The sequence below is a fragment of the Prinia subflava genome, chromosome 3 (genome assembly GCF_021018805.1).
Source record: "Prinia subflava isolate CZ2003 ecotype Zambia chromosome 3, Cam_Psub_1.2, whole genome shotgun sequence".
Classification (NCBI taxonomy): Eukaryota; Metazoa; Chordata; class Aves; order Passeriformes; family Cisticolidae; genus Prinia; species Prinia subflava.
This window is the reverse complement of record NC_086249.1, coordinates 4,828,382-4,900,222: the sequence shown is the minus strand read 5'-3', so window position 1 is coordinate 4,900,222 and position 71,841 is coordinate 4,828,382. Positions and strand designations below refer to the sequence as shown.

Below are 71,841 nucleotides of genomic sequence, written 5' to 3'. Positions count from 1 at the left end.
TTCAGGTCTGACTGCAGAATTCACTATCCCATCACAAATCACAGTGATCCAATATTTGGGCTTTGAGCAGTCCCTGTCAGCTCCAGTTCTCTGAATAACAAGCAAGCCCTCACTTGGCCCACCTCCTTCCAGAGAAGGGCTGCCTGGGTAAGAGACTTTCCCCAAAGAAAATCTGATGGATTAAAAAACTCCAAGTGACGAACAGATAAAAAAGAAAGGTTATGCTGTTTCCTAAATGTCCCAGCAATTCAGGAAAATTAATGTTTCCCATATGTCCCAGGAAACAGGAATTAAGATTTGAGTTAAAATCCTCAAAATTTGAAGACTGAAGTATTCTCCAAATTGATCTCAAAAGAAACATTTAAACACTGTTGCAATTGATGTATTAAAGTAATAAAGTAAAACAAGGAGGCTGAGAAGAAAGCTTGTGCCAAGCCTTCACCTCTCAGGCCCAAAGGACAGTTTGGATATTTAACGCAGTGTTAACAGCTGCCCCCTGAACAACAGCAGTATTGTCCCTTCGAGTAAGTCAGAGGTAGTGTCTAAAACAGCACAACGAAGAGAGCAGCAGCCTCCAGCTGAGCCCAGCTATGCCAGAGGTGGCCTGGCCAGCCTGGTCACGCTGCCATGGGAGCAGCAGCAATCCCTGGATGAGCCCTGGCCATAGGAAGCAGGCAGGATGCACACGCAGGGCGCTGGGAGTGCAGAGATGTGCACCACTATGGGGTACATCTGCTCCAGAGGCCAGCCCCTGTTGGCAGCAGATGTGTGCACAGCTCAGCCAAACAGAGCACGCACAGACAGACAGACAGAGCAGCACTCACACAGCACTTGGCTCACTCAGGTCCACACAACTCCAGGAGAAGGGACCTGGCTGTATGTGATGTTTAACCACGTTTCCTCTAGGAAACTTTTTTCCATAAAGAGAGATTACAGTAGGTTTCACTTGCCAAGTAAAACATTTAGTATAGTTCAAAGATGTCCACTAAGGAGCACAAGTGGGACACAGCAATCAGGATTTAAGTTGCAGATTCATCCTCTTCCAAAAGGAGGTCATTCAGTGCAATAACTGAAGCAGCAAAGTCAACCAGCTCCACAAAGTCTGATGTAATTATGTTAACACCCATAACACCAGGCTTCTGTTCTTTCACCCAATTCAAAATCATGGGCAAATTCCTAAAGAAATTGAAATAAAGACAATTAAACACTTTAAAGAGGCACTTTTCTATACATACTCTACTCATTTCAAAGACAGCATGCTGTTTACAAAATATATTATCTCATACTTGTGATCAGGGCCTGTCACTCTAAATGCAACTTGCTGATGTGATGAATGCTTAACACAGCACTACAATTTTCTCCACCGTTGTTTTCACCCAAGCACACGTTAAGGCAAATGCTCAATTTCACAGCAGACCAGTGTAACACTGCAAGGCTATACCTGGCCCAAGATATTCCCATGCCCTTCTCTGCCTCAGGGTGGGCAGGAAAAAAGTTGTTGGAGGCAGGGCATTGCATTTCTCCCAAAGTCTCTCCAGCCTTCAGACCCACCCAGAGTAACAGGGTCAGGGAAACCAAACCCAGAATGAAGCTGCCAGCTCCACAGGGGTTGAACATCCATCACTATAACTGGATAAAGGAGAGGTGTGTCAGGAACTGAGTTAAATTGAGTTACAAATTCTACCATGGGGAGAAATTTCAAGTAATTCCTTGAACACAGTGCAAGTCAGAAGTCTGCACCATCTTTGTTGCACTCTAACATGAAACACCATTATTTTCAGCAGTTATACACAAATGGCTAAACATGTTAGCATTATTTAGATTAGTGCTGTAACATGTATACATTATTTGAGAAGATGGTAGGCTAGCAAATTAGCTAACAGGATGATGAAGAGAAAAATACAAACCCCCCAAAATTAATAACACTCCACTCCTACTGCATCAGGACAATAAAAAAACCCAAACTTATCAAGAACTATGAATGAAGGCATAATTACTGCTAGGGGACACACTAGACTCCAGCCAGCTAAGTGTGACTTGTTGCAAGTCTCGTTTAGCAAGAGCTTGAGAACACTTAAATATTCAAATTCAGGGCAAAATTTCCATACAAGAAGGCAGGCACCTACAGAAAACCGCAAAGACAGATTTGCATATCAGCTAGCTTGTGCAAACGCACACAAGTAATCACGCTTATGCAAACAGCAGCACCTATTTGCAACTTGCGGTTTAGCTGCAAACAAGGGGTAAGCATGAGGGAAAGGGATGCACTGAAGGCAGGCGTCCCACTAGCAGTGGTTTAGAGCACAGATCCGAGCCAGGAGACCCTCGAAACAGAGTTGCTCGCCCATTCCACGAAACGCAGCGATCCTTTGGCAGCCTTGTCCCAGGAATTCCGCCCGGCCTTGGCGCTGGCGGGCCCGCAGCGCCCCCTGGTGCCGAGCGCGGCCCCCACACCGAACCCCAACAGCGGCGGGGTCTAACCAGGACTGGTCAAATTAACGCCCCGAAACGGGAACGGGAAGGAAATCCCGAGATTTACACCTGACCTGCGGTCTTCTTATTCACTGAATCGCTGAATGGCCGGGGCTGGAAAGGACCTTAAACACCATCGCATTCCGACAGCCCTCGCCGTTTGCAGGGACACCCTGTGCTAGACCAGGTGGGTCAGAGCCCGACCCAACGCGGCCTCGAACACTTGCAGGGAATGGGGCGGCCACAAGTTCCCACCTCTCACAGTAAAGAATTTCTTCCTAATATCCGAGAGGACTTTTACAGTTCTGGTAATTTTTAGAAAATGGGCTACAAGATGATAATTCCATAAAATAAATCATACAGAACTACCCCGGGCATGCTGTTCATGCTATTAAAAATCACTGGCACTCTGTGCTAATCAAAGCAAAATCCTATTACAGTGACCTTACTCATAGGAAAATCAATTGCACAATGGTCAGTGGTATTAAAAAAAGTCAAATGGTGAATCTAAGTTTTGGAAAACCTCCCCCCCGCCCCCTAAAAGGTAAAATATTGCCCTAGGTCATACATCTCTGGCAATTAGTGCAATTACTGAGACACTTGTATGGACAAATACAAAACTAAGTCCAGAAATGAGCAACTTTCCTCTGTGGAACAAGCTTTTTTCACCCCCCTAAATTCAACTTCAGCCAGTTTGGAATGAATTATTGCTTTGAAGCCACACATTCGTCCTACATTTTACACAGTCATATCACATTCAGAAAAAGTTCCAATTACCAGGAAACACATATATACCCTGTTATCTATGATTTGCACTTTATTTTTAATGATTGCAAATACCTCTCATGAACAACAGCACTGAGCAAAACCGCATGCTTTCAGCAAGCCCAAGCAAACATTGCCTGGTCTCTTGCTTGCTCAGTGCCTCTTTCAACACCAGATGTGTTAAGTAAAGAACTGAGAAAGTCAAGACAAGTCCTTACCGATGAACAAGCGTGTTCTTCAGACCGCTAACGAGATGCCGCGCAATCGTTTTCACTCGCGGTGTGAGAATTGCCTGAGATACATGGAAAGTCCCGTAGCGACTTCGTTCCTCAAGTGTGGTCTCCAGGAACTGTAGCAGCTTGTGCACGTTAGTTGTATTAGCCCACGGCGCTGGCATTTTATTACCTGGCCACAGGAAGGGATATTCCTGATACAATGGGTGGTGGTAAAAGATGAGAACCTAACAGAACAAAAAAAGAAAACCATACCAAAATAATAATAAAAAACCCTCCAAAACAAACAAAAACCCCCCTAAAAATTCACAGTTACTATATTTTTACTTGAATATGCTGCTGGATTAGTTTATGGTCATACAGTAATGTTGCAACTAGCATAGTGGTGAAGATCCAAGCAAAAAGAAGTTGCTCTTGAGTCATGAGTGTCAGTATATCTGTTGCACTACTGCCAAAGGAGAGGGAGATAATTTTGTTCAGCTTTGAGAACAGGATTGCTTTAGGCTTTACAGGTCATCAGTTTAAAATGATAAAGTTGTTCTGCCATTTAAAGAGCTCAGCTTAAATACATTGCAACTTCTTACTGCCAGAAAATATTATATGTGAACTTGAAATTCAGGACTTTAGCAGTCTTGCCATCTTCTGAATACCTCCTGCTTAGAGGGTAAAGCGTGCTGGGCTGATTGGCACATGACTGGCATACTGGCATCATGCTCACACTTGCTGCATGAGAAACCAAAGCCAGTCCTGCTGTCAGCAAAACCCTCAAATCCAAAGTTAATATTTTATACCTTGTGAGGTGCTTCTCTGCAGCACAAAGAGGCAATGCTTTTTACTACCACCCACATTTACACGAGATCCATCTTGAACCCTGGCACTGACAGCACCGGTTCAGAACGCTTCCTCAAAGCTTCATTTCCAGTTTAACAATTACGAGCTGCCACTGAAACCCTTTTCTGTTGTGAGTTCTTTTGTACCCATGGGAGCAGTTACCACAGAGAAGAGGCACTGACCTCACCTCTGCAGATCTGGATGGCTGCAAAGGAAGTAAGAAATTCAGTTCCTACCTTAGTCATGCTAAAGTTTATATGCTTCCCTGGCAAGACAGACAACAGTGAATCAAATCCTCACCAACACAAGTCTGAACCACCTGCTCTTTTAGAAGAGAAAACCCTTTGTGAGGAGCACAAGGCTCCATGGACACTATAATTGAATTATTTAACAAATGTACTTGGGAGCAGGACAGACTGGCCACACCATGAGTGTGGGGATGCATAGCTGAATGAAAACTCAGGGAAACATGCACACTACATAGAGGAGGCCCAGTGGGCTTTAAGTTGACCATCAGCAGCATCCTTGGTCCAATACCTGTGAGTGGGAGCCACACCCAGCTTGTCTCTTTAAAATCTCAACATTTTGGATTTGAAAAACATTAAACGTCCTTTCCCTACCTGGTGTTTCTTCTCCCACATGTACAGTAATGTCACATATTCTACACATTCAACACAACAAAGTTTGGATTCAAATGCTGAGTGGATCCTGTTGATCAAGAAGTGGTGATGGCTGTCATCCATGGCATAGAAATGATTGAAATCCAAGAAGATTACTTCCTTGGGGTGCTGCTCAAGAAAACTATTCATCTCCTTTAGCCCATCCCATACTTTGATGCCAAACAAGCCATGTATGAAGTAAATCTCTTGTCCTATTTCCCCAGGTTTGGAAGATACACGAAGATCAAAGTAGCGGATGCCACCTTCCAACTGCTCTTTGAAAGTCAAATTTTGAGTCACTGACCATTTCTTTATGATCTTTCTAACCAAGGAAATTCTGGCTAAACGTTTGATGGCTCTTGCTTGGTCTGGTCCCACAGGAGATTTCTCATCAACCCAGTAGCTGAAAGAATCATGTGATCCTAGGAAAAAAAAAAAAACCAAGAAAAATTAATTTTAGAAAAAGTGATTCTCCCCAAACACATATCCCCAAGTGCCCTGAAAACTGTATGTATGGCAGGGGTGCAGAGGCATTATGCTCACGTGTGAGTCTTTCAGACTATCCTTTACACCTGACAGTACAACAACAGTTAAGCACAAGGTTCTCAGTTTGAACTGGTTTCTTGGACGAGCTCCCAATTTCAGTGCTCTCTGAACACCACAACACAAACATTTGTGGTAAAGGGAAACTTCCTTCTAACCTTCCTTCATTCCTTCCTTTACAAACTACAAATCAACCCCCACAGCTTTCCAGAGCCTGGTATACATGACTTACCTAGGATGAGACTTAGATTCATTTTAAGAATCTATGACTTTATTTCTGGTAAATCCAGCTGTAACCTTATACACCAAACATCTTGGAATAGGTATCTTCACTCAGGTAATGGACTGAGGCGTCTGCACTTGCCTGACCAGCACATCTCACCTTAGCCCCGAGATGGCAGATAAATGATCAGTAGTTTGGACAGTGGGCAATGCCTGGCTGGACTTAGAGGTGAACAGCTGAACACACCACCAGTTACAGTGTGGACAGATACCAAGCTAATGTTAAACAAGTTCATGAACATGTCTTTTACCTGGCATGCTTTTGAGTGACCAAAGGCATGGTGAACAGAAAATTCATCAAAAAAAATCAACTAACAATCAAAATCACCAGTCCCTACCAAAATAATGCACATCCAAAAAACCTCCTGTAACACAATCTATACCTCAGCAGACAAACTGCATCTCCAATATAAAATTTTTGCTTATTAGAAGAACCTCCAATTGAAAATTCAGTAGTAAAGAAAAAAATCTGAGCAGTAACATGTCGGAGTCTAGAACATCCCTCTGGCCACCCTGGAGGGTTTGGAGACTAGACAGGGGCGTCTGTGATCTGTACAAGGGGCTCAGCCAGCTTCACACAGAGCCCAGGAGGACACTGCCTCTGATCCCTGGCCATGGGAGTGGATGCCCACATTGTATGAAGAATCACAAGCTGAGAAAATTCAAAATAAGTAGTATTTAGTTTATCATAGAATGTAAATGTAGAATCTAGGATTCTCAGTATATGGGGTTGAAGAGGCAAGATGGAGGAATTGGGGAGTGGCCCCTGTGCTCCTTGTTCTTGCTCTCATCCCCCATTTTCTGCTGAGTTGTATTACAAGGACTGGTTTAGAGTAGAAATGACATGTTACCATAGGTAGTAGGCATTGGTAAAATTTTGTAAATAAAAAGTACGTTTTGGACAGTGGTTGGGTCAGGGGTACCGTACATAAGGTGTGGGGCTCTCTGATCCGCCCAGTCCGCCGCGTGTCCTGCTCTGCTGGAGATGCCTCACAGAGCTGAGAAAGAACTAAGATAAGGTACCCTGCCAGGGAGGCCTGGCAGAGCTGAAAAAGAACTGAGATAATGAAGAATAAACAACCTTGGAAATGTGCACTGGCAGACTCAGCTTGTCGTCTCTACCTCTGGTGTGAAACACTTAGGGCAAAGAGAAGACTAAAAACCTTATTACCTCTGGGAACAGCAACCCAGAGGAAACTCCCAGGGAACAGCAACCCTGGGGGAAAACCTTAGTACCTTGGGGAACAGCAACCCCAAGGAGAATCTCAGGGAAAATTAACCTTGAGAGTAACAGAATTCCAAAATAAAAATTTCAGAGTCAATGAACTATTCCTACCTTAGCCAGGTCAGTAACAGAATAAAGAGTGAAAAAGCAGTGTATCTTGGTCTGCACTGTACCAGAACAGCAAAAAGCAAAGACTGGCAGAAGCTAAGCCACAGCAGACTGGGGTTTACCAGGGATTTCTAATCATTTCCACCAGGCACGAGCACTCTAGCCAAGAAGCTGCAGCTGCTCCAGGCTCACCTTCCTTGTGAAGCTCCAGCCAGCAAAAACACTTTTAGAAGCTCTAACAGACCTTGCTACCCTTTGTCTTAAGGACAGAAGACAGTTTGCCCATTAAGCCAAATCCCACCAGCTACCCATTTGTTGAAATGCAGAGAAAGCATTTTCACCAAGCAGCTCATTTTCCAGCTGCCACCGGCTACAGTGACCAGGCACCATGCTGCTGGCACCTGTGTTTTACATTCCTGCATGCTTGTCCCTGCTTCTAGGACTACGCTTTTCCCGAATTTCCTCCTCTACCGCAGTCTGCAACTCTTTAAAATCCTTATTTGTCATAAGGTGACTCAAGGTAACTCAAACTCAAGGTAATAGTTGAAGCATTCACAGCCTCCTTTATCCAAACCTTTTATTTGTGTACCGGTGCTCACTTCAACACTGATGCATTTCCTGTGATGCAAGATCAGAGCTACAAACAAGATTATGATCTCAATTGGATTATCTTGTCGGCATTTTTAATCCAGAGAAAAGAACAGACTGTGCATAAACGAAACATCACTTCTCGATAACCTTAAATGCACTCTGTTTCCATGGATTTCAACTAGCTTACAACTAGGGAACAGGTGGTGTGAAGGTTAGTTTTCGAGTTTTACAAATGAACACTAAAACTAATCCTGCCCAACTCTCCAAGAATTCTTCACAGCATTTGTAAAAGTGGTTCTCTGTTATCGCTTTCCATTCAGTCTTCTAGACAGAAGTGAGAGGTCCCAAAGATGTCAGCTTAAGCAGCTTTTTAGTACCTGTCCCAGTAAACTACATCACAAAGCGGCTGTCAGTTGTGGAGCGACACCTAGATTATTTCCCCCATCTCCAAACATGCAAGCCCAAGCAAAATCCAGGAGCAAACATCTAGTGAAGACATTTCAGAAGCCATATGATGCTTCAAACTGTACTTTACAGATATTTGAGCTTTATCTACTCCCTGTACAGCAGAATGAGTCATTCCAGCTTTTACAATATTTGTTAAGTAGACTTTAATCACAAGGGGCTTGCCTTCTACCTTGGAATTAGTCACTCTGCACAAAGAAATCTTTCATTTGGCTGTGTTTTTTGTTCTTTTTTTCCTATTTCTTAATTCTATCAATTTTTATTTTTTCTTCTGTTTAGGTCACTGTAAAGACAGTTTAACATTGTATAATAATGACATAAGAAATATTTTCATTTTACCTAAGACAGTGCAGCATCCTTGAGACCTATAGGAGTCACTCACACCATTATGCTCCCTCAGACTGATAAATCTGACTTACGATGGAATGACAATTTTATCTGACCATTAATATATTGTTGTCACCTCAGAACTGCCTAAATAAATATGAACCAAAAAATCAACTCATTTTCCTAATTCTGATCATTCACTTTAGAGATACAAAAGTCTTTCCTTTGCAGTTTGTCACTTACAAGGTACTTTTAAGGATACAAAGAGCAAATTTTCTCCTGGCACTATCACAAACCAAATTCTATTTCTAGCCTAGCACTAGAAAGCAATATCAAAAATAACCAAACAAAAACAAGTCAGCACATTGCAACTTTTTCAACACATAGTTTAAAAACTGCACTCCTTAACAGCAAACTGAACTATGTGTGACATGCTTCTATAGTTAGAGAAGATCCTATTAACTCCTGCCCCATGGCTCCGCTAAAAGCTTAGGAAATGGAGCTTCCCTCCTACATCAAAGTCAACATGTATACCTAGATATAACCAAGCAGAACATGAGTTGGAGCATTTGCAAAACATATCCTCCTTTTCACTGCTGGTAGTACATCACCTTCTAAGGAGGGTTGGGAGAATCACCAGTTCTGCCAATCATTCTATGATCAATACTGAGGCTGGAAAGACAGCAGAAGTTCAATTGGGTCTTTAGTGATCATTTAAAATGGCCAGTTGCCAATATCTAGGCCAAACCTGCATCCACAATGTTTTGACTCTAGTAAGAGTAAAAAAACCCAAACTGAAACCCTGCAGCAACAGCACTGGATACGTGTGGGGCTGTGGGGCAACAGCAAGGTACAGACCCACATCATCCACCAGGTCCTTCTTTAATTTAAGAGCACTGTGATACACTACCAGCTCAGGCACTGCCTTTAATGTAGCTTAGCTGCAATGTTAAGTACATGCTAAGCCGATCGCATCGTGATGTCAAAATAATCCCTGCTCTCCTTCGCTCTATCCCCAAGATAAAAAGTCATGCCATTCCTTGCTATGGCAGGAGCCAAGCTGGTTGCTGATACATGTGATACAGCATGATTTCTTTTTGAAAAAGCATAACCTAAACCAACCCAAATCTGTAAAACATCAAAGGCAAAGGGCAGAGCCTACACCCCAAGAATGGAGGAGACCAGCCCCATTTTGTCAGGAGCTCAGTGCAGGAGCTGCTCAGCAGATTCTCAGTTCATGTCTAACACAGGGATGTGTGAAGGTACCTGGGCATTGCCCAGTGACAGCAGCAAGGCTGGCAGTTCCTGGACAGAACAAGAACCACAAAACTCTCATAGCAACATACACTGTAAAGTCTTTTCCATGTGCAAAAAATCCCTCACCATCTGTTATTCCTCACCACACAAGTAACGTGTATTGCCTCAAATTATGCTGAATACTTTTCTTGGGGAAAAAAAACAACCTCAAGAATTATTGAAGCAAGACATTTCACATGATAATTGTGGTAAACGCTAATCACTCGTTTTTTTAAATTTATGAATATTTAATAAAGAATAAAAATTGGTTACAAAAATATTAATACAATAATAAAAGTTTAAAAAAAGTTTTCAGAGACAGGACAAATAATGAGACAACAAGAGCAAAGAAGGTAGCCCGGGCTTTTGTCCCCCCTCCCTCCCAGACAAAGGCTAGGAAGGAGAAGGGCCACGAACAAAGAGAAGTCTTCTTTTTTAAGCCTTCAGTTTATGACTATTCATATCTTACGTAAAACGAGTAATTTTCAGCTGTTTCTTGTCACAAAAGTTTTCTGTTAATTAAAAGAACGCATGAGAGCATACGTCCTTGAGAAAGTTAGGTTCTGTGGATAAGAGGCCATAAATTCTTCTTCACTAGAAGGTTTAGGGGCCTCTGTAAGGTTTAGGGGCCTCTGTGAATGTTATCTCTGTGCTGAGGAATTTTTCTTCTTGAGCAAAAAAATATAACACACATACACAGCTTCTATTGTACTATAACTTATTGTTAATTACAAAACTACATTCACTACATTATTCTAATGTTAATATAGTATAACTTTTCTATCTATCAGATTACATATAGTAAATATCTGCGTAGAGCCACATATACAATATGCCTTTTTCACAATAATTAACAACTTAAATACAAATAACACCCTATTCAGTAAAGCTATTCCTTAAATCTGTTGATTGTGGACAAAGCAACTAACAAAACTAGGTATTTATAACCTTCATCTCAGCCACTGAGAAGTCAAAAGGCAGAGAAAAGCCAAGACACTTTGTCTTCATTGTCCTTTAGGTAAGGAGAGGTCAGAATCTCAGCCTGAACCACCTCAAAAGCATGTTCCTGCACATGCAGGACACGGACTTGCTGCAGACTAGACCGGATTAGCATTCAGACTGCAAACCTTACTGAGCTGCTCTAGTGTCACGGCATCAGTCTGGTGCTCAGCCCTTCCCAAAACCAAGGCAGGCACAGGAAATACAACAAAGAGGTGATGATTTGCCAATTGCTTCCAACTAGGTGAAGATGTGCAGCATGAAGTAGCAAGCATGAAATTTAACCATGAAAGAGACTGCACATTCAAAGACAAAAATTAGGCGACTGCTAATCAGCTGGCAGCTTTAATTCAGTTTCACTTCTTTCATCTGACAAAGACTGGCAGCTTCAAGGAAAGAAGTCACATGCCATCAAATGCCCAGATATTTAACTATTACAGGCTGTGTTATAGTTGGAATAATATTATATAGGTATCCTCCAGTATCCTCCAGATGCCAGACTTAAAATGATGTATAGACCTCTTAATTTTATCTCAGTAATTGCAACTGTGGATTAAATTTCATTTGTATTATTAAACATATTTTTTTTCTGCTTATACTAATTCCTCAAGTTAACTGTATGTTAAACAGCTCACTCTTCAATTCCATTTATATGTTAAATAGATTGTATTTCACTGTTCAGGATGACTTTTTGTTGAATCCTTTGTGCTAACTGTTAGAAAGCAGCCTTTTACCATCACATCTGCAGTAAAATCTAACTTCCCAGTGTGTTGATTTGTCATGCTACTTACTCATAATAGTCAAAGTAACCTGTGGAGCTGAAACAAATGAACAAACTCATCAACAGAATGTTATCAAGCCTCCAATGTCAACAAATACCAGCTATAGCTCTTCACTCTCATGACCAGTGACAGGACTCGAGAAAACAGCACAAAGCTGAGTCGGGAGGCTTACACTGGATCCTGGGAAAACGTTCTCACCCATATGGTGGCTGAACACTGGAATAGGGAAGTGGTCACAATACCAAGGCTGTCCAAGGAGTGTTTGGACAACGCTCTCAGGCACAGGGTGTGACTCTTGGGGGTGTCCTGTGCAGGGCCAGCAGTTGGACTTGATCCTGTGGGTCCCTTTCAACTCAGCATGTTCTCTGATTCTCTGTAATTTGGTACTATCTTTTGTTTTCACATAATACTTCCTGCAAACACAGTTGCAGCAGAGGGACAGGGATTAGCATCATGGCACCAACTCCTTGTAAATTTACCTTCATGGAACATTAAACATATGACCATACAGCATTGCAAAACAGAGATCTTCCAACATAGAACATTACTTATGCACTGCCAATCGCTCAAAAACACGACAAAAATGAACGGGTTTTTGGATACAAGCACATCTCCTAGCATATTGCAAACCTCCCTAGTTTCAAGGCTGTGGCCCAGTCAGAAGCAGCAGCTCAAGACATTTTCTGCAAACATCTGGCCAACCAAGAAGCCATACATGAAAGCACAAGGGCAGATGAGTGTGCTGTCAGTAAGCTTAAATAGATCTGAATAAGTTGGACTGATCTTCGCATGAATAGAATACTAACAGGACAAAAATTGCAAGAAACAAACGTTTAACATAACATGAATCTAAGAAGCAAGGTCAAAAAAACATACCTGTCCCTTAAAAGCCTTACACGGTCACTTGTGACCAAAGAGTCACCCCAGCTGTAGGGACACTAAACTTCTTAGCACAAGCTTTGCTCACTAGACAAAGCACATTCCCCACACATTACAAACCACTGCTCATGACAGCACAGCAGGCACTACAGAGCCAAGGTGGGCAGAAGAACAGTAATCAAGTTCCAAAAACATGGGATGTAAGTGCTAGAGAGTCAAGGCTATCCAACTAATGTTCTTTTAAACCAGATGTCCTGTGTGTGTGCCAAAACTGAAGGAAAAAACCAGGATAAACAAAAGTGGCTCTCGAAGTCTAGAAGACCTCAGGATTCAGGTCATAATCCAGATTTTCTTATCAGAAGATTAACATCTTAAAAGTTCATCACTAATGAACAGCAAATCAAACAGTTCATACTAATTTGTCCAGCAAAAGGAGACAAGGCAGAAATAAGAAACATCATCAATAATTACCAATTATCTAAAACTATAGAGATGAGTATATTTTAAGAAACCTACAAGAATCCTTTAGATATTCTTAATGTAGTCCCCATTAAGAAAAGACAAATCCTAGTACAGACCAAATCCTCTTAGGAAAACTCCCTCTCTTATCCAAGAACTACCCTGATTTCCCCCACTGCCCCTTTCAGGCAGTGCAATGGGATGCAAGAGCTTAAGGACAACCTAAAACTGTCAGACACAATATCACAGAGTAGTTTGCTTTTCTTTCCAGCCAGGAGAAATCCTTTTGGCACTGGTTGGAGTTATTGTCATTGAAGTTTAAGGTCATTTAGCAATGATTTCCCATTTATCAACAATCTCAGCTGTCTGCAATACGAATGCAAGAAAGACATAGCACATCTTTACCGTTTCAAAGCCTGACTGGATCCACATACTCAAAAAGGAAAAAAACCCCTTGAGCTTAGAGTCCTAAACTCCTCTTTTGTGACCACTCATAACTGAGAGGACCAAGGGTTCATTCTCTTCTGAAAAGGCTCCAGAAAAATTTTGATTACATGGTACATTTCCCTCTTTTAGCATCTCTGCTGGAAAAGCAGGCAAACTTTCACAACATGAAAGGAGAGCAACAACCATTTATATCAACATTATGACTAGATTTCTTCATTTGAGGTAAAACTTTGGCCTGTTGTGAACTCATTTACCATTTACATCTCTCCTCAGAGATCAGTGAACAGTCAAGTTGAAGACACTCTACCAGATTCATTTACCAGACACACTTAAGTCCCTCTCTAGGTTACAGATTTTAAGAAGTAACAGGAAGAAAATTTTTCCAGATTAAAAAAACAAAAAACCAAAAACCAAAACCCAAAACCCCAAAAACAAACAAACCCAAAAACAAAAAAAAAAACCCAAAAAAACCCACCAAAAAACCAAAAAAACAAAACAAAAAACCCCAAAAACAAAAAAACCCAAAAACCAGACAAAAAACCAAAAACAAACAAAACCAACCAACCAACAACAAAAAAACCCAAAAAACCCAAAAACAAAACAAAAAAACAAAAAACCACCTTTGTATATAGTCTGAAGAAAAATTTTGTGGCATTTCAAGAGTATTTTGGTTTCAGCTAAACAGATGACAGAAGTTTTTTAAAAAGAGAAGCCCTAAGACTGGCTTTTCAGGGGAACTCCTGCACAGAACCTGTGTCTGCCAGACCAGGTCCTCACCGAGGAACATACAGAAGGAATACTTGGCTACCTAGGAATAGTGAAACAACTTCCATCAAATGTTCTTATCGGTGTAACAGTCCAGATAATTTAACAGACTCTCTAAAAATATTTGAGAGTTGCTGTTAAAATCAAATAGCCTACCGATGTAATTAAATAATTTTAATAATTTAATGTCTTTTCAGAAAATTCTGCATTTACAAATCATACACAACATCACTATACTTATGCAGATACTTTCTTCTAGTGGTTACCACCTGATTCATTGGTAGATGCGAACTAAATTGAGAAGGAAAATAAAGCTTGGTCTATCAGAACATAAGCCTTGTATTTCTTCTGTTTGAGCTCCAGCCCAACAGACCGCCAGTTCAGCTGATTCAATGAGCCTTTTAATTAGAACTCCAAAGGAATACTGTTTGGGAGGAGGCTGCATCCTCAAGGTCACCACCATTCCTCTCAGCACTCACGTCCACAGCCCACACCAGCCCATGAACAAACAAGAAAACCACAGCATTAGGAAGTTCAGCAGCTCACGTCAGGGTCATGCAAAGAGAAAACCCACCCAATCCAGTCACAGCCTAGTGGCCAGCTCTCAACTGGACAGCGCTGCTGCTGCTGCTTTTCAGAACCATTTTGGTTCTGCCTGCCCAGCTCCAAGTCAAGCAGCTCATGGGAATTTTGGGGAACAGCTGCACTGCCAGAACAGCAGAGTTGTCCAGTGGGTGGGAAGATGGCATCCTGTACAGAAAATGCTCAGGGCCTCACTACCTCCAGGTGTTCCTCATGAACCTGGCACATTAGGACAGTCACAGTACCCCACCAACTCAGTCACAGCAGGTTATCAACACACACAACACCCCTCCATGCCTTCTGTGCCCCCATTAAGCTGAACCATGGGTTTGGCCAGCAGGGCTGCTCCTTATTAAGAATGCCTAAAAGCTGTATTTGTAAAGGTTTGTTTTCCAGGGATGATGACTTCACACTACTTTGATCATTGAAATCACATCAGGAGGCTCCTTACTGAGGCTTACTTGTCAGAGAAGGGCAGAAACAGTGGCACACTGTACTGTGGCAAGTTTTGGTCTGGTCATACTGACACTACCATGAACAAACAATGGGAAATTATTATACTAAAAGTTGGCTAGAAAGTCAAGAGTGTATGTGTCATAGGGGGGAATTAGGCAGCTTGACTATGCTATAGTTTAGAGCAGCACAGATTTACTATTCTGGAAGAGCAAGGGCACATCTCTCCTTGGGGATCAGTGAACAGTCAGGTTGAAGTCACTTTCCCAACTGTTTTCAGTCTCCAATATGGTCATGTTCTGGCCATATTCGGGTCAATATGATTTTTTCTGTTAAAAAAAAAGTGTTTCTGGAACTGTAAATCCCATTTTTTTTCTGTCAGCTCTGGCTATTTACAACCCGGCATCCTACAGGAAACTCCTCAGCAGTTGTCCGATGCTGGCAATAATGGCTCCACATTCCAAACGCTCTGCATGACTTAGGAATGAGATTCTGGCCAGCCTTCCACATGCCTTCTGAGGAAGCAAGAACACACCACCTGGGATCACTGGAAGAGGACAGAGCAGGCCCTGTACACCACCAGAAGCCACAGCTGGAAAGCTGTGCCACCTCTCCCTGGAAAGGCAGCCTGCCCAGCCTGCCTGTTCCACGGCAGCAGAGCACTCTGCTGAATGTGACACTTGGCTCTAAGTGTACCAGTGGCTGAAAAACTGACTTCTGGTGGCAAAAGCTTCCTGTTTCAAATCAGCCTTAGATAGACCAAGTTTTATCTACAACATAAGCATCTTTACTTCAAAATTTAAAAAAAGAAATCTTACACTCTAGGAGAAAACAATTGGTGAAAGTTTTTTTTTTAGTAATACATTTCAAAGTGCTCAAGTAAAACATTTTACTTTTCCCCAATTTTCCATCTTTTAGTTCTCTTCTTTAGTGACTCTATCAATCAACTTATCTCAGACTCTAATTAATTGTTCCCCAACTAAGCTTAGTTTTTACTAATGGCCTTTGTTTCAGCCAAACTATGTGAAAGAAAACAATCACCCATTTATTCTACACACAGCCATTCCACCTGTTGTTCTTTCCTGTCCACATCTGCAGCACCATGACACATCAGGTTAACCTTTGTGTTCTCTCAGGACACCCACACAGTCCAGCACCCACCCTGGGGCTTGCCCAACTCCGTGAGCTGCTGTTGCAAGCAGCTTTGCTGACAAGAACCACTTCTCAAAATAAAAAAAATCCCTCTAAATCATCATTGCTATAAAAGCCTTCCCACCAGGTGGCCTGGGGAACACACTCATTTGTATTTGGAAGGGGAGAGAAGGAAAGGCAGGGGACAGAAGAGGCTTTTGATTGCCTTACTTTATTTACAAAAGGGCACCCATAACTCTTCTGGGTGCTCCTGCAAGCAGCAGTGGATCCCTAGCTAAGCCATTAGATGTTTTCTCTGGAAGACAAAGAAAGAAAACAGCATGGAAAAACTCACAGCTAGCTCTCCTGGGCAGAACTGGGAACCAGTCAAGGGATACAGATTGATTCAGAACTCCAAGTATACCTGTTACATCATGGCTCTTACATATTTAAAGCTGTAATAGTCCAGACAGGATTAAGTAAATGCATTATTACCAAGACCCAAAGGAAAACACAACTGCCTGCTCTTCTCCTTATGACATTCCTCCAGCACCTTGGAGGCTGGACTACCGAAACATTCAATAAACAAACACTGATAGCTGGCAGTGAACATTTGCTAGACTGCCTTGCTGTCTCCAGCCAAAAGCCATGAGCTTATCATGACCTAACACAGAGATTAAGACAGAAAGTGTTTCACCTGTTCTAATACAACTATTCATGTAAAAGTTTGATGAAACAGGAAAATGGTGCCATCCCTTCAGATACAGAGACTTCAGACTCTAGCACCAAGGTAATTAAGATACTCGCCTTTCTAAAAATTTCTGCAGCAGTTCAAATGAAATGCTACAAACTGGACGTACCATGGTGCTATCAACTATCAGGATGCAAGTACAAGCAAGGAACAGCTAGGGTCTCCAGCTAATTCTTTAAATAGCTGATTTATTTTAAAAGCTGATCAGTGATAGCATTCCAGATTTTTGTGTTCCATTTCTACATGGAGAAATAAGAAAAGTAGAAGATGCAGATGAAAAGATGACCAAGGAAAGTAGTAAGTATCACAGTTGTGATTTCATAAAATTCTTTATTGTAAACCAACTTGAGATTAAACATGCACTATGTAATACCCTGCCAAGGGTCACATCCGCAATCAAAATGTTTAAGGGTTCATTTTTAAATCCACATCCAAAGAGGATTACTGGAATATAATTAGGAGAAAACCCTCTAGACTTCACACAAGGTCACCACTTGTTGAGGGTGGTTATTTTTGTTGACTATACTGCATATTTGTATAGTTGATGACATTTATTTGATATTTTTCATTGTAAAAGATCCCTCCTCTAATGACATTGCACATGAAACCTCATCTCTTTTCTTTGCATACGACTATATTGGTTTAGCATTCTGGCCAGAGTTTTCCCCAACAGAAGTAACAGAAAAACCCAAATGTGGGAACTGATCACACACAAGATTTGGAGAAGGACATAAACTTTTTCAAAGCCACTCTTCATTTTGAGCAGAGTTAAATAATCTTGTAAACACCCCATAAACCTCATGAACACCTATCTTCAACATTATTTACTTGCTATCAGTTTATTTGCTGTCTAATTAATGCCTGAGGAAAGAATGACCTTCTCTACCATCAGGTAAGGTGTTTCACACCATTATTTAATAGCTCATGGAATCATAGAATAATGTAGCTTTAAAAGGACCCCAGAAGTCACAGCTATCTTTTCTAAAGCCAGTGAAAGCAAGCAGCTTCAAAAGCAAAAGGTTTGCAACAAATGAAGCAGCAGAACCCTGTGAAGACATCTTGGGCAATATACGAGGGAGTTTCCCATTCACAGTAGTACATAATAAATTAAATCTAAGAAGTTTCTTTCGTGTATAGAGTCTCAATTCTTTCAATTTAAAGAGCTCCACGAGACCATCATTTTGGTATTTTCTTAAAAAAAAGGTAAAATTTTATTCTTTAAATGCAAATTTTCAAAGTGCTGGAAGTATAAAACAACAACAGTTTCATGATTTTGAGTGTTGATTTATTTCAAGTTAAAAGAAGTTTTAAGGTTTTTTCCACTCCTGAAGCCCTATCTCTGTTCCTATGTACAGAGGACTGTGGGGAGGAAACAAACAAACTCCCCAAATCAAAACCAATTGAGTCCATCATTCCAGAGGAGAAAACAAATGTATCTCAAGATGGAAAAAGCAGGCCACTCCTGTCATAAGCACACACAGGGATTATACACGGCAAAAACCACTTCTCATTCAACCTTTCACCTCTCTTTTGAAGGTAACACTGGTCTCCATTGCTGTTCAGCAATCTGCAAACACTCCTCAACTGCAACCTGTATTGCACACTGCTAGGAACATCCCCCTGGCTCTCAAAAAGGTTGCTCTGTCAAGAACAATACCAAAACCCCACTTCAGCAAAATAATCCTTGGACTAAAGTAATAGTAATACAAAATGACAAAAATCTACTCAAAACATCTTCTGCCTGTTTGCAGGTTGCATGAGGTATATACGGGAAAGTGGTGGGGAGATACATCAGCCTTGATCACAAATAAACACGTACTGCAAGCATTTTAAAAAAAAAATGCCCATTTTAAAAGCACCAAGGCATTACTGAAACAACCACTCATTTACTTGGTTTCTCTGCTGCAATACTAGTTGCATGACGTTTGTAAGTGACAACAGCATTGCACCTAACACAATCTAAATCACAACATTTTGCATGGTTTCACAGTCTTTAAGTGGCTACAATAACAATAAGTTGATGTAGTAGTTCACTAAAACAGAGAAGCCTTTTTTGCCAGAAGTTTCAAAGTCTCCTGGCATTTGAATTTTATATGAATACTGAATTTCCTTTCTGTCTTGCTTCCCTGTCCAATAGAACAAGGTCACATAAAATGTTTTTCTACTGTTAGGATAGGAAAGGGAACCATTTTTGACTGAAACCTGGCATTTCAACTCTTCTGATTCAGGTAACACAGCAGTCAGTGCACAGGAGGTGCACAGCCCTTTCTCTATATGCTTCACACGCATTTGGTCACGTAAAGAAGCAGCTGTTCTCTTTGACACAAAAAGTTACTCTGTTTCTAGGAAAGTATCCCTGAATGTCTGCTATATAGAATCAGAATCAATTAGATTGGAAAACACCGCTGAGATCAGAGTCCAACCTCAGCCCTAACACCACCTTGCCAGCTGGACCGTGGCACTGAGTGCTACATCCAGGTTCTCCCTAAAGACCTCCAGGGACAGTGACTCCACCACCTCCCTGGGCAGGCCCATCCAATGTCCTATCACCCTTTCTGTGAAGAAACTCCTCCTAATGCCCGTCCTGAACCTCCCCAGACACAGTTTGAGACTGTATGTATGCTACAAACCATATCCAAAGTGCTGGTGACAAGCTAAAGCACTCAAATGAAAGCCAAGCCTGTCGCAGAGTGCAACATCCAGCATCAGAAGGAGCCACAGTAACCACCCCTAAAATCTTCCCTATTGACATTTGCAAGGAAGAGCATCTTTTGCCCTCTGCAGATGGAAAATCAGCCTAAGTAAATCTCAGGTTTGTTGTTGTTGTCATCATTGATGTTGTTGTTGTCATCATTTATAAGTTTATCTGTCTGTCTGTAAACAAGGCTATAAAAGACATATCATATAATGGGTCTGGGTTGAGAGGTATCCTGAAGATCACACAGTTCCAGGCCCTCCGACGCGGGCAGGAACACTTTTCAGCAGAGCAGGTTGCTCTGAGCCGCGTCTCGGCAGACTTTCCATTTAACAAACCTAGGTGAACGCAACCGAGCCTCTTCCCTGCCCGGCTTCAGCCTTACTGAAAGTACTGCAAGGGAGGGCCGCCAGCGGTCACAGCTACATTTTCTACGGGCAGCGAAAGCAGCAGGTCAGTGGTTAGCATCTCACAGCGGTATTTAGGGATTAAGCCCTCCATTCTGTGCTGCGCTGGACAGGGCTCCTCTCAGCCCCAGCACCTGCCCCAGACACTTTATTACGGGGAACGCGACGCCGCGGCCCTGGCGACTCCCCCACCACCGCCGCCCGGGCAGCCCGGGCCCCGCGCACCCCGTCCCGCCGCCCTACCCGGGATGGCGAGGTTGGAGAGCGGCAGGGAGCGCAGCGCAGGCGGCAGGGAGCCCATCCAGTCGGCGTTGCTGTCGGCCATGGCCCCCACGGCGCGGCCCCGCCGGCGCTCCCGCATGGAGGGCGGGCGGCTCGGCCGGGCCGGCACGGCCGGGGCAGCGCCGGCACCCGCCGCCCTTATGTAACCGGCGTGACATCACGGGGCACGGAGGCTCGCCATTGGCCGGCTCCCCGCGCCCCGCCCCCGCCCCGCGCCCCGGCGCGGTCGGTGGGCTGGGACTGCGGCATCCACGGGATCCCAGCAGCCCTGGGATCCCAGCACCCCCGGAATGGCAGCAGCCCCGGGATCCCAGCACCCCCGGAATGCCAGCAGCCCTGGGATCCCAGCACCCCCGGAATGCCAGCAGCCCTGGGATCCCAGCACCCCTGGGATCCCAGCACCCCCGGAATGCCAGCAGCCCTGGGATCCCAGCACCCCTGGGATCCCAGCACCCCCGGAATGCCAGCAGCCCTGGGATCCCAGCACCCATGGAATGCCAGCACCCCCGGAATGCCAGCACCCCTGGGATCCCAGCACCCCCGGAATGCCAGCAGCCCTGGGATCCCAGCACCCCCGGAATGCCAGCAGCCCTGGGATCCCAGCACTCCTGGAATGCCAGCAGCCCTGGGATCCCAGCACTCCTGGAATGCCAGCAGCCCTGGGATCCCAGCACTCCTGGAATGCCAGCAGCCCTGGGATCCCAGCACCCCTGGGATCCCAGCACCCCCGGAATGCCAGCAGCCCTGGGATCCCAGCACTCCTGGAATGCCAGCACCCCGGGAATGCCAGCACCCCTGGGATCCCAGCAGCCCTGGGATCCCAGCAGCCCCGGAATGGCAGCGGGATGGGGCGGCCGCGGCGGCCCCGCCCTGCTCTAGCCGCTCGGGGCACATGGCACACAGCTGCGTCCAGGGGGGAGACTCCACACCCTGTGTGCACAGTCTGTTCTAGTGCCCGGTCACTGCACGGGAAAGAAGTTCTTGCTCATGTTCCGGTGACATTCCTGGGAGTCAGGTTGTGCCCGTGGCCTCTTGTCCCGTTGCTGGGCGCCACCGAGCAGAGCCTGGCTCCGTCCTGTCGCCACCTCCCTTCAGACACCGATGGACACTGACGGGGCCCCTCTCGGGCTTCTCCAGACCGAGCAGGCCCGGCCCCCTCGGCCGTTCCACACCACAGACACCAGTGCCCTGGAATTTACCCATTCCCTTTACCACAGCCTTACCAGAGAAGCCACCCCCGACACAGAGTGCCAGCACCTCGGCTTTATGATGCTGCCTGGTGAGTTCAGTGTATTATCTGGAGAGATTTACGCACTGTGCCTGGCAAGAGCCAGCCGCAGAAGGCTTAAGGAGCAAGATAGCACAGGCTCAATCCCCCAGCACCTGCTCTTCCACAGTTCCCTTTCCCGACAGTCTCACACATGACCTTCCACTGCATTTGGTTGGTGGGGAAAGAATTTTCTCCAAAATAATTTCTGGATTTGCCGTGACACACAAAATTGATCCTCTAAGATACATATTTCCTCCCTTGCGCTATTATGTGTCCTTGAAGGATAATGCTTTGCATTAACTGCTCCTTACAAATATATACAAACATACTATTTCCAAACTCTTCCCATAGGATATAGAGATGACCAAGTATATAACACTGAAACCTACTCCATCATATGTTAGAGAAAAAAAAAAAACCAACCTCACAAAGATAATTCTGAAAGATAATTTTTCCCTGTCAAATTACTAAAGGCTGAATACAAAATACCAAAGATATGTATTTTGGAAGTCCTCTGTTTTGTCTGTAGGGAAGTATTTTTTAATTAAGCAGGTATTTTTCATTTGGTATATTAGAGTTTGCACATTATTCACAGAATGCTTTAACTGATATACAGTGAAACTGCTGGTTGAACTGTATATTTAAAGTATATCTGAACTTAATATATTTGTAAATACACATTAACTATATATTTTCATAGAATACAACCACAATCTATCTCCTTCCATAAGTCAGCACTTTCCTTCTCAAGGAAGCCAACAAAGACATTTTGCTTTTAGATCTTTGATACTGAAGAATCTCAAACCTAGTGTAATTTGCATTATAAATTTTCACAAGGCACTCCTGACCCTCACACTTGAGGAAGAACATTGAGGGTAGGTTTGGCATGCATTCCATTGTCCTGCAGCCCTGCTCTCCCTTCCCATTAAGACCCACACTTGCCCTGATGTAGGAGACAGCAGGGTATGCTCTTCAAAGCCATATGTATGAGATCATGAACATTTTCTCTTCTAAATAAATTTTTATCTTCAGCTAAGAGACATGTTATGTTATGTTGTGTTGTGTTATGTTATGTTATAGCTCCAAACAGTCCCTACCCCTGCAAGTTTATCTCCTTTAAATATCTGTTCTACTGTACATTATTCACTCTCTCATGCTCCCTTTGCAGCTTGTGGCTGTCCAGGAAAAGAGCACTTGTGAACACCTTGAATGCAGCTGGCAGCCACGGCTGTGCCAAGTGTAGCTTTCCAGGACGAGAAAGCTTTGCAGTCCAGGGGTGGCCACCTCACAGAGGTTGGTATGATCCTAGGGTCCTCTTTGTGCCTTTGGGCAGGGAAACTAAACACTGAACCAAAACTGTTAAAGCTGACTGCTGGCACAGCACTGCTGGGTGTCCTTGCCAGGTACCGTCCTGCATTTCCTATCTGTCAAAGGACATAAAGCTGGGGTGTGTATGACAGGCAACAGAGTCTGAAGAGCAACAATAGGGTGTGCGCTGATATGGGAGAAGGAAAATAATCACATCTACCATGAGAGCAGGTCCTCTGCCATCAGATCAGCTAGAAAAGAGGAGGCTACAGCTGAAGCAGGAAGAAACTCAAACCTTCTCCCTTCACAGCCTCCCCCAAACCTGTGAGCATTTGCCATCACTCTTTCATGGTACTGGAGACTGTGACAGCATTGGGGCACTTCCGTGCCACCACAGCACAGGGGCTTTCTCTCCTGTGCACAGGTGGTTTCAGCACCCCTGGGCTATGCTGTGCAGGATGAGCACACCCTGGCTCTTGTGGTTAAGATGGTGAATAGATCTCCAGCCTGCAAAGGATATTTAGACTGTGTGGGACACCACCAGCTTGCAACCAGAATGGTAAGAGAAGTAGGACATGTATCCATTCAGCATTGTGAGGTGAGACTTCAGCTGTGAGCATCAGATGTGATGCACAGACACTTGCCAGTGGTAACCACAGCAAAACTTTCTTGTGGTCAAAAAAATCCTTCCTTTTCTAAGAAAGAAGACTATTAAATTACCTGCTGCCTCCACAAAAACTCAACCTCTTTCCATCTATACAAAACTTTGTAATTTTCTTCTGTAATCAGTACCAAACCTTGCAATCACGATCATTAATTGAGATGGCCAGAGGGAACAAATGGCATTAATAATACAATTTTATTTTCCACAGACTAAACCTACAAATTATGTAGGGTCTTGTAGGAACCCTAAAAATCCCCTCAGGGAAACTTCTAGGCTTTGCCCTGGAAAGATTTACCATAGTGTTTTCTCTGCCTAGGCTGAAAGAGCAGACTTCCTTCATGGTGCCTTGTAGAACTGCTGCCAATCCACCTTGGATTGCTCCCCCATTGGCTGGTTGACCCTGTCCTCCCCAGCTGTTTATCCCTCATACCCCTCTGCAGGCTGCTTGCCCTTTGTACCACCCCCGTGCCATCCTGTCATTGACCACTGACCCTGTACCTTAAGCCGGTGCAGACCACAGAGCTCTGTCTTCTGTCCCTGATCCCTTTGGCATGCCGAAATAAACCCTGCTGGAACACATCGTCCAGGAGGCCCTTCCTGTCCGTCCTCTGCTGAGGCCTGTGTGTGTGCACGGACTGAAATGGCTGCTCCTGTGGCCTGCTCTGTGCGGCTTCTGACGGAGATGTTTCAAGAAGGGAGCAGCATTTCTCCATCCTGCCACGATGCTACAGGGTCTTGTCACTTGAGACCATTCAAATGCTCCACTTCAAGCAAGTGTTTAAGTGGCTGCAAAAATGAATGCCTAAGCAGACTGGGAAAACATCACATTATTGACATTTTTAAAATTCTGTATCAAGGTTGGTAGGCTGTTGTATTTTTCCATGTTGCTGGAACATTCCCATATGAATCACATTCAGCAATGAGGATAGCCTGACTACAACTTTACTATCAGTTTTTGCCCACAGATTTATATAGTCACATTCATGCCTTATGTGGATTTACTGAGAGCTCAGCTATTCCCTTTTGCCTGAGTGCAGAGCACAAGCCAATGTCACAGGCAGTGCAGACAATCTAGCAGCTCAAATCTCATTCCCATCCTGCTAACCCTCCTGTTTCAAATGCATAGTAAAAAGATTAGCTGTGCAGATCAGGCTGATGCTATTTAAGCATCAAGAGGCATATGGTTTTCACAGCCAATTCCAAACACACAAACGTAGTATATTTCAATTTTAACACGTGGGCTGCCATATACAGAACATAAATCCAGAACATGAACTTTTAAAAGAGCTTTAAAGGAACTGAAAAGAAGCTGATAATATCAGGTGCTATAGGGATCTTAGACTGTTTCTCCTTGCCACGTTGAGTACTGTGATAACATATCCCATTCTTAAACAGGCTACATTTCCACTGTTAGGAAGCTTTCTGTTAATGTTTTAAAAATCTTCCTTTTCAGCCCAAAGTCTACAGTGCCATGTAAATTCCAAATTCTTACAATACAATTTATCAGCAGGCAAGAGATCAAATAAGTTATTGGAACAGCTTATGTGTCTTCCATGTATTTGAAAGGTCACTTTGCTGCTGATGAGAAGAAAACGGCGGGATTCATTCAGAGAGAAAGAAGCTAATTGCTTAACATTTCATGGAAGTATACTCAGACTCTTCCAAGATGTTCATTACCATTTTTACCCTGACTGCAATGGAATTATTTAGCATTTCAAACCATCAGACACACTCAATCACAAAGATCTGCAGACATCGCTGCATTTAAAACGCCACTTCTTTCAAGTGCACCACAAGTAGTGGTGTTCATTTTCCATTTTACATCAGGTCAGAAAACCACCATTACTACCACAGCAGTTTTTGCACTTCCTAAGCCCATTGCATATACTTAGATTTCTATCATACAATATACTCTGTGTCATACTGACTTCCCCTGCCTTTTCTGCCCACCATCATAGCCTCAGTATCAGTCCTATTAATATATTGCCTGCTTCTCTCGCTCCCTTTGTTTGCTGTAAGCCTAGGCCTGGCATCTGCGAGCCACATGTTTGACAATAGGGAGCTATTCAATTCTTCCTTTACACCACACGAGGGTGTTTCAGGCTGTGCAGGATGCCAGAATCAATCTGGAAGTGATCCCGTTTGGAAAGGAACCAAGGGGAAAACATACATTATTTTTACATACTGATTAAAAGTTTTATCAGGGCAAACTGGTACAGAAGACTTCAAAGGGAAAAAGATGAAACATCATAAACTAGAAAACAGATGGAAAAGGAATTTTAAAGACATAATCAGATGTTCCCTGAAATCAACTAATCTTTACTGTAGACTTCCCTGAGCTTTGTCTTGTCCTAATGGAATAATTTCAAATATAATATGATTTCATATTATTTCTATTAAAATCTTCTTAGATGGGATTAAGCAATCATTATCCCCCTACAGAGCTTTTTAGGAGCTTTCCATTGGTTTACTGCTCAAAAGTTAATTGCTTTAAGAGTCAAGAAGAATTGCTTACTAATACAAAATTTCTCCTTTGTATTGTGCTGCTTCTGGAGTCAAAGCTCAGAGTACACAGATCTTTCTAGTGTTTGCCACTTCTAACACACCGTGGCTTTAAATCCAGCAAAGACCATGCAAAGTAAGCAATACCCTGTGCTGGTTAACAGGTACAGTTTCTGTGCACAGCTTTGTAAAGCAAACAGTGACACTGAAACAAAGCTGGAGCACTTCTCAAGGCTTCCAGTATAGCCGCAAGGAAGAGAACATTCCTGAAAAGAGAAAACTCCATACGTCTGTATTAACATGGGTGAAACAGCCCATCTCAGGAGATCCCAATTGGCAAAGCCTGTAATCAGTCACTGTGCTCTCCCACAGCCTGCTCCCTGCTCCCAAGCACTGCCACCTCTGCCTGCATTCCAGTTACTGGAGCGCAGCACACCGTAGCAAACTATAGGGGTGCTTCTTAAATAAACAAGCAAACTTAATTTACAGGACCAAAAGGTGCCCTGTAAGAGAAGCTGCTGCAGTACTGTTTAAAAAGCATGTGTGTGATTCAGAATGAGGCAAAAGGAAATTCCGGGGGATTAAGGCTTGGGATGGCTGTCAGGTGTGCCAGGAGCAGGGCATCCACTAGGCTCAGAGCTGTCCTCTCTGTTGTCAGAGAGTTGGAAACCAGCTGAGGACACCTGTCTGCTCCCCACACCCTAGGGGCTTGGGGCTGGCAGCCTTTCCTGGCCCTCTGTCAGCAGGGCCCAGCACCACCTGGATGCAACAGGCAGGAATACAGACCACAGAGAGCTGGGAAGGGTCACTCACTCCACTGAAATCCCCAGCCCTTGCCACTGACTTCAGAAGGCACAGTAGCAACTGCAAATACTGAGAACAAATTCCTTCCTTTAGTCACTTTTTTTCCCCTCACCCTGCAGCACTCACCATCTCCTCAGGAGCAGATGAAAACCACTTGTGCATAAAACCACCCAGCTGCTTAGCTTTCCAGGGTGCTGCTTTTATGGCTGTGTAATGCTGGTATTAAAGACCATATAGAGCAGGCCCAGCTAATTTCACAGTATGACATTACATGTTATTATGTGACCTCTGAGTCTGACTTGGGTCTGCTTTACAGGTTTTATTGTGTCATGGATTTGCATTTAGCAATGTGGTTTTGGCTGGGGTAGAGTTAATTCTCTTCCTAGTATCTGGTATGGGGATTTATGAGCTGATGTTTTGGATTTATGACAGAAACAGTGTTGACAATGCAGAGATATTTCCATTACTGCTGAGCAGTGCTTACACAGTGTCAAAGCCTTTTCTGCCTCTCACCCCCCCCACTGAGTGGGCTGGGGGTGCACAGGGAGTTGTGAGGGGACACAGCTGGGACAGCTGGCCCCAAATGACCACAGTGATGCCCCACACTATATGGTCATATTTGGCATAGAAAGCTGGGGAAGATGAAGGAAGAGGGGACATTCAGAGCAATGGTGTTTTACCTTGCCAAAAATTAGTGTAATTCACCATTACACTTGATGGAGTCTGGCTTTCCTGGCATTGACTGCCCATAGGAAGCAATGAATGAATACCTTGTTTCTCTTTGATAGCGAGCAGCTTTTGTTTTCCCTATTAAACTGTCTTTATCTCAGCCCACAATTTTTCTCAGTTTTACTCTTCTAGTTCTTTCTCCATCCTACCGGTGGAAGTGATCTGCCAGCTGGGGTTGAACCATATTTAAGAGTCCCTTAAAAAATTTTTACTATACCCACACAGTAAGATTTGAACATTTTTCACTTAGAGAAAAGCTTTTATCTAATACTCCCATAGCCACCTTCAAGCATCTGGTAACTTCATCTGGACCAAATAATTCCAGAGTTGACAGAACCCAAGCCCAAGCAAATGATTCCAGCTTACATAACAGGACAGCAGCTGCCAAAAACAATCGCTGAATCGCAGAATGGTCTGGGTTTAAAGAAATCCCGAAGGTATCATCTAGTTCCAACCCCTCTGCCATGGGCAGGGACACCTTCCACTAGACAAGGTTGCCCAATGCCCCATCCAGCCTGGCCTTGAACACTTCCAGGGATATGGAGCAGTTGAAGTTGCTGCAGTTGAGTGTGGGGTTTTGTTTTTTGTTTGTTTGGTTTGGGTTTTTTTTTTCCTCTTTAATGCAGGGGTCAATTTTGAACTCAATTACAATTCTTGAGTAAACTGTATATTCCATTCTTATCGTGGTGAGGAGCAGACAGAAGCAAAGAGAAACATAAACCATCCTACACCCAATTTACCTGCAGAGAACCAGGAAGATGGGGCTGGCACGGGGGGATTTTCTCCCTCAGGTCCCAATCTGTTGGCTGCCCCTTTCCCCGATCCCTCTCTGAAGCCGGCAGCGGAGATCAGGCACCCTCGTTGTGCCCGTCCCTCCGCCCCGGGTGGGCAGCGACAGCGCCGCACTCCCGCGCTGCTGCTGGTGGGACGGGACGGGACGAAAGGGACGGGGCGGGAATGGGGAAGGGACGGGAAGGGACGCGGGGCAGCGACGGGAAGGGACGCGGGGCAGCGACGGGAAGGGACGCGGGGCGGGCACGGCCCCGCTGCCGCCGGGCGCTGTGCTGCGGCGCCACCTGCTGGCGAGCGGCGGGAGCGCGGCCGCCGTGCCCACCCGCGTGTCCCGGCGCAGGGACTTGGGAGGAAAAGCCTCGGGAGCGGCTGGAAACGCCACGGCCTGGGGGATTCTTCCGGGCACCGTCACCCTGCGGAGCACCGCCAGCAGCAGCAGCAGCAGCAGCAGCAGCAGCACCCTCGGGGATGCGCGGTCGGGGAGCGGCGCTCGGCGCAGGAAGCGGTGAGACCCGTGAGCGCCGCTCACCGTCAGAGGCAACCGTGGGGATCAGAATAGCCGAGATTATAAAACAGTCCCCTTCGGCATGCATGCTACGGACAGTCATCCTCGTCCAGTGACAAGGAAGAACGTCCTGGCTCTCCACACTCCTTGGAATATTATCCTTTTGGTGTGGTGGGGGTTTTTTTTTGTTTGTTTGTTTGTTTTGGTTTTTTGAGGTTTTTTTTTCTTTTTTTTTTCCTTTTTTTCCTTTTTTTTTTCCTTTTTTTTCCCTTTTTTTTCTTTTTTTTTCTTTTTCTTTTCTTTTTTTTTCCCCTTTTCTTTTTCTTTTTTTTTTTTCCCTTCTTCTTTGTGGTTGTTTTCCAATTTATTTTTTAAGGACAACAATCTGCCTTCTTTTGCAGCGATGGATAGTATGACAAGAGTTAAACTACTGTGCTTCTACAACACAGACAAGAAAGGCTCGAATTAACATTGACCCTTCCATGCATAGAAGGTCGGTGTAGTTTTGTAGGAAACAAAGTGTTTTCTGTTCAGCACAGATGATGGATGTAAAACTGCTTGTACTATAACGTAAATTATACAACGAAATACTCTAAAAAGGTCTCTTGAATCATTCTTTCCAGTAAGCCATTCATTTAATCTAAAGTCCTGGGAAATACAGTGCTCTGAACCCTGACATTCATCGACCAGTGTTTAGCAGTAAATAAGGCAAATCCCATTCCTAAATCAGAATATCAATTTTAAGCCTGACATGATTGAATTTTAGCTGATTTGCATTAATTACAGAAACACCATTGTGGTAACAGTACATTTCCAAACGAGCTTAGAGGGATGGTTTCTTGGCTGCCTGAAGGTTCTGTAATTGCTGCCAAAAGCACTGCTCCCCCTGCAGCTCTGGTGCCTTGTGTTGGTGATCACACAGCTGCTGACCGGGCTGAGGACTGTACAGAGGGACAAACCAAGCCCACCCTCTGTACCATCATTTATTCATTAGTGTCAATGTGAGGAAATCAGTAGCTTGGGCAGGACAGGGGGAAGACTGGATCATCTCTTTCTGAGGCTTAAGCCACCTGGGAAACTAGCCCTGAGGTCTTGGAAAATGTGAAAATAGCAAATGATGGAAGCTCATTACGACTAAAGAGAGAAAAAAGTATTACATTCTTTTAAAGAGATTTCTTCATGTATACTGTAAATATAATTCCTGAAAAGCAGACTTAAAAGTAAGTATTATTTCAAAGACATAGCACTTCCAAAAGGACTAGAATTTCCCATTATCTTTAGGCTTGCTTTAGTCCTTAAGTCCCTGGCCCAAAATTTGCCTTCTTGTGACTTCCCCGATGACAACTGGGACGTCTTTGCATACACTTGCACCAGACCTGCACCATGATCTCACCAACACCCTCCATGATCCAGTGCTGCAATCCTGTGCCAAGAGGTGCAGGTTATTTTCTTTCCGTGTATGGTGCTGATTCTTTCTTTTGGCTTCACAGTGGTAGAAAATGATAATCTCAAAATCTTGTGTTCAGCCCCTGTTTCCTGTGTAACCGTGGTGTTCATACAGCAGAGCTGTCATCTCTATACATTTAAAAGTTGGACAAGCTTCAACCTTCTTCAGTCAGGCTGGCAGTGATGTGTTAATCTGCTACCATGGACGAGACAGCAAAATCCCAGTTGATCACCCAATCCAAGTTAAACACAAGTAATCTCACAGTGACACTCATGACACTGTTAACTTAGTGGATATACAGAGATACACAGGATGAAAGGAGCATCCTAAGGAGTGCTCATCTTCCAAAATTAATGTCATATAGGAGCTCTGAACTTTAATGTGGGCCATTAACACCAAGCTCCTGTAACCACTGCTATAAAGGCAGAGCTTTTTAACTGTGTCAACCTTCTGTGTGCTACACAAGGGGTGCAGGTGACGTTACAGGTTTTCCAGCTCGTGGCAGGATGGGGGAGCCCCGTCAGACTCTGCCATGGAGGTGTACTTTATTGGAGGTGGTGGTGGCTTGAAAGATGGAGGTCTGTTCATTCTGAAATAGAAGAGAGAAAATCACACAAAAGTACCATAAAAGACAGTTGTAAAATATTCACAGGAGGAGGTGGATTGGCACTAAGTCATTATAAGAGCACCTGACATTAGCTCTTACATACTGCAACTTCCCTGAGTCTGTTTTATAATGCCATCACACCTCCTGCTATTCATTTGGCTTTCTTAGCTCCCACCTCACAGTTTTACTTCATTCATGTTTTAAAAGAACAGAATATTGTCCTGGTGAACCATTCAAAACCCTCATGCAGGTCTTTTGCTCACACTGATCTCTAAAAGTATATTTAAAGACTGTAACTTTTTTTTTTTGATCAGTTTATAAATAAAGGTCCCATCTCAAATCAGTTTAAAAAATCAATCCTGTTTTTGCCTTTGATGTACAGGATTTGCAGTTCTGTTTCAAGAGGGTTTTCTAGAATCATAGGTGATTAATTAGAACTATGATTTTTTGAGTATTTTAGTAATGTTAGTTAGTAAGATTTAAAAGAATTGTCTCTTAGATATTGCTTTCACCAGTAGATCTTGGAGTGCTTTAGTAGGGAATCAAACTTTGGTAATAATTACAAACTGAATGCTTCTTTGACTGGGATTGAGTTTCAGGTAGCCTACTTTCACATATATTATTCAAAACTCAAACAGAGCTGCCCTAGAAGTACAATTTCATTAAAACATATCCTCAAGTAACCATAGAAAATGAGAGAGCAAAAGCAGCTGGCAGGGAGGCTAATAGAAATGGGGGACTCTGGGGACAAAAACTGACTGCTATTCTTTCCTTACACCCTGAAGCTGCACTGCAACTCTTTTCTTAAAGTTTGTTTTAAAGATAAGCCACAGAACAGATGAAAGGCCTGAGAACACTCCACTTTACATACTACTGTATGAAAAAAATGGCATTAGTGATCCATGTACTTAAAGGCCTTGTGTGCTTTGCGTCGTCTCAAATGAAAAGGTGTAAATCCAGACAGCTGGGTTAGAGTTGATGGTGCCACCCCTGCCACCCCTGTGATTCCATTCACTGGTACTTACATCTCTTTCTGGTACTGACACCACTTCCTGATGCCTAAAGCTACCAGAGAGCTGCAGAGGAGGAGCAGGACAGCTACCGCTGTTGGCCAGGGGAACTGACTGGCTTTGGTGTTCCTCCTGTCACCTGTAAGGGACACACAGAGCTCATCTCAGAGCTCAGCTCAAAGAGGAGAGAGATCTGGGCTTGCTCCCTGCCCTGAACAGCGCTGGTGTCCGTACAGCCCCTCATCTCCAGGCCGAGGGTCCCAAACTCCGAGCATTGTGGCTCTGATTTATGGACTTAGCCTGCTTTGTTCTGACTGGGTGTGTGAGCTGATTTCCATCCATTCCAGACATCCACTGGTTCACTTGAGCACATTATTTAGGCACAACCCAGAGAGCATTTCATCCAAAACCCACTGGCTTTCTCTGTTCCCCTGTGAGAAGCTGCATGTCACAGTGCAGATGGGCACATCTGCCCACCCCAGCCCTCCTTCCCAATGGTTTATTTTTCACACCACTGACACCAGACCCAGCCAAAATGTCTGGCCAAGGGCTCAGCTGCCTTCTGTCAGCAGCACAGCATCCCAGTCCTAATTCCAGCTGCCTCTCCCCACTGCAGTGCTGGGATTCCCTCCCCTTCCCCCTTCTGCACAGCCACCCTGGGGGTGCTGGCAGAGGTGCCCTCGGGTCCTGGGTGTGGAGAAGAAGGAGAGAAGGAGCACTGTCCTCGTCCAGCTGCCAGAGGGTGCAGCAGTGGCCTGAGTGCCAGAGAGACCCACGGGGGATGTGCCTCAGTGTCACCTCCCGTTGTGCTGGCATCACCACCCCGGCAAGGCTGGCCACACTGGAATGTCACCCAGGCTGGGTCTTACCCCATGGCAACCAGCACTGTGGCACTGCAGCACCTGCACGGGCCATGGGATTGACCTGAGGCACAAGGATGTCACTGGCCAAATTTTGCTGCTGGAAGAAAGCACACACTGGAACTTTGCTTGCAGATGGAGGCAGAGGGCTGGAATGCCAAAAGCCTGTGACAACATGTGGTATGAGGACACAGCAGCGGTGACTCCTCTTTTCGTCTCTTTTCCCCTTTTTTTTGAAATCCCCAGGTCAAATGGACATGATGCTCCAGGTTTTGTGGTATGCTGAAAGAAGATGGTTTGTAGGAAAATGTCTCACCAGTACTGTTCAGCAGGCTGCTGGTAGGAAAGAAATCTTCTCCTCTGGTAACTGAGATTGTCTGGTCTGTGATGCTGTAGGACAGGTTACCTATAAATATATGGGCAATGAATATTTTGGTAACTTACTTGGTCTTTTAAAAATGAAGGTTGTATTTTGAACCCTCTGTAATTCACCCTGCTGAAAACAGGAAATCAAATTCCAGGATAAGGGTGTAAAAGTTCACTTGGCAAGAGGTCTACATTTTTGGCCTATAACCAGGCGTTGGATAAAAAATGTGCTTTTATCAAATTTAATATTATAAGAAGGAAAGGAAAGGAAAGGAAAGGAAAGGAAAGGAAAGGAAAGGAAAGGAAAGGAAAGGAAAGGAAAGGAAAGGAAAGGAAAGGAAAGGAAAGGAAAGGAAAGGAAAGGAAGGAAAGGAAAGGAAAGGAAAGGAAAGGAAAGGAAAGGAAAGGAAAGGAAAGGAAAGGAAAGGAAAGGAAAGGAAAGGAAAGGAAAGGAAAGGAAAGGAAAGGAAAGGAAAGGAAAGGAAAGGAAAGGAAAGGAAAGGAAAGGAAAGGAAAGGAAAGGAAAGGAAAGGAAAGGAAAGGAAAGGAAAGGAAAGGAGGAAATGAGAAAAAGAAAAAGAAAAAAAAGAAAAAAAGAAAAAGAAAAAGAAAAAGAAAAAGAAAAAGAAAAAGAAAAAGAAAAAGAAAAAGAAAAAGAAAAAGAAAAAGAAAAAGAAAAAGAAAAAGAAAAAGAAAAAGAAAAAGAAAAAGAAAAAGAGAAAAAGAGAAAAAGAAAAAAGAAAAAAAGAAAAAATACCTGTTAAGATTTTCCAGCAAGCAAGCATTGAGCCAGCTTTGAGCTGCATTGCCATCTGGGAGAATGATAAGCTTTTTACCTCTTTGATGGTAATGAGAAACCTAAAGATATTAAGTGGCTTAGCAGCAACATAAGAGTCTGTCTTTGTCATGACTGAGCAAAACCTCAGTCTCCTCTGTCAAGTACTGTCTGAACCACAAAAATCATCTATCATCTGTTTATAGACAGGTTTTTTTTCCTTTCTAATACAGTTAAGCTACTGACGTTTGACATCAGTGCTCCATAAGGATATATTTCTGTTTTTTCGAGCCATCTCCACATTCACAGCTTCTGAAATAAAAGCTAAAATACTCAACTAGACAATGGCACAGCATTTCCAGAGCACTTCCGATGTGGGGATTCAGTGGTGGAATCATTCAAATTTGTACAAAAAGAAATAATGACCTTCAATTATCTTAGAAGCTTGTACATGACTACTTCATTAGGCTCTGCTGTGGCTATTTTGTACTCTTTGCCTTTCTCTGATGCAAACAGCAAATGAAATAACAGAGGAACCTGAAAGTCTCTGATATAATTGCTGATTTAAAAATCCAAGACAACCCCCCAGCTTTAAATGATGTAAATGACTAACCAGACAGAACCCAGAAAATCTCTTTATTATAAGATGCTTGCTGGCTTTGATTGAAATTGAGAGTTCAATTTGTGTGTGTGTGTGTATGTATATATGTATGCATTAAAAAGATATATAAAAATCAGTCCCATTTTAGGGCACTCTGAAAATTCACTGAGATTTTTAGATATTAATTCAATTATTTTCTACTTCCTTATTAGGTGTTTGATTTTAAATGAATAGGCATGACACATCTCACATTTGTAAAATGCACGGCATTTACGAAGCTATATACAAGAAAAAGGAGACACACTTGGAGATCTGATAGCACAGTGCTCTGCACAGCACGCTGATGAGCACTATTTACTCTTATTTACATAATGGCTGGTGTTAGAGCATCCCAGGACCAAAATGATAAAGATAATCAGTGTTGTAGGAGCCCAGTGGCCCTGGGAGGGCACAGGGATATGTGTGTGTTCCTCAGCAGGCTCACTGGTGCCTGTGTGCTCTGAAACTGCCTTCAATTAAAGCTACTGGACTGAGGACCCTTCAGGGCCATTATTTCTTAGCTGGTGTTCAGGCAGGCACAGGTGTAGGAAAGCAGTGGCAGGGATATGGGGATGAGTGGAGAAACTCACAGCATCCCCTGCAAACAGGAGTAATTCAGCAAGCTTTTAGCAAAAATTGCCACCAGCAAGCTGTGCAAGAGCAGAATTGTGAAGCATTAGAAGCTGTCACAAGGTTGTGGTATAAATGCACGGTCGTGGGTTGTATGAGGGTAGATAAGCACCAGAGTGTTACCAAAAATACATTCACGAAATGGAAAGCGGCTGCTACATTTATGCCTCAGCCAAAAGACAACTCCCATGCAAATTGCAAAAGCACATTGACAGGTCCTGCCTGTTCCAAAAACACAAAGGCAAATCAAGATGTTAAAAAAGAAAGTCACTTTGGGCTTTATACTGCTGAGCAGAGATTTTCTAAAGGGAAAGACTAGTGAAAAAATGTTCACCCTAGGGTTTTTTTTATTGATTTATTGATCTTTAATGAGGCTGTCTTTCAATGTTCTATTAGCCAGCCTTTATTACTCCACATTATCTCATTATTTCACTGCTGCTCTGCGATTTTATTTAGCTTCTCTGACAATTTATTTCATCTATAAACTACCTTCAGCACTCACTACATTTGCCTAGCAACTATCTCAATTGTAATATTATTAAAATAAATATGTCTAATGAAACCAGGATACTCAAATGTTTTTTCATTCCTCTTTTGTCACTGCAAATCCTGGACAGCTTGTAAACCCAAGCCTTTGTCTTCTAAACTCAGCAGGGAAATTGCTTCTGTGAAGTATTGAAAATCTGGTACACGTTACTCCACATGACTTTGACCTCTGCTCAGACACAACTTTTCCATGCTTAGTAATAATTTTTGCGTGGCAACGTGGTGACTCTCAACCAGCAGCTGAAAATAAGCACCACAGAGCTAGTGCTCTGAGAAAAGGCATCACAAACTGAGGACCTGCTGCTGTGGTTTTTGGAAGATGCTCCAGATCACTGTAGGTTTGCAACCCACCATTCACTAAGCTGGTGCCACATTTGCACTTTGGCCTCATAACTCCTGTGCTGCAGTCCTGTGGGGCACAGGAGATGCCTTGTCTACTCACGTGCTGTTGTCAAAGTCTCACTGGATGCTGTGGCACTGGTGTTGCCTTTTGCCTCTGTGGTAGAAGACAGTGCTCCCGCTGAAAGCACACAAGCTTGTAAAAATTGCTGTAGGGGACCATATCACTTGTTTTCCACTTTCCCCCTCTTTGTCCCCTGTTTTCTGACTAATGAAGTCAAACTGGTGGAGCCCACTGCTCGAGATGCTGGCTTCCCTGAGACAGGCACTACACAACTGGTTTGAAAGCCTGTCAAGCTAGAAACTGAAGAGGAGTTTTACTGAGATAGATAAATAAACTTAAAGTATTTGAAGAATTTTTATATTTCAGCATAGTTTCAGGTGAACCTCAGGAGCTTGAGTGCACTGCCTTGTTTCAGCCTGAAACCAGTAGAGCAATGAGCAAACATACATAAATCAGAACTCAGACAGGAATTCACCAGCTCCAGTGAAACAAAACTGTTTTCCCAACTAAACAAAATGAAGTTTTCTAAAAGTTAGAATATAAGAGTCACACCTGCTATGTCTGATGCCAAATACCAACTTATTTAACATTTTCCTTTCAGCATTCTTTAAAGTTCTAAGATTTCTAGAGCTCAGCTAGTTATTTTTCTGATATTCAAACACAGACAGGTGGTGGCTAGCATGTAGACCTTCATTTTCCCAAGGGAGCTATTTCTCATTTACTAAAAAGAATCCATATTTCTTAACAACTGTCTCATTTTTTGGAAAAATATCAAGCCATCTGAACAAACCTGCAAAGGTGAACTGCAGCTGTGACTGATCACTCAAAGCCTAAGCATCTCTGGCTCAGTGATGGAGTGGTTGTGGAAGCTAAGGAAAACCAGGTTACAGTTTTAGCAGCCTTGGTTTTGCTTCCCCTCTTCCTCCTCTTGCTTACATATGGGCACTCTTCTTTCATGACCATTCTCAGCTGTCTCTTAGATCTTCATCAAAAGCTTGCTAAGTAACAGGAACTGAACCAAACCAGTAGACTAAGACAGAAGGCTTGGGCTTGGTGTCCTGTCTTGGCTGTAGCCCAGAGGATTTGCTCAAGAAGCTGATGGTGGAACCAGTGTAAGGACCAGCAGTGAGCCAGAGAGGAGAAGCGCTGACCCAGGACTGTCATGCCATGACTGGCACATGTTGGGACCCCAAAAGGCAATTACTTCTCTGGCTACTTGGACAAGAAAAATGGCTCAGATCTATCTTGCATTATGAGTTTGATCTCGTGCCACCTCAACCAGAGAAAATGTATAATTCAGCGAGGAGAATCCTCTCTCTTCACATTGTCTATTTATAGCCTTTGTTGGGAATTTTTTGTTGAGGCAGAAGGGCTTTCAGTCCACTTGGGCAAGCAACTTTGCTGTTCTGCTGTCAGCCAGGCAAGTGTCTCTGTTCTGGGGATGGGGAAGGCAGCATGAGAAGCAGCAAACTTTCCTTTCAGCACTGCTGCAATCTGTGTTCCTGCCTTGGCATATCTCAATCAAGCCTCTGCAAGCCCCTGGGCTTTCTGTTGAATGATTTAGCTCCCAAAGAGCACTCTTTTGGGGCAGGCCAAAGCCTTGTGCTTAGTATCTTCCTCCAGTATTCTATTTAGGTATGATATTTAACTAAAGACAATAGGTATAAACACTGTAATAACAGTAATTAACTTCTTTGTAAACACTAATAACACCCAATGTCTGTTCAGTTGCCAAAATTAATGAATGTGTTCTAAACAGAGCATTAAAAAAGATAAAATCGAGATAGTATTTTCTCATATATTTATTCCTGAACTGTGGTTACACTGACAGTAGTTAGTGTACTTCCTAGTGTGTAAAGCACTGGAAAGAGAACTTCAATGAACATTAAATTTCTTGCTTCAAAAAAAAGTAAGATGGTTATTGTGTTTATGTGTCTTTATTCTACATTGTTGAAGCAATAGAGAAAAGAGTTTGATTCAATTGATTACCTTGTGTTGTGGAAGCAGGAACCAAATTTGCTTGACTTGTGAAGTCCAGAGAGGCCACAGATGTCGACTGGTGCTCTAAAGATAGTTTACATGGTATCACATTTAGTCAATAGGTTCTTTTGAAAACAATGTTAATAAATCACAAAACAACCTAGATCAAAGAGCTTGCAGTAGCTGTTGGGTAAATGCAGACTGGGCAGCAGAAATCCTGCTGTGGGAGTTCAGGCTAAATGCTCAAAACACATTTCACAACTCCAGTGGGCACTTGCAGGCAGCTGATGTTGTCAGTGCTGACCCTTTCCTGCTGGCTGGCTGCAGGCATTGCTCACTTGTGCTTTTACACACAGGGTTCAGTGTGACTGCTGTGGGGTGGGTGATGCTCCCCAGCTAAGCCAGGGCCTTGCCAGAAATGGCCCATGACAACAGGCCACAGCCACGTCAGGAGATCACCTGCTCTTGTGAGGTTTCCTCTCAATGGCTGAAGATAGCTTTGTGTAATTATCCATATCCATGCTCTGGTAAAACAGTTAGTCATGTAATTAATGAATGGGAATGACCCCTGCTGTTGAGTCGAGGAAAAGTGATGGCTTTAACTGTTCTTATCGCATGCACCTCTATGTTACAATAGGACTAATTTATTGACAGTTTTATAGGCATATCATTCCATTTTATAAAAACACGTAAGAATGATATGTAATATTCAGCATGCCATTTTATGGGCTATCTTATATGGCAGTTTTAGCAAGATTTCTGTCAGATCCCTGCTTGGGTAACCCCACAGCTCACAAATTCCCAGCAGCAGCACATTGGTGCTGAGCTGTACCAGAGCACACTGACCTTTGCCCCTCACACTCTGACCCTCTGTGCATGGCATTTATGCAGTGGCCAAGTAGAGGCCCCACATATATGGAATAAGTAATAAAGTATTTTTCCCCCTTACCTGAGTCTGTCATGATGGCTGATGTGAGTGTTGAATTATTGAAGCCTGTAATAAATAAAAGCAAATATTCAGCATGAGAAAAGTGTTTATTCTGCTTTAGGAAAGTAGGTGACTGAAAGGTTCAGGAGCAAGAAAGTGTATCACACCTAATTTCCAAATAATCTTTCCATACACAACTCAGCCAGGTAGTCCAGAAGGAAACATGAAGTACCTGAGGTAACTGTGCTGAGAAATCCCTATGGAAACAAAGGTTTTGGGGAAAAAACTTTGGGGCCCCTGGCACCTCAGCTTAAAAACCAGAAATGAATCACATGGGTTTATTCCATACAAAGAGGTGCACCATATTAGCACAGATGCTGAAATAACATTTATGACCTGGTGGTGGCACCTGCACAGTTTCATCCGTGAGGCACTTCAGAGGCTGCAACTCTGAGAGGAAATTTCAGAGACACTGCACTGAAAAGTGTTCACTGAATCCTCAGAGAAGAGGAGGGGGAATTATTCCTTCTAATTAAAAACTGTAACCACACAGGCAAGCTCAGCAGAGACACCATCTTGCCCAAGCAGCATATATGTCCTGAGATGTCTGTTTTCTTTTTATTTTTTTTCCCCAGCAGTAGAGGCAGAGTACTCTCTGAGTAGGCCAGGAGGATGGATTATGTCTCCCCAAAGAGGTCCATGAAGGAAGTGATCTATTAAAGCTCACACACTTCATTAGAAAAACACATCTGGGGAGGCAGCCAGAAAGTACCTCTGTCTGGTCAGGCATGTGTGGAGGGCATTGGGTGGGACTGCAGACTGGATCTTAGCATAGGCAGGTAACCATCCACCCTCCAGCTGCTTTTCTGTGCTAACACTTATCCCTCGTTTGACTGCTGCTCTTCCATTTGCATTTCAGCTTAGCCTCGTCTGTGCTAATAGGGATTTCACGGTAGCTGGCTGGCATAAAGGACTCCTTACCAAAGATGCAACAGGTCTAAAAATCAGATCAGTGAGGCACTTTGAGCTGTGCCTGGCTCCCAGAGGGTTCTGCAGAGTGTGCAAGGCGAAGCAGAGTGGTGGCCTGATGCAAGCTGCTAGGCTTCCTTTGAGAATTCACCTTGCAGAGGCCAGCAGAGGAAAGAGTCTCCCTCTCTCAGAGCTCCCCAATATCTGGGATGGCTTTCTGGTGCCCAGTGGGGTATTGGCTGAGCCCCCTGGGTCTGCCACAGCCTGCACTTGCAGAAGTTTTTTCCCACAAGCCCCATACATTTTTCATGCCATCTACTTACAGCATTTCTCTGACACCCTCATGTAAGCCCCTGCTAAAGTGCAGCTGCCTCCCATGCAGAGCAGAGCAAAGCTAACTGCTCCAGGAGAGATGTTTCCAGAGGGCTTCAGCTGAGGTGTGGAGAGAACATTTCTCTGTTTGCAATAAGCTGATAACAAGACAAACTTGCAGGGGAAGAGCAGGGATTTACCAAATTTACACAAATTAAGGAACATCCTATCAGTTATTTAACACCGCAAAAGTGTTGAGGATCTTGGCTCTGTACTCAAGCAGAAGGTAGAACCATTAGCAGGGCTGTTATTTCTAATTATTAGTTCAGTACTGAAAGAGCTATATTCAAATTCCAGCTGAAGCATCAGAAATAACATTAATGCCCCTCATGGCTGGAGTTTAATTATGCTTGGTCTTAATTATAATAGATTACATCACCAATATATTAGTTTATAGTATTTTTTCTGAAGTGAAAGCTGTAGAAAGGGGTTCCTTACTACCCATTTAGAGTAATAAATACTACAACAGCTTTAGGGCTTTATAAACACACCTTGAACACAACCCAAGTTTTTTTATTCTCTAATTTATCCTACCATCTGAAACCGTGGTAGTAAAAACTTCAGCTGAGGCTTCATTAGATTTATTGTCTGTAAAGGAAAGAAAAAGACAAAGATTAAAGCAGTTCTTAAAAGTAGTTATAAAGACTGAAAATTTAGTTTGGGCTTGTGTCATACTGTGCACCTTCGCAGAAGGTATGGCTGAGAATTAATGTCATTCTTTACTTTCTGTCACATCTAAATACTTTAACATTTTTATACAGAGTGGATCTATCTTAGCATTAGCATAGCCTGCGGGCAAGAACACAGACTGCTTTAATTGGCAGCTCTTCGATGTGAATACATTTCTAGAAAACTGCAAATTGGGGGAAATGAGTCATTTTTGAGAAAAAAATGTGATTTATCTCCCTCCCCTCTGAAGCTATGTTTCCAAAGAAGTACACTGTGGCTTTTACTGCAGTCTTACTTTGTGGAAAAACATATCAATAGGAATATACACAGCCACAAGAGAACCCAGCTAAGCTGCAAGTAGTTGCCACGGCAGGTGATGTGCCCCTAGATGCTTCTAAGGGGTCAGCAGCTCAGTTTTATTGTCTGTGCAGCAGGAAGCATACACAATGAAAAAGATTTTAAAAGGTATAAATACGCATTTGCAGCTGAAGAGGAGACATGCACAAGAGGGTGCCAAAGGAAATCCGTCTGCCCTTCTTACTAGTCACCCTGCATCCTCAGAGGTGCTGAAAACTGTACCTTCAAGTCTTCTGCTTTCACCAAAAAAGCAGGACAGTATTTCTCCCCACTTCCCTAATCATGTTGCTAATTCTTACAGTGCAGGTTATAGGGGAGTTTCTCCACTATCCACAGAGGTGCAGCCTTTTGCATGTTTTGCTGAAGGTGTAAAACATAGCCCTGAGTCTGAGGATTTGATTTCTAGGGAACCACGAGTGCTCCGTGCAAAACACACGATTATAATAGCTCACTGGTGCCATGTGGCTATGCTAGAGTACTTTTGGGTATGGGAAGTACAGCAAGATTCTGCCTAAACAAATAAGTGTCTTCTGCTTGTGCAGGAGTTTCTTAGCTCATTTGCTTGAGCAAAGATTTGAGCCAAAAAACCTGCCGGAGTTCAAGCTGTGTGATGGACTTGTACAATAAAGCTTCTATACTGTTGGCATTTCTTCAGAATTTTAAATAACAAGAGAATACGTGTGTTTGGTGTTCTTAACATTTTAGATGTGTCCTATCTATGAAAAACCTACCAAAGGAAACAAATATTTCTTCTGATGAAATATTCCTTGTTTCATTTCCCGGCAAGGGAAACAGACACACACAGGAGACTGTCTTGTGTGTCTCATGGGTCCCTTGCAGAATCAGTGTTGATCTCAACTCATAGAAACCTTCACTGTCCTGCGAGTCTTCTTGTACCACAGAAATTTCTTGGGGAGAGAAAAAAAAAAAAGAAAAAGACCCTTTTGTTACATTCCAAACTGTAAGTCAGAGCTGTGCAAAATACTGGTACTGGGAAGCAGGCTCATACAGCCACAGGTTTCTATGCTGAGGCATTGTCAAAGATTTGGCAGGAATGGCGTGGTCGTGCCAAACCACAGTTCCCATCGCTGGCAGGGGGCTCTGGCCACAGCCATTGCCAGCTGTTTCCTTTGGGAGGCCTGGTGCTCTCCCCCCCTTCAGCCAGAGAGTGAGCTCCAGGGTCCCTGTGCAGGAATGGACGGACACCAGTCCTGCCTTTCCCTGGGACCTGCTCCTGTAGCCGGGCTGTTTCCCTGCTGCTTTACCTGCAGGCTGCTCCGCCAGGCTGGCTCTGCCCACATTCCACAGGAGCCTGGGCTTGGGAAACGCCTTCCTCACCACACAGCTCACACTTGCCTGTGGGGAGCACAAGGCACTTGTTAGGTTACATATACACACACACACGCACATATAGATCATATAGATATGTATGTATGTCAGGTGAGTCTCTGACATTTCCCTCCTGGCTGCCAGCTTCCAAACCCTGTATGGATAGTGCTTGTTTACTCACAGTCTTGCTCTGGAAGCAAGCATTTGCTTCCCCTTCACTGTGTTTCTTGCCCACTCCCCTCATTTTTCTAATTGCAGACACTGTTGAATGAGAGCCCAGGGACACCCCTCTTGCCCTGGGTGTCAGGACTCCAAACCCCTCCAGTCCTGTGCTGTGGCTGGAGAGATGTAGTGTGACCTCCACTCTCCTGCTCCCAGCAACAAACACTCACAGGGAAAACCACTGGAACTGGTAATGGGCACGGTGTGTGTGAGGAGAATGAGACACTTTCTGATTGCCATGTAAATCCTTTCTTCATTAGGCAGAGAAAGACACAATTCCCATGAAAAAGGCTGCCTAGCCCAATGATGTGTTGAATATACAAAATTGAATACCTTTGTAGCAGATACAATATGTAAGAGATTTCCAGAAATCACAAGGAATTGGGTACTTTAGATGCACTAGTCCTGGTTCTATGCCAGTTGTTCCAAAGATCTGTGTTTAATTTCTAAGCAAACAATATAGGACCTCAATATCAAGGCTAGATGAAGGGTTGAGCCTTAGCAGGGTGAGAGGTCTCACCCTCATGCTGCCAGGACCTTCCCAAGTGTGTGTATTTGGCAGGCTATGACACTGCTAAGTACTAAACACTGTTATAAGAGAAATGGCCTTGTTCTTTTCAACAGAAGAAAAAAGCAGGTGCTACTCATGCAGCACAAACCTCTCTTGCTCTCTCATTCAAAGAAAGTGGTTCCCACATTTAGTTGAAAGCAAGCTTGATGTATTGAAGCCAGCAGAAGTCAATCATTCAATATGAAGACTGAAACTATCCAGCTGAAACTCTTTCCCTGCCATGGTAAACAGCACCTGAGCTTGTAGTGTAATTGCTGTCTCCTCTATTCCTCCTCATTATGCCTTTATTTTTCAGGCACTTTTAAGTCATAATACTTTATAAATTCTTCCTATGAAGAAATACGAATCTGATATCCTCACTAGATTTAAGCCCTGCAAAAAAAGGCAGAAAAGAGAAGTAAAGAAGTTGGTGTTTGTTTGGAGGTGAAGAACAGACAGAAGCTTTGGGGGGAGTTTCTATTGCCCAGTGCTGTGATAGCAGCACCCCTTGCTCTGTTCAACAGGACAGTGCAGACAAAAGCCCGCAATGTCCAACACCACACCCAGAAACTGATCACCAGGAAAATGAAACCAGTTTGCAGAACCAAACTACCTCATGGATTGTGTGAAGTGGGTGGTTATGGATAGTACAAGGTTCTACCTGCCTACAAGCTCTGTTTCCAAGGAAAACTTTCTTGATTTGAGATACTTGCAGATCAAAAGCTTTAACTTGGAGAGATGGAAAAGGAACATAGCTAATAGCCAGAGAGGCTTACTAGTCTGTCGTACGAGCCATACATATGTTTTATGCCAAGCATGGCCAGTGCAACTCAGCAGACTTCTAGGTTTTGCCATTACCAAAACTAAAACAGGCCCTCCCGACAGAGAAGTCCTTAGCCAGCTCTGGCTTGTGCTCACTGCTCTGGGGGTGGGAAAGGGCACGAGCACCTGACGCTAGCTCAGTGTCTTTCTTGCTGCCCAGTGAGCTCAGTCGTTCGGAGCTCCCTCCTGTGCCTGATCCAGCTCAGCGTGCCTGGCCCTGCTGGGGTGGCATGGTGACAGCCACAGGCATCACTCTGCTCCAAAATTGCTCACCTTCTGCGAGGTGCTGGCTGAGCCCTCCTGCAGGCTAATGAAGATCTCAGGGTAAGCTGGAAAGCAAATATAAACGTGTCAGTGAAAAGAACACTTTGCGGATCGCAGTAACAGCTTCTAATAACACTTAACAGCCTTGTTTCATAAGAAGAGTGGAAATTAAATCCTACCTCCAGCCACACATCAGGCAAGACAAAAGCGTGCAGAGCTGCAATTTGAGGTCAAGGAAGTGGTTTACAAGGCTGTATCAGCAGCTGTTGCCACAAGATCCGTGATCTCACTGCCTACCCCAGCCAGGCTTGGGTGGCTTTGCTGGGGAAAGAAAACGAAACCCTCCTGCAGCCACAGCTCCGGCAGCACAGCCGCCCTTCCTGGCCCCAGGAAATCAAACACACCCCAGCTGCTGGTTCCTCTGTGTGCTTGCCAAAGGTATCTATGAAGGCTTTAGGCATCCCCCAAAGTGTGGATTGTTTTTGGTTTCCAGCTACCCTCACACTGTCACCTGGACTGTCGTGTGGCAGTGTCCCCCACAGACGCTTCCTGCCTTGCCAGGAGGCCCAGGGCTCCCCTCACAGCAGAGCAGCAGGGCACTGATGACCACATCCACAGGAAACAAAAACCTGTTTCCTTCTGGCTTTGCATAATTTTATTTCTGGGCACAGCTGACTGCATTAATTAAAGCTATCAGGTACTGTAAGCCTCCCTAAACTACATTTGTAAATTAGCCATTGGGATGCCTGGCTTGGAGCAATAGAGACTGACTTGTTAAGTAAGGACTATGGAAACTGTGTTAATATATAACAAATCTCAAAAGCTTCAGATAAATTTGGCTTCTGGCCCTTTCTGAGCCCTGAAACTGGACTGGAAACAAGTGCTCTCCCTGAATTACTCAGGAGAGCCAAAATTCTTTGTCTTTACAACCTAAACCTCACTTTTTAATCTCTACCATTAAAATAATTTTCTCTTTTTCTTACCCTGTTAATTGATGCAGGACCACCTCAGTTAATTACATTTCCCCCTGAGGTGAACTATTCAGGTTTCCCTGTTGTTTTATATAGCTAATCCACCATGGACTCTCCCGATTTTATTTTTAATTTCCATTTTTCTGCCTGATGTTACTGATGAATTCTACCTGGGCATGACTTACACATAATTATCATGGCCTTATAGTTTTCTGGACTTATGGTACTTTTTTGAGTGGAATTTCCTGATTTTTTAATCTCTTCCAGGTTTGGAGTTTTTTGGAGGGTGGGGAGAGGCAGGGGTTATACATCCTTGCTATCAGGAAATGAGTGTCCTAAGATTTCATTCTTACTTCTTTGCCAAAACTATACAGATGATAGTGGAGCTGACAGAAGACAGACAGACTTTTTCAGATACAGGGGAAAGTCTGGTAAACAGGGTCCCCTAATCATGCAGAATTTGCCTGGGGGGCTAAATGATTTTTTTTCTTTTTTTTTTTTTTAGGAATGGGAATGCTTTTCCACACCTGTATTGAGCGCTGTCCTCTGCTTTCTCAGAAGATGTGTTCACTGGGTAGATGTTCTGGCAGGGCAGCTCTCACACACAGCTCTGAGTGGTCTAATAGATCTTTTCCAATTAACATCTCAGCCCCTGATAATACTTTGACATTCATTTGTCTTCCTGGGATGTTTACCAATGTTTTGGATGTAGCAGAAATTCAGTATTTAGTTCAGTAGTTTCTGCTGCTGAGCTTTTACTCTTAGAAAAAGGAGAAATCAATATTTGGCAAAGTTAGACATGAAAAGGCCATACCTTTTCACAGAAACTTGTATCTAAAATAACTCTATTCTAGAAGAGAAATATTTTAAAGTATTTCAATCCAAAAGCACTCTCTTAAAAAAGCTATCTTGTCTGAATGTCTGTTTTTACCCAATGTACCAAGACTCTCAACTTCCTTGAGAGATCTTTTCATGCCTTCTCCATCCTCTCCATTCCAATTCTCAGCCCCACTTGGTCCACCTCAAGCTACTGTGAGGGAACACTACTTGGCACACCTCAGACTTGGCCTGTCTGTGCTGTATTCAGCCCTGCCTGAAGTATTTTTCCAGAGGGATCCTGCATGAGGAGTCTCCCACAGGCACCCTCTTCTCCTGTCCTTTACAGCCCTGTGCTGCAATAGCTGCCTTCCCTCCCTGAGCTGCTTTTAAGCCACCCAGCCTGAGGGGTTCAATTGCATGAGTGTTTGGGTGACAGGGGAGATGCTAGCTTGCCAAGATGGGAAAACCTCTCCAGGTTTCAACTGGCTTTTTTTTCCCCTAGCTGTGTCCTTGCTAATGGCCAGGATGACAGATACGACCAACATAAGGTGCTGCTGACTTTGTGTACATACACTGCCTTCAGGTTCTGTCCCACCCATTTGAGGCTGGATCTGACTGTCAGAGCACAAATATTCATTTCTTTATTCTCTGCTCAGGACAAGGAACAAGAGAGGTGCTGCCATCTGAAAGGGCTCTTTGTCCCCAGATGTCACCTGGAGAGTGCTGCATTATGCTGGGCAGTGTTTCTGCCAGTGCTGCACAGGGCTGTGGGCTGGCTCAGGGCAGGCTCAAAGCCTCTGCTCTGGTCTCTCCTGCTGCAGCACAAGAGAGTAAATGGAGAAAGGCTGGGGTGGTGCCATCGTAAGTGGCATGACTTCAGGAAATGGTGACAGGAAAGAGTGAGACAGGATGAAAAATAGTTATTTCACCTGCAAAATTCCGACATAAAAGGGTCAGGAGCACAAAAGTACACTTCCTTCAAGTGGTGGACTTTACTTACCTGAGGTCTGAGAAACTTTTCTCGGCACCCACTGCAAACCTAGGGGTTCTCAGGGAGCCCCTGCACCCAGCTCTGCCCTTGGGACCCCTGTGAGAGAGGCTGGTGACACAGCACCCTGCTCCAAAGCCAGCCAGCTCTTCCTGGGAAATGGTCACCACCAAGGGCCACAGCTGCTTTCTCTGGTTTGCCTCTCTACCCTGCTGTACTGATATTCTGATGTGGGTTCATGCACAGCTAAGCACACATCTCACAGCTATTCTGAGAAAAAGCCAAATAAAGCAACCTCTTAGTAAGAGACACACAAATCCAGGCAAGAACATCAGCAGTGATGGAAGAGAGAGAGTCAAGTATATTAGTGTCCTTGAATGATTACCCAGGTAGCACTGTTGCTATTTGAGAATTGTTGATTTTAAAAAGTGTCTGACTCACACAAATGCAAGGGGAGGTATCAGATTAACATTAACTTCTATTTTTATTTCTTTTACATCAGTGACCAACAGCCCCCAGACACATTCTGGTTTTTTCAGCGGCTCCCTGTTGAACCTTTCTTTGAACTCAGAGCATCAGCCTTGAATGGCCATGCCGTCCTCAAGCTGTGGGCTTCCTTGGACCATCAGCTACAGCCAAGGCACCATTGACAGGCCCAGTGTTTAACACTCATTTACTTTCTGAGCTTTGGAAATGCGTTTTCCAGATCAAATGATCTCTAAAGAGAAAATAAAGCCTGGTTTTCAAGTGGGCAGCAATTTTCTGATTCAGTTGTACCTTAGTGATTGTAGAGCAGTTCCTAAGCCACTTGAAAGGGAAACAAGACAAGTAACTAAAGATGGGGAAGGCTTACAAAATGAAATGCCAGCCCATATGTTTGCGGTACACAGGCTCTGTCACTCCTGACTAATTTGAGACCCCCACCAGGACACTCATTTCCACAGCCAGAGCCTTTGGCAGCAGTTGAATGTCACATACCTTTGAGGTTGTGATTTTGCTACAACTGTAGTCCCAAACTGCTTACTAGATTTTGGGCACGATTTTCCTAACCACAGACAGCATGGCCATCAGGACACAGAGATCCTGATGATCAGTGGGCTTCCCTGTAAGCCACAAAATCCCAACATTAGCCTACACATCAGGGTAAGATTCTTGCCATGTGCATGACAGTGAGATTGATGTATGTGCAATGAATCCACCATTTTTTCCTGCCAGAAATTGAAGGAATGGATTCAAATTCTTCTAAGAACTCCAGGGTTATTTACTAACATTTTAGGCCATTGCAGCTGAAAAAAAATGACAATGTAAATATGTTTATATTTAAAAAAACCCCAGTATCTGTCAAAAGTTATTCTCTTCAGGACCAGACAGGAATGTCACCTTTCCAAATGCAAGGCAGGAGGCATAAGCCCTTACCAAATACTCTGACAGTGGTACTGCTCCTCTGGACTCTCTCTGGGTGGAACAGCACGTGGCAGGAAAAGACTCTGCCATCATCAGTGATTTTGATGGGGAAAACCTTTAGAGCGTTGTTCAAACCCAGGAGGACTCTCTGCCCGAGCAGCACACTGCTGTTCCTGTACACAGCAGGACAGGAGGGCTCCTTGGTCACGAGTTCCTCTTCCCTTCCTTTTTCACCCTGTGTACAGAAAAAACCCACAAAATTGTCTGGACCCACACACAGAGAAATATTTTTGTAAGCCAGCTCTATTCCCACTATGAAAAGCTTCCCTTGAACATTGTGTAGCAGTAAGTGGACATTTGCAACATCTGGGGTTTTTTTTCCAAATATATTCTCTCTCAGAAGTTCAATACCAAGAGGAGTCATCATCTTGACAATAAAATATGGAATAAATAGCTATGTCTTGTGAGTCCTGATCTCTGCCTGCAGAGAGAGCAACAGAGGTGCTTTCTCACTGCACCAGTCTTTAAGTTATGCTGAACATCCCATACATATTAAATACGACTGAAATTTCAAGGAAAACTTTGCTCTTTTAGAATTTTAAGTAGAAGAACCTGATAATAATAACTAAAATTTATCTCTCTTATTGTGTGGCAGCCACCCTTTGCTATAAGTACAACCACCATGTCCTGGACATCTGTGCCTCAGTACATATTTGCAAGCTTCACTCTGTTTGATGTATGGCAACCCACATATATCATTGTGCTGACCTTTGGGGGTTTTTTCCCTTCCCTTTTCTCTGCTGCTTTGTAGAGTGAACTGGAAAAACTGATGTAGTAAAGGTAAGGGTGTTCTCTATGAAAAGATTTAAAATTTTAATATTAGGAATGACCTGCATAAAGGAGATCTAAATAGATAATGAACCAGGACAGAAGGTTAAAAAACCTGAAACGATTTGAAAATTTCCTTTAAGGAAATCCTCAACAGTTATAGCTTCTCAGTGACAGTGTATATAAATGAACAGACAAAGCTCAAGGACACTGCTCACTGATATTTATCTCTACACACTGAAATGAATGCTAAAAGGTTATATTAAAACATGCAAATATTTATCCAGAAAGTGAGATAAAGTACAAAAATACAGCAAGCTTCATATCTGACAGAAAATTCCTTCAAAGTAGTTTTTCATGTAGTTAGCTTGATAACTGGGTTTGCATGTCTTCAGTGGCATCTGTGACACAGAGGTTCACAAAACAAAAAAAATTAGCCAGCACCTTTCTTTTCTATGTCAAAGCAGCTTGCTATCTCACTATCCTACACAGTAACCATGTATTTTTCAGATACTAAATCTTTACTACAGAAAAACTCACTGGAAATTCAACTCAAGAAATATTTTAGTTTTGTTATAATAGCCAGTTTCCCTCTGTATATGCCCCTGAAAAATTCAAAACAATTAAAATGGAATTTTTCCTCTTTGTTTCTTTAACAGCTATTATTTGCAGTGTATATTTTGCAACCCTATGGTTATACTTTTTCCTTTTATTATCACAGTCCAATATGACTGATAAGTTTTTTAGCAGATTCTGCAGGCAGGACAAAGTAGAACATTTTCATTTCAGTCTGCAAAAATACCCTGTAGTTCTTTCTGAAGTTTATATCTGAGATGAAAAATACTTACCACTAGCCATTTCAAAGGATAAGTGGACAAATTTTCTGAGGTTGCGTCCTCAAGGCATGGAATTTCTAAAGTCTGCTTTAACCACACTTTCTTCAAGTAGTGCCTCTCTTCTTTTATCATTGGAACAACAACAAAAACAACAACAAAACCCAAGAAGGAAAATCAGAAACATGATGTTCATTGTGCTTTGAAAACCAATGCTGACTGGTCTTCTATTCAAGGAACAGACACTTTTTCATTTAAAAGGGAACTGTGATTTTCAACCATTACCCCTAGACACATTTTTTAAGTAAAAGCCCTGCATCTGATTCTAGTTGCAGTTTCATGACTCAATTCACAGCATTACCTGAATTTTTTTGGCAATTCTTAAAAAAGCTTTTATTAACTGCAGGATCACAATGTCTCCTTTTGGAGCTGAGAATAATTTGAAGCTTCAATTTTTATCTTACAATTTTTTTTCTGTGGCAATAAACCTTCACATCAATTTTGTACACTTCTATTTCCTTTTCTCTGAAGATATCTGCAGACCTGTTTTTCACTAAGTGAGCTATTCAGCATGTCAGTTAGGTTAAGATTAACCCTGTTTTTCAGTGTAAGTGCTCCTTTTGTTATTCTCCAACCTGCCCACTACCACAAAAGTTGTCACTCTTTCTTTTCTCATCCATTTCAAAAGCCATTTCACCATCTCCTACCCTACCTGTTCTCAGTCTATCCAGCTGTGGAGGCAGAGCAGAGTGGTGCAGTGAACAGTGCACTGCTGTGGCCCAGATGTTGGGGCTGGGAGTGTGCACGTGTGTATCTAAGCAGGAGGAGCAGTGGCGATGGGTGGGAGATGCTGTGAGTGCCCTGGTCAGCACTGACCCCTCTGACCCTTGGCCATGGGGCAGGCAGGGGTGTGGCACACCCTGCCATCCTCCCTGCCCTCAGATTTGCCTTCCCTCTCCCTTGGAGGCAATCCATCTCACCAGCACCGGATCCTTTTATTTCCACAGGATCATCTCCACTCCACAGAACAACATCTGTTACTCCAGGACTTACTTGGACAGCTTCGAACCCTAACAACAGGGTGTCAGGTCGTATCTCTGACTCTGTCAGGGTTTTCTAGGACTTTTGTTTGTTTGCTTGTTTGTTTTTTTGTACTACTGCATTTGTATTTTAAATATTCCTAGTAAACAACTGTTATTCTTATTCCCATAATTTTGCCTGAAAGCTCCTAATTGCAAAATTGTAATCATTTAGAGGGAGGGTTTTTTACATTCTCCATTCCAAGGGAAACTCCAGTTTTTCCCTGACAGATACCTGTCTTTCCAAACTAAGACAGTGTGTCTGTCTGTCTGCCTGTCCCATGAAGGCCTGCTGCTCTGTGAGCTTTTTACAAGTTGACTGCATCTGGATTCACTCCACTTTGATGTAAATGAAAACTGTACTTCATCACAAACCATCACCTTTCTCCATCCCACTCATAGGCTGGATTAAGGTTTTTTGCCTTCTTTTGGGTCCAAGTGGTTCATTGCAAAAGATCTGGTTACCTTAAAATACAAACCTGCAACAGGTAGCAAACTCAGTTTTTCAGTTCTCTCTAGCAAGCAGTCATCAGTAGCACAGCTTGCTGCGGCTTGTAGTTATTGAAAAAAGCCACAATGATGCTGATATGAACAAGAGCTGCCCACACTGTAGACAGCAATAACATCATTGAACCTGTCTGTATCAAGCAAGGGCAGGAGAAAAGAAGCAATGCCTGATGAGCATGGTTACTGTGCTGAGGAAGAGACAGAGAAACTTTGCACAAGGAACAGGAGTGTGGGAGGGTTTCACAGGGTTACCAGCACGGTTTGTACCTCACTGCACTCCGTTTGATCCCTCTGCCCTGTGGAGCAGGGGCAGGAAATTCCAAAAGGGTAGTCTACCTCAACACACTCCCATACAGCAGGTAGAGCGGCAGCTTCAGCTTTGGCACAATTATTCAGCTTGTACTGTTTAAACACACCCATGCTCTGTGAGTTGGGCAGAGGTGCCAGCTCTCATTTTGCCTCTGAGGTCATCAGGGCAGGCAGGAGCCGCAGGGTTGCCCAGATGTGTCTCCAGGATAACAGCACAAAATGCTTGGAGCCACTGCCATGCAGGGCCATCAGTGTCAAACATCCCTGAGTATGAGTTTTGCACAGGACTTCCTCTTGCTACAGGAGCAATGTGGTCCAGCGTGGGGACTACCAGTCTGGCCTTGTGATGTAGGTAAAAGGGCAGTGGGAACACACCAAAATACCCCTAAAATAACCTGCGCCCACCCTGCTCCTAACTCCTGAATGTCTGCTGTGTCTACAACCCTGGGCACAAGCAGAGTGAGCATGTTGGCCTTGCAGATATGAACTGAAACAGTGCCAGGTTTGTCGTATTTTCTTTAATCCTTCTTGAGCTGGTAGCAGAAACCTGGGTCCAAAAGAGGTTTCTGGGCTCTTCAAATCCACTAGTTCCCCATGTGCACAACAACAAGCTTGTACAATAGCCCTGCCAAGTTCCATCTTCACAGCAGTTTGGGCTTTTGCCTTCACTGCTGACAATAAATAGCTGTTCCCAAAGTTGCTACACTGACAGTTGCCACTGTTGTTTAATTTGTTGTCAAATCCATTCTCATCTGATTTAAATAATTTTGTTCCTTTACCAGGATAATTTAAATATCCTCCCTGGAGTTCACACTCTCCCCTGAGGCTTACTTACCAAGAGCAGTCATGCTGCTTTCCAGCCTGCTTCTGCCTGACAGAAGCTGCCAAATCTCCATCCCTGTGATTGTCCTAAGCAATTCCCTGCTTTGCTCCAGTGTGTTTTTGGTGGTGGGGACACACATCCCTCCATGGAGCTAGCACCCAACATGCTCTGCAGATGCCAGCCCTCAGCCTCAATCAGACAAAGATGTTTTCTGGTGCCCAGTGCTGCATGCCCACAGCAGCAGCACAACAGTTTGAAGATCCAACATCCTTAGTCCCACCATATCCTGAGCTGCTCATCCAGTCTCCTCCACAACGTTTCTCTGAAATGAAAATGCAGAAACTGCCACCTCACCACATTTTTTTACTTTTCTATCTAGCTTTTTACTCCACCAAACAAATAAGGTTTCCTAATCACGAGATGGATAAAACCGCTAAAGAGTGCCTGGTAAATAGGAAACTGTATAAGTAAAATGTAAATCCCAAACAAGTCACCATCACCAACCAAGAAGTGTTCATCTATCCAGATATTTCCCCCACCCCATTAGGAAGCAGCAAAATCTCATTCACAATCACTTACCTTCTGCCTTGACAGTAAGTTGAATTTTTGCAGCCTTTGTCCCATATGGGTAAGTAGCAAAAATGCATTTGTACTGCCCACTAAGGGACACGGTAACATTTTCCAGATGCAGAGCCCACCAGCTGCATTCAGACATGGCATTTGGATTGGTGGGACAAAAGGACCCTGTGTCATTCCCACCGCAGCACCTCCTTGTGCTGAAGGACACCGAAAAGTTGTAAGGAGCCTCAGAAAACTTGAAGTAATGGGTGCCATAGTTGGGGTGATATACAGCTATCTTGGTAGAGGGGCTGCCATCAGTCTTGGACCACTGTGTCTGTACGATGTGGGTGGTGTGTGGCTTTGGGAACATGCACACCAGGGTCACGTCAGTACCTGGCAGAGCATAGACCACTTCTCTCTGGGTAATGACGTCTGCAGTCTGACCTTAAAAACAAACAGGATAATTTTCAGTGCAAGCAATGTTTAAACAAAGCTTTTCCTAATCCATCTTTGATATGATTTGGTGCCTTAGCCACAGACAAAAATGAAGACCATACAAATGTAACCACAGGCTTCCCAGCAAGATGCTTTACAGTGAATCTCCACCAGTACAGACTGCAGAGAGAAAACTGGGAGAGCGAATGCATGTGTGTCTGGAAGAGGCTGAGGAGGTCCTGTCACACTTGTGGGAGAGAAATGAGAGCTCTGAGGGCCTTGGTGAAAATGAAAATCTTTCAAGTAATATAAATAAAGCAGAAGCTGGGTGCAGTTATTCCCCAGTTCTTTCTGCAAGAACAAATGAGCTATTCCTGCTGGCTAATTCCCTGCACCATGCTCCTGCCCATTGCCTTTGTGGCTTCAGCAGAAAAAGCCATTCTCTGTGTTATTAAACAGCTCCTGCATGCCCTAAACAAGTGTCTGTGTCAGTGTCAGAGCGAGCTGCTCTGCTGTGTGTGGTTTCTTCCTCAATTAATTTCATAAAGCAGGTGGCAGTCCTTAGTGTGCCGTACAAAGAAGAAATGGATCGATGAAATGAAGGGGCTTTCAGCAGGAGCCTGTACCACTTGGTTTAGCTGCTGTTGTAGTAGAATTGATTTATATCCCCTTTCTCCCTCCTATGAGTTAAAGTCTTGCAGTCCCCAAACCCCTGAGTGCAGGGCACTGACAAACTCAAGGAGATGAATTTATGGAGGGGATTGTTGCAGTGACATGAGTCATCAATCACTCCCATAGAGCCATACACAAAAATTCCCTTTTCCAAAAGTACATGCGGGTGCACAGAAAAAAATGAGTTGTGCAGTTGTCCTTAGGCACAGTCTTGTTGCCCCCCATTTACATTCCCTTTTATCCTCCCTGTGTATGATAACATCCCTGTATGTTTGCTTTGGGAATTTGTCCTGCCAGCTGTGAGTACCCACTTCCCACCTCCTTTACTTGAAAATGTCGGGTACCAATTCCTTTGCTTTGACATTTGCTCTGCTGTATGGTACACGGCCCTGAGGCACCTGAGCCAGGAGGTGCCCTGCCAGGGCTTGGGCATCCTCAGCTGTCCTGCAGTGTGCCCCAGCTCAGCCAGGAAGGAGCCACGCAGGAACCCTGGGCATCCTCAGCTCTGGCTGGACAGGGAAAAGGCGCAAGGGCAAAGTGACACCTCCCCTCAGAGCTGGCTTCAATTTGGTACCTGTCCACTGAGGGCTGACACGGACACTTGGAGACTAGTGTGGAGAACAAAGCCACTGAATGGCCATGGCCAACATTAATCTCTGCTGTTTCATTGCTGCACATGTTCTGCTCATCTTTTATTCTAAAAGATGTGGTGATGTAAGAGGATAAATAAAAATAAGCCTGAATGACAAGTCTCACAGCCTTGTGCTGTGAGAAAAATGACTAAAACTATTTTTGTTAGTCCAAGGAGCTTATTATAGGAAATGCTATCTGATTTCACCACAAGTTTTGCATCAGTAAAAGCTAAGGAAAAAGCAATTAGGAATCTTGCAATCAGACTATCAAGCAAAAGACACACAGCATTTTTTCTCTCATATTCATGCTGATGCTGCCTTAGGTCTAAGGATCATATAAAGAATGCCTATGAAGAATCACTCAAGTAATTTATATTAAGTTGAAAAAGTTATATATGTAGAAACTACATTTTAATTTGCATTATTTCTTAGTCGCTTAGAACATTAGATTGTTTTTAACTGAAAACATTTTGTGCAAAAATGTTCTTACCTTTTTGCCAACATCTCAGTATAAGTAACTTCGTTTTATGTCAACTGAATTTTTCAAAACCAAATAGATTTTATTAGTGCATACTCATGCTTCAACTGAGAGTAAGTCCCAGACATTTAGGTGTCTGATTTCCACAAAGGGCATAGAGGCCTTCATTTTCACCTTTGAGTAACTTCAGTGAGGATTTCATCCTCAGGGGAAAAAAAACCCCTCAATTCCTATTTTTCTGTAATTTCTATTTCTTTCTTACATGAGCATGTTTAGAGGCTTCTATTCCTTCCTTTGCACTTGATATTTTCTATTTTCTATGAATACACGTATGAATTATTTTTACTTTAAGAACCGGTTTGCCTCAGTGATGTAGAAAAAAAGAACAGCCTATGCCAGACTGTGAGATGCATCCTTCCATGCTAGTCAAATACATGCAGTTTTTCCCTTAACTGGAAAATTGTGCATCCTACAAAATTGTTCTTCCTAGCTGGTAATAAGTACTCCTGTGTTTATCACGGTCAGAATTCTGAAGAGGTGGGGGTTTGTGAATATCATATTCTTTCTTGGTTTTCCTCAGATTGCTTTTGGTTTAAATTCCCTCTGACAAAGGTGCAGCCCTCCTTAGTCAACTTTTCTGAGTGTTTTACTTGAATGGCAAACTTGTTTTTCAAGACATTAGCACATGGGGCTGGGTGGAGAAGAGGAAGGCAAGAATCTGTTTAAGGGGTTGCACCTGTATGGTTTACTCTTGCCTTGAGGTGTTTCAATTATTCCTCTTTCTGCATACACAGGTATGTAAGACAGAGAAGTATTTTTTATTTTCCCATCGAAAGCAGTTTTCCTTTTGGCCCATTTGAGAGGAGCACACATTACCCTAACATCAAGTGCCCTCATCCCAGTAATTATTCTGGTGGGTTAGGTGTATCGAATTAAGTCATCTACTAGTCAACACAAGCCATTTACTCCTTACTATCTGCACATTATAACTAGGATTATTAGAAATTTGTCAGGAAATAAAAAATAATCGCCAGTAGCTACAGTTCACCCTAATGAGACCCACTAATCCCAGCCTGCCCCTCAACACCCTCCACCATAAACTGAGTATCCCCCTGACACCCTTACCTGTGACACTGGGCACTGAGAGCAAACAAAGGAGAGAGAAGAGCCACCTTGCTTTCATCTTCACTTGCTGAAGTTCTGGTGGACATGTAGCTCTCTTGGTGCCCCCTCAGAAAAGGAAGCTGAAGTGGCTGCCCTGTGCAGACAGGCAGATGTGCAGCACACTCACTCAGCGTGACTTCAAAGAAATGCTTCATTAAACCCAAAGCCACAGTTTCCTGCCAGAGTGATAAAAGAAGTACATCTTGTGAGACCTTTAAGACAAAAAAATTACCTACGTTTTAGCCCATGTTGAAACCAAATTATTTTTCCTTTGTCTTTTCAGATTAACTCAGAGTAAGCAGTTTACACACTCTCAAAAACAAACCAGGTACCTGAGTCTGGATATAAAATTTTAGGGGATGTGGTTTGGGGTGAATATGGTGGTGCCAGGTTAGCTGTTAGAATTGTTCTCGAAGGTCTCTTCCAACCCTGATGATTCTGTATGTTCTGTGTACTATATGGTTGATAGCATACAAAAAAGCTGATTGCCTTTCTTCCTTCGTTTCCTTCCTGTGCTAGTCTCACATAAACTATTTCTAGACTCTCTACACTCAGTATCTTTAAAAAACACAGCAAAACATCAAAAACAATCTCCAGCAATTAAAACAGATTGAAAAAGTTTCTACATACACTTTTTTCTCCTCCTTTTTCTTCCTAAGAAGAACACGAATTATTTTCTGCAGTTTGATGAATTCCAACATCACATGTGGCAATGTCCCTTGTGTGGTTAATCTCTGTACTGTCCTTCAGCTGTCAGTTTTGGTAATGGCAGAGCCCTCAGGAGGAGGAGCATGGTTTCTGGCATTCGTGTCACCTGCCTTTATTGCAGGTCACCTGTACCTTCTTCTGAGCTGTCCTGGAAGCACACTGTATTTTGGAAGCACACTGCATTTCCACAGGCTAGGCACACACCTGCCAGCAAAGCATTTCATTGCAGGCGAGCCATGCAAGTTTGCTGCTGTTGGCAGCTTTTCAGAAAGGAGCAGGTTTGAGTCTTACTGATCATGCTGCTTTCCCCCAGGCCAATAAGAGCAGGGTAGGACACCTGACGCACACAGCGCGGGCATGTGTTGTGTGCTGGCTCCTCACGGTGTGGATGTTTGGCAGGATGGATGGGCAGGACACTTTTTGCCTCTGATAGCTCCATCCTCGGGAGTCCAACACACCATCAGGACTTTGGGACAGAGCCTACTACAGCCCATTCCTCAGGGAGGAGACAGCAAGTGTCACAGCCCCTTAAACAGGCACCTCCCTCTACCCGCAGTGCCCTCCTTCAGGAGGGAGTCCTTGACTGAGCCCAGTCCTGGCATCTCTTTTCCTGACTGCCAACTTTTGCCAACCATGGAGCTCCCCATACCTCCAGAATGCAAGGTACAAAGTAAAAGGTTAAAAAGAAAGACTCTCTGGTAATTTTTCTGTTTTGTGACCTGCCAGATGTTAACAACATCTATACCGCTTCCCTAATTTGTGCATATGCAAATTTTTGGTGGCACATTTAAATAGGCTCCAGCTGGAGCTTGTAGTGCTGGCTGGGCTACATCAGGGCTCTGGAGAGGAGAATAAATGCTGCTGCACAGTCCTTTTTTTTTGTTTGCATTGCTCTTCTACCTGAGGAAATGCACTAAGGGCACTTGTGCGAAATGCACTGGATGCCCAGGTTACTGCTAAAGGAATTTTCCCTGGGGATGAAATCTCTGCTTGTCATTCAGAAATCTGACAGAGAAAGATCTGTCCCACAGGATCAAGAAGTCCTGAAGCTGAGGATGAACAGAATATTCAAGCCACTATAATTGACAGCCATAGAAGGGAATAAAAATACTAAAGAGATACATTCTGGTTTCCACTTCAGAGCAAAGACCACAAAGAACACAGAGATTACCTGCAGATACTAGAGTCCAAGAAAATCTGACTTCAGTCTAGAATTTGGATTTTCATTTATGATTGCAGTTACCTTAGCTTCTCCTGCTGATCAGGTCATGTAAGCTTTGTACCATGAGAGAATGTGTTCTGTCTTAAATGATCTTTTTTATTGATCTGAAACACACATCACAAATTGACAAAACAGCCCAAGTGCTGTGTGGCATATTCAAGAGACAAAGAAATCCCTGAGCAGCTTGTTTGAGTTACTAGATCACTGTATCTTGCCCTCAGAATTTGTTTCCCCGCCTAAAATAACATCCTAAAAATATACTGCTGCCATGTTTCATTGTGTTGGCTGAATGCAGCCACCCAGCTCTGTTGCTGTGCTCGGTCATTAAAGACAGACAAGAAAGAAACCTCCCAGCATGGTGGGCTTTTGTTCCATTCACAGCTGTGTTTTGCCCCAATTCCTACCTTAAGCCCACATCCTGAAATAGTCACCGTGCTGCCAACATTCATGTGCGTGCACGGCATAGCCCTGCCTCTGCAAATGACAGCAAATCCCATTCTGAGCCACACCTACTGCCAGGGAGACATCTCTGCTCTGGAGCCAGACTTGAGGTCCTGCTCACAGCAAATTATTCTGAGAGTTCCTTCCCCCAGCACCCCTTTCCTGGGGAGTTACTCACAACCACGCTTTGCAAATGCCATGGTTGGATGTCACACACCAGGTTATGGATGGCAAGGATGCGAGGAGGTACTGAAACACATCCAGGGACAGTGACCTCCTTGGTAGCTCGAGGGAGGACACGCCTGTATTTGGCTTTTCCTTGGTGGCGAAGCTACAGGGATGATTGTCTCAGAGTTGGGATCTGCAGGTTTTTCCTGCCATTCCAGACACATCATTCCAGAAATCACTGCAAGGCTGGGAGGTTTCAGAGGGAAAAGAAGCTGTGCCAAAGCAAATGACACATCTTGTCAGCGGATGTGTGACCCACAGTGTTTTCTTTCAGGCTGCACAAGCATTTGACCTGGTTGATAGTCCCAATGCCCCAGGTGGTGTCAGGTACAGGTGGGCTCTGAATATCATCGAGGATGGGTCCTTGGCAGTGCTCTGAAGTGAGGGCTATGCCCACTGCACAGGGACAGCTCATGCAGCATTCATTTTTTTCCATTCCTGTGGGAGTAGAGGATGGCAGTGGGAGATCCTTTAATTATTTTGTGCAGATCTGTTCACCACTGGAGGAAGTATTTTAAACCCTACAAATGACTCTTTCTGTGGCAATCACCCTATTATGTGTCATGCTCACAAAACCCTCCACTGCAATACCTTTCTTCTGCCTCAATTACAGCAAGCTTTACCTAAGGAGGAAGAACAGCTACAGTCAGTCCCACAGAAAAAGAAATCTTGAACTCCAGAGACAAATTCAATTATTCACAAAGAGAGCCTTTTCAGAAATGCTGGTGCACGAGCCGTTCCTGCCGCAGGCGGGGATGATTACCCTTGCAGACTGGTGTCCTCTAAACATTGCTTAAAGAAAGCACAGGTCCCTGGTGGAAAAGAGAGGGAGACTTTGAAGCAGGAATTTCATTAAAGAGTAAACCAACCTTTCAGGTTCGCTTGGCGCTTGGCACAGAAACTCCCCCTTTGTCACTGTGTTTTGGTTTTGAACTTCTTTGAAACCTGCACTAATGACCCCACAGCCAGCATCCCCTTTGACCACGGCACCTCATGGGGGCTTGGATGAGTGGGTGGCACGGGCTGGGGGAGCAGCTTTGGAGGGGACAGGGCACTGAATTGGCAGTGGGACACCCACTGGGCTTTTTCAGTGACCCCCTGCTTCCTCTGCCACCCCTTCCCACCCCTGGCTCTGGTGCCTCTCTCCTGCCCACAGCACTGCCACTTCTGCATGTGGGGGACAAGAAGGAAGCAGGTTTCTTCGTCTGCTTTCTCCTCCTCCTGCTCCTCCTCCTCACAGCTGCCTGTGCACACCTACACCCTGTGTACAACACAGCCCAGCCCCAGTTCCAGCCAGGGTCTGGAGGCAGCATGGCGAGGCACACACACTTCCCTCTCACCAGCAGATTTTCTGTCGGAAAGATGTTTAATGCTCTGAGTGAATTTTTGTTCCCTATTACCTCACTGACAGGTCAGAGTATAGCTCAGCCCTAGGTGCCTTCCTGCTTCAACTTTCCAATTACTTTTTCTAATTAGAAGGCCTAACTTACAGGTCCTGTTTCAGAGAAAGAGAGCATATGTTTGGGGATAAACAGAGGAGAATGAGCTCCCTCACCTTGTCTGCCATTCCAGCCACAGGTCCCTGTGGTCCTCTGCTCCTTTAATGCCATTTCTGACCAAAGATGTTCTGTTGGGGTAAGCTGTTGAGAATTTTGTTGTGCAAAGTGCAAGTTGCTGAAAAAGCAGAGTATAAAAAGCGCAACCAACGAGGAAAACAAAACAAATAACAGGCACATTGACCCAAAAATTACACACTAATGAAATACCAACATGTGAAAGCCAGCCAGATATTTCTATCAGAATTAAAGACTCTACACAGTCATTACTTTTAAAATGAAAAGGAAGGCACACATGACACCAGCCCTGCTTTCTTTGGTGTTTTCTCTTTTCTAGATACAGCACAAGCTGTGCTTCCCCAGTGTTTTCAACGGCAGCTAAAGGCTTGTCTCTCGTACATCTCAGCTTCCAGGTTTTGTAGGAAAATGTTTCAAAGTAGATTAAGAACTGTGCAACAAAATGTAATGGCACCCACGGCTTTGAAAAAAGTGTTTGTATGGAAAGGATAACCCATTGTCAGTGCTGGGAAGCACCTGCTCATGTGAGACTACAAGGTTAAGATTGCACTGAAGCCTCCCAGAAGGGCCATGTCATCCCCTGGTCACTTTGGCAGCAGCCTCAAAGACTTGGAGCAGCCTTTGGGAATCACTCCAGCAAGAAGAGTCTGCTTGTGAAAGAGCTTTTCTCAGACACAGCTTGTGGGGCTTTATTTTGAGTGGTGTGTGACAGAGGGAGTTAATAAGATGAGCAACAGGCCGCCTGGTCAGAACTGAAATTTTAAGTTCACTTCTGAAGTGATATAAACCAAGATGGGCTGTACAGCTCATTTTACCATGCAGACTATCTCCAATGGATTGTGTTCCCCAACTAACTTAAATTCATCCATACTATTGTATGCAAATACCTTCTTGAAGGCACACTGCCACCTGGCCAGGGCACACTGGTTAGAATTTACCACAATGTGAGGAAACACATCAAATAGAAAAGATTAAAGGTGTGAACAAATAGATTAAAGGTGTGAAAGTTAACTGCAGATACAGTAGCAGTGACAATTAGAGGGCAGCACAGCTGTCTCTATTAGAAAAGAAATCAAATAATTAACAACAATAAAAGGCCAAGTTTACAGTGACACTGAGAACTATAACTTGGATTTTTTTTTGACAGAATATTTTTGAAAGATGTCAATGAATTTGTTTGCATGCAGTATCTTTGTAGCCTATAAATACCTTTCATGTTATCAGCTTGTCAGAAGCAACCATAGGAAAATGAGGTATTACTCCCATTACATTCATAATCTACTAAATTGTCCACTAAACCATAATTCCCTGTCTCTTTAGAAAAGCTGATGAAGTACAAATCAAAAAAGCAAAGCAGAGGTTGTTTCTCGTGTTGAGCCTGACTCTGCAGAGAAGAAAGTGTCTCTATCTCAGTGGAGCCTGTGTTTGGACTCTTGAGGTGCTGTAGCCTGAGCCTTGCATAGCAGGACACCTCACCCAGCTCCTGGGAAGAGCAGGGTCATCTCCAGGAGGCAGCGCTGAGCTGAGGGCTCCTTATATGAGCACAGGGTGGAAGAAAGCTTCCTGAATTCCTGAATCTGGCTATCTCAACAGAGTTAGCAGCCTGCAGTCAGGTGGGGTAAATACAGCACAACAGCAGCTAGAAGGCAAAATGGAGAGTAGGAAACTTCTTGGATATTTCTGAGTAATGTTATTTTCCACACCATAAGCAGAGTAACGTGTAGCCACTGCAGATGTGAATCCTTTCGGTTCACTCTGTGCTCGAAGGCATATTGTGAATGTGCCCTGAGAAGCCTGCAAGGAGTTTTTAGTGTGGCAACATGCACTGAACACCAGAGTCCTTCCAGAGCACTCCTGGCCAAGTAGCTGAAGGAAAGGATGGAGAATTAAGATGGTTTTAAACAGAAACCTCTTCTTGTAATATCCAATATGACTTACTAAAATTTAAACCACCACTAAAATTAAGAAAGACTTCTACTTTTAGGTTGACTTTTCAGGGTCACTGTCCATGTCAAATACATCTTCAGTTTCTAGCTGAATCTGTCACCTCCCAAAATAATACGAGCCAGGGCCTGCACTGCTGCTGCTTCTTTCAGTGAAATTTCATATCTCAACTAATGGAGATTTAAAAAGTCACTGTTCACACATTTTTTTGCATAAAACAAAGAAAAGACAACCAAGTAATGAAAATCATCCCTGAGTGCCACCTCAAGTGGAGTTTTGGTTGTGAACAAAGAGTAGGTTAGTAGTCATCTCCTCCTCCCAGCCTGACCCCTTGTCCTCAATACTATTTCCATCCCAGCCACTGATGTGTTACCCAACCATTCCCAGGAGCCCACTTGTGACCCACTGACACACAGGCACCACTCCACTGAGCACCACTCTTCCTCTGCCTGAAATGAGGTTATGCTTTAACTTCTCCACAGCTGATTAAGCTTAGCAATGCTGCTAATGGCAATGAAACCATTTGAGACCTCTAACAGAGCAGTTAACTTCTATTTTGCATGATTGCCTCCATTTTCAAAATGAATATGTAGTGGCTCGGTGGGTTTAACTGCCCAAGTTGATGGGTGGCTCCTGGGTGCTTCCAGGCTGTGTCCTGAAAAGTGCACGACTCTGTAGACAAGGAAAGCCACTCATGTTACCCAAGCCTTCTTTCCCAAAAGGCTGAAGCCACCTTCTGCCCCTTGGAAAATCAATGACTTCAGTAAATGAATTTCAGTCTGTTACTGTAATTGGATTTAAAAAAAAGGCAGCATCTTGCAAGACTTATGAAAGTCAGTAAGCTGGAGAATTGTACTGTGACCGAGCACAAATCAAACAGTCTATTTGACATTTTAATTGCAAATAACAAAAAAATATAAAACACTCATTACAGAACTGAACAAAGTTGACTTGTGTGAATCATACTCTCCAGAGAACCCTTTCCTCCCCTCTGCTCAGCTGCATGGCAGCTGCAGCACCAAACATCATGCAGACCATGGCAGTGTGGCCATTAGTGGTCATCCTTTCTCCCTATAAAATTGCACTGACCCCTGTGGTGAAATAAAGAGCATGTTGATGAGGAATAGAAAAGCCCATCACAGAACTGCATGCAGAACACAAGTTTGGAAGCTACAGCTGTGTTTGCAGGAGGATGGATCAGGATCACTTCAGGCTTATCTCAGTGATTTACCTGAATATACCAGAGACACATTTGGCTGGCAGCGCTTCTGCCACGTCTTGGCTGGGGTATTTCAGGATGCAAGAGCAAGTATTGAGCCTGGTGATCAGTACAGCTGACCAGCTGTTCTGGGTACAGGTACAATTTTAGAAGTCTGATTTAATATCTGCTTCAAACAGAAATGCTCGTGGCTAAATTGGAAATAAAACTAATCTATCCTTATTAGATTGGGGCTGTAATTTCATAACACCCTCAGATCCTGGACTTCCCCAACAGCCTTCTTGTTTTGCACTGGCTCTCATTCCCAAGAAACTGAAGAGAATGAAGTGAATAATGAAAGAAATGTAAGTTCAAAGAGAATTCATATATGGTTCAGTGGCTTGTACAATAGAAGCTTTTAACAATCCATACAGGAAACAAAATGGGAAAGAACCAGTCTATGAATACAGTCCACTCACCCAGAAGGTAAGTTTTATTATACTAGTGTGGATGCTGCCCAGATCTGAAAACACTGAGTGCAACAAGTGTATGCCTTGGGATCCTAGGGAGGATTACTTACTTTTCCTGAACAGAAAAAGTACATGCTCAGCTTTAGGGCTTTGGTACACTGGTTGTCCACAGGAAAGAACTAAGTTTTTTTTTTCAGGGAAGTAAACAGCTGTTTCAAACAAGACAAAACATTGAATAGAGCAATTATATTAGCTACCTTATTATTAGAATTATTACCTTTAAAAACTATGGACCAATAATAACTTAGGTGCAGTTAGTCTGACTTTGGCAAAACATGAAGAATTAAATCTCTTGACAGCTCTCCAACATGTTTTTCTGCAATGTTCCATTTTCAGCGGTATTTCTCTATGGCTGACCTTTCCTTCCTTCACCAGAGTAATGTTTTGCCAACCCCTGACTTGCTCTGTGTAGAACAGCTTGAGCAGCCAGGCTGTTCCTCTGGACAGGAGGTTCCCAGACTTGGGAGTTACCTCTGCAAGACCTCATCCACCACCCCCCAACAGGCTGGGATGACCTTCTATTTTGTTTTATTTCATCCCCCACACCAGTTCTCAGAAAAACCTTCACCATCCATCATCTGTACAAAACAACACAAGTTCCCTGCCAAAAGCAACAACTTTTTCATAGGACCTGAAGTGCAACTAAAAGCTCGACATATACTGTTTCTCATTTTCAGGGAAGCAGGATTTAGCAATATTTAAATGCCACAGACAAGCCTGTATATTTTTTTCCTGGTTCCCCATGCTGTGTCCCTTCTCTTTGGGAAATTGCCCAAGTCTGTCTCAGGAGGATGTTATTTTGCTGCAAGAGACCAAAATCAATCAATCAGTCCGTGACTTGGTAGAGTCAGAAGAGGAGATTAGAACTCTCAAGGCAGATTATAAACACAATCCTCTCAATTAACTTCTCTGGGATGGGCTAGAGGCGGTTAGATCCTCATTAAGTCAATTATTGACACGGCTGGTCAGTGTGCATATTTTTTATGACAACTTGTATTAATTTCAAGCCCAAAGCAGAAAACCCGAGAGGCTGTGAAGCAGGGACACAGCCCTGCCTGCCAGGCCACTGGAACAAGCTTCATGGAGCACATTTGGCCCCTGCCATGTGCAAACAGCCACCTGCTCTGGCCAGCAATGCCAGGGCTTTTCCCCACTCTCCTTGGTTTCCAGGCATTTGGGACTCTGTGCCCTACCTATCTTTCCTGGGTACACTAAAGAGATGTCACTACTGGAGAGAGCCCTGAATTATGCAGCTGCTGTTGGGGCTGCTTTTTAAAGCTCCTGCTTTGGTTTGCTGTGCTGAGGGGAGGAGGACTGCTCAGGGCACCTCTGGCATCACCTCCGCAGCCTCCTGCCACTCTCAAGGGAGAGAGCTCCACCAGCACCCACGATCCCCACCCTCTGCGTGGAGCAGCAGCTGAAGGAAACATTCTGTGCCTGTGGAGTTTAGTCCATAACTCCATAAATCCGTAACTACACAGCTCTCAAGGAATTTTAGGCTCCCCATTTTCTGGGCCTGAATAAGCTTGCCAGAACACAGGAATTTTTTTCCTACTGGAAAGGAGGAACAAAACTTGCCCTGAAATTGCTCTGACAACTCAGTCCTGATGCAGTTTTGCTGCCATTATGATCATCATTCTTAAAATGCCCCTACATAGTAGCCCGTTGCATTTTTAACAACAGAACTTTACCTACCTTGTTCCAGAAATCTTCAGGATTTAGCCTTAAAATTATATCAACTACAGTTAAACTTACTACAGAAACTTGTGAAGAGTTTGGAAGCTACATACGAAAGCCACACTTTCTGGGTCTCAGACCCTGCACATAAAGGCCAGTTTCCCCTGCTGATTCATGCCATGCCTAAGAGGTAGCTTCCTCATTTGATCCTCATGGGATCAGGCTCTCTATATGAAAAATTAAGGCATTTATGGCCCTGTCAGAAGGGCTCAGAAAACTGAGCACTGGAACACTTAAGACTGGGTTTGTTGGATTCCCCTTCAAAAGTTCAAAGGAAAGAAGCTGAACAGTGGCCCAGAAAGACTAAAATTGTTTTTAAAATGTCCTGTTCTATGATACAGCACTATATCCATGCTCCTTGCTCAGCAATCATTTACTAAAACTCCTTACAGCCTGAACAACATTTAAGGGCAGCGAAATGAACAGCAGCACTGGCAGGCAGTACCCTGCAGTGTCCTGTTGGGCAATTGAAACTGTGCCAGGAAAATGTCTGATTTAACCTTTTTGTCAGGCTCCTGCAGCCTGTTGAAATCATACAAGATGCTGGCAGTACTGCTGACCTCCAGAGAAAGAGCCCCAAATTGTTCCCCTGTGAAAGGCTGGCAGATGGACCTTCTCCAGTGGCTGATGTACTTGGCACAGCCTGAAGAGTGACTGGGAGCAACCCAGGGAGGGGAAGGAAGGGCTGGCAAGCAGCTGAAGACACCCAGATGCTCCCAGCAAGGAAGGTGACATGTCAGCAGGATCCACCAGTGACATACGTGACTGGCTAGGAGCAGTGACAGCTTGAGGCCAAAACTGATTCTTGCATTCACCCATCTGGATAAATATTTGCTGCTGTTAAGCGTGCTCACCAGTGGGGATACATGATTAAAACATTTCTAATTTGCAGTGCCTTCAAATGCGTTCAAGTCAGGCTCCCTTCTCCAGGGGATAAATGGCATTCATAAATCCTCAATATTTTTCTAACTTTTGGTATCATTGCAGGTGAAAAATCAGAATATTTCTACTTTAGCAGCCTGTTAGGTGCACGTTGCCATTTGATGAAAATTCAGATCGTCAACCCCAGGCCAAGCTCATCTTCCAGTGAATATGTGATTGCTATGGGTTGACAATGGAAAAAAGCAATAAGCAGTTTTTATAGAATCACAGGCTGGTTTGGGTTGAAAGAGACCTTCAAAGATCATCTAGTCAAACCCCCTGCCATGGGCAGGGACATTTTTTCCTAGGCCAGGTTGTTCAAACCCCCACCCAACCAGACTTTGTAGGAATGGGGCATTCTGCTACTTCTTCAACTTGTTCTGCTAGGAAAAAATCTGGAAAAGTATTTTATTCTAATTTACTTACTTTTTTCTTCTTTTGGTGTGTGAAATAGTAACCTATATTATTGATCATTTTGGTTACTGGCCTTGTGTTAGCACCTTTTTGTTCTGCTCAACACCCCAGCTTGATAGGAATCAGCACAGGATGTGCATGACCAGGGCTCTTACCTTACACTGCTGACTGCTCCCAGGGGTGGTGCTTTCTTTCTTACACCTTCTTCTTCTGGTCTTTATACAGGGTAAAGACAGCACCAGCCAGACCAGAAAAGCAGGAAGCCTAATTGCTGGAGCTGAAATGATGGAGTTTCCTAAGTTATAACTGAGATAAGAAGCTGCCTAATAAAGAAACAAACAAACAGGATGCTGTAGTCCGTCAGAGAAGTAACCAAAGCCTGGATAGGTCATTTGGTGTACTTTAAGACAAGGCTGTGTAGACTTGGAGAAGTCCAATTACAGCATCTCAACTTATATGGAATAAATTGAAGACAGGGTTGATGGTGAACAGACCTGGAATGAAAGCTGAGCACTTGGTAGAAGTCAGTGATTGACAGGGAAACTCAGAGTCCTCTGTAAGAAGAGGTTGCCTGTGAATAACTGACTCAATTTATGTAAAAGGAAAGCCCAGCTCCAGTCTTTAGACAGGCATTTCTACAGTGTTGGGCCCTGCCAGGTGCAGTGCTGTGTTTGCTGCTTTTCAGCCAGTGAATCAAGCAAGCTGGGGACAACAAATACAATACTGAATCAGACCTGGGCTAAAAGACAGCTGAGTAAATTAGGAATTCTGGCTGGGGAGCTGGAGGGGCTAGAAGGGGCAAGGACAGCCTGCTGAGCACTTGTTATGACCAGCCTGTGATTTCACAGAGGCAGCCTGGCAGAGCTCATCAAATCTTCACCGTGCTGGTGGTGACTGGGGGGAGGCTGATCCTGGGGAGAAAGCAGCAGCCCAGGCTGCATAGCAGCACTTGCAAAGTCCAGCACAGCTTCCTGACAAGCAAGGTTTGAAGCATTCATAATTAGAGAGGCTGTACAGTCATAAAGCCTTTATCCATTTTATTCTCTGTTGGTGATTTAAAAAAAAATGTAGATAGGCTACCCAATCTTTTTTTCTCAGTATAGAAAATAATCTGGGAAAATGGAATTTAAAATAAAAAATAATTTCCAGGAATATACCTTTTATCACAACAGCTCTGATGGTACAGAAGAAGGGTACAGAGCTTGAGCTGCTCTGGCTGAAGCCAAAGTGCCTCCTCCCCACGGGCTCTGATGTACTTATCTGAGGCACCAGATGCATCCAACTCCAGCATGCCCAAGGTGAAGATGGGGGAAGCAACATGACAGTCATTGTGCCCTAAAAAGGGAGTGACCAGACACCATCCCAGACCTCAACATTCCCACAGGTGCTCCCCAGCCCTGTGACTCTTCCCCCTGTCAGCTGAAGGTACAGGTATCTGCTGCCTGTAACATTGTGCTACCATGCTCAGAACTTTAGCTACTCAAAGAAATAAACTCTTTGGAGGTCCCCTGAGGCCAGACTCAGCTGAACCCCATGTCTCTGCCTGCCCCCCAGCCAAGGCAGCCATCCTACAGATCTCTCTCCCAGCCCTCATATTTATAATCAGTGCCTCAACAAGATGCTAATGAGTAAGACAAGCAATTCTGAAGGTTAAACATTTTTGCAGCTGGCAATGTCATTCCTCTACAATTAAAGGCAAATGTCTCAAAGGTACTTAAATCCTTGTTTGCTGCCAAGACAACTACACTTCTTGGAATGACAGGCTTAAGTCTTTTAAGAGAACTCACATTGCTGTGCCTCTGTCATTTATGGGCTTTCCAGAGATATAGTAATTGTTATGCTTCGGGCAAAACCATGTAAAACAAAAACAACAACAAAAACCCAACTTATTCATAAATCAGAAATATTTTCCTTCTGTTTCCTCTATATTTTCCTCTTCCCTAAGAAGGGTAGAGTCATTAATAGCAGCAACACTGTAATATGTGGTAATGACAGGTTTAGTGAATGTTTTCTAGGAAAGAGACACAAGGCAGTGCCACAGCAAAAGCCACTAACATTCAAGGCTTTACCTCTAAAACAGAGGCTTGCTTTACAGCTATTTTGCCTGGTGTAATTTCTCCCACCACCTCAGCAGGGCCATCAGCTGGACACACTTGGATTTTTGTTCACACTTAGTGGCATTCTCTGAGCTCAGCTCTCCACGAGTCTGGGCTGAAACTGTCTGCTGTTTCTTGATTTCATTTCTCCAATTATGTTCTTTGGGCTCTCCTTGCCCCCACACTACTTTGAAACCTCAAGTTTCTCACTGCTGGTTACCTCATAGCAACCTTCTAACATTTCCAAAACTCTCCATCTTCCATTCTTAGTGTTTACTATTGAGATTGGAGAGTAACCCCCAGAAATTAGATTTTTAGCTATTATTTTACAAAGACGGATTTGCCATATTCATCTAATCTAGGATTTTTTAGTATGGGAAACTTGTCTGCAGGTTCAGTCTTTACAGAGGACTTAGACAAAAACCAGTTTAGCTGAACTTTGGCTCAGCAGTGTCTGTGCCCATTCAGGGAGAGGAGGTGCTCCTGAGTAATATGTTCTGACCTGGGATATTTTTTTCCTATTTGTTGAGTGTTTCCAAGCACTACCTTACCCAAAATCTACAGAAGATAAATCTAGCAAACATACATCCCCTCAGTGCTTTGCAGAGAATTATCTTTAGACTCTCAACTCAAGGATTAGGAACTCTGTCAGGTAACCCCACCCGTACCTACTGCTCTATCCAGAGTACTGCCAAACACATTGAGCTTGTTGTCTACACATTAAAAAAAAACAAAAAAAAAAGGAAAAAAAAAGAAAAAAAAAATTTCCAGACTTCCTTTAGTGCTGGGGCATTTCCCTGGTCCAGCCAGCAGCACTTTGCACGGTTGGTTTTATGGGAACAGCACTGTGAACAGGGCAGAAGCAGGGACAGCTGGAACTCCCGTGGTCATCAGGGGAGACATAGCTCCTGAAACAGTCTGTTGGCACCACGAGGTGGGGACATGGAGTAAAAGAAACCAAAACTCACACATAAATAACCTCTGGAAACGTGCCAGCAATTTCTTTGCACATAAAAATCAAAACAAGCCTTACGGGAAAGCCTTCCCTATCCCTCCCTCAATGCTGGCCTGACTGCTGAGTGCAGTCTGTCTCAAAGCTGAAGTTTGCTGGTGCCTGTGGTTTTCCAGCCACAGGGTTAGCTCATTCAGTCTTTGTCTGGGGCTTTGTCCAGAGAAAGTATCTGTGGCCTGCAGCAGAAGTTGGTTTCCCTCTTTCCAGTTTATCTGGCTATTGGGGAGCTCCATCTCTGAGCCCACCAGTGAATTGTTTTCTTTCTGCCCATCATTTAGCAGTCACTCTGCTGGTTCAGTAGTGACAGTGCATTTTCAAACAGGCTCAAAATTCAAATTGGCTCAAATTATCTCAAGGTAATTTACCCATAAACTGCCAATGTAAGAGCATCAGACTGTCCAGGTATCACTGAAGCGAAAGGAACAAAGCTATTTTGAGTACACAGGAATGATCTGCTCATGGCTTGTGTCTTGGATCCCTTTTAGTCCAACAATTCACCCTAAAGCAGGCACAGAGCAGAATATCACCCTCACTGCCTCCTAAGGCACTTTGCAATGAGTTAGG

The 71,841-nt window shown here is 43.8% G+C and overlaps 2 protein-coding genes across 2 annotated transcripts in view; both read right to left on the bottom strand.

Moving 5' to 3' along the window:
- Window positions 1–20,566, bottom strand: part of PLCXD2 (phosphatidylinositol specific phospholipase C X domain containing 2) — a 25,125-nt gene extending 4,559 nt beyond the window's left edge. The window contains exons 1-4 of the mRNA XM_063393835.1: window positions 20,391–20,566; window positions 4,922–5,382; window positions 3,456–3,697; window positions 1–1,176 (exon numbers count right to left, since the gene is read on the bottom strand). The exon at window positions 1–1,176 is cut by the window's left edge and continues 4,559 nt beyond it. Of these exons, the coding sequence (XP_063249905.1) occupies window positions 1,020–1,176; window positions 3,456–3,697; window positions 4,922–5,382; window positions 20,391–20,508 (978 nt within the window). The 5' untranslated portion in view covers window positions 20,509–20,566 and the 3' untranslated portion in view covers window positions 1–1,019. The remainder of the gene's footprint in view (window positions 1,177–3,455; window positions 3,698–4,921; window positions 5,383–20,390) is intronic.
- A 10,331-nt stretch (window positions 20,567–30,897) lies between these two features.
- On the bottom strand, window positions 30,898–57,422 carry CD96 (CD96 molecule). Its single transcript, XM_063393834.1, has 14 exons — window positions 57,214–57,422; window positions 53,890–54,315; window positions 50,608–50,717; window positions 48,944–49,166; window positions 44,759–44,814; window positions 42,828–42,918; window positions 42,294–42,470; window positions 41,071–41,124; window positions 39,217–39,261; window positions 38,277–38,351; window positions 36,327–36,404; window positions 33,244–33,333; window positions 32,083–32,206; window positions 30,898–31,039 (listed from the first exon to the last, which is right to left on the bottom strand). The coding sequence occupies exons 1-14, from the start codon at window positions 57,269–57,271 to the stop codon at window positions 30,931–30,933; spliced, it is 1,716 nt and encodes a 571-aa protein (XP_063249904.1). The 5' UTR covers window positions 57,272–57,422; the 3' UTR covers window positions 30,898–30,930.
- Window positions 57,423–71,841: the final 14,419 nt, after the last annotated feature.

Coding starts and splice junctions, on each gene's coding strand:
- CD96 (XM_063393834.1), bottom strand. CDS start 57,271: ATGAAAGCAAGGTGGCTCTTCTCTCTCCTTTGTTTGCTCTCAGTGCCC. Junction 50,718..53,889: donor ACTTACTGTCAAGGCAGAAG/GTAAGTGATTGT, acceptor CAATGATAAAAG/AAGAGAGGCACTACTTGAAG. Junction 31,040..32,082: donor TGTCAGTACCAGAAAGAGAT/GTAAGTACCAGT, acceptor CTTCTATTTCAG/AATGAACAGACCTCCATCTT.